General features: G+C 40.3%; 1 protein-coding gene across 1 annotated transcript; it reads left to right on the top strand.

Annotated features, from left to right (window-relative positions):
- Nucleotides 1–10,112: 10,112 nt before the first annotated feature.
- On the top strand, nt 10,113–62,668 carry LOC130545911 (zinc finger protein 883-like). The gene is made up of 7 exons (XM_057320839.1): nt 10,113–10,302; nt 10,525–10,582; nt 16,398–16,507; nt 26,085–26,356; nt 48,749–48,816; nt 49,415–49,605; nt 53,842–62,668. The coding sequence occupies exons 3-7, from the start codon at nt 16,474–16,476 to the stop codon at nt 55,254–55,256; spliced, it is 1,980 nt and encodes a 659-aa protein (XP_057176822.1). The 5' UTR covers nt 10,113–10,302; nt 10,525–10,582; nt 16,398–16,473; the 3' UTR covers nt 55,257–62,668.
- The last annotated feature ends 6,492 nt before the right edge of the window (nt 62,669–69,160 follow it).

Below are 69,160 nucleotides of genomic sequence, written 5' to 3'. Positions count from 1 at the left end.
CAATACAATCACACATACACAAACTGCTCGAGTGTAGAGTGTGTGTTAACATAAGATGTGTTTCGTAGATGATGATAAGAAGTCCATTTTCACAGTAACACCGACCTAGCAGGAAGAGAGAGCCTACGCATTCATTAGAGACTTAACCCATGAATTATTCTCTACTTTCTGTATATTTATATTTGAAGTAAGGTGAAGCCACGGCAACCGTCCCTTCAGTCCCCCGTGTTAGACCAATGTGAGATCCAATACCTCACGTCCGGTCTAGTGAGGTCGCTACGGAGAACAGGAGTGGTGACGAGTGCTTCACTGATGGGTCACACTCGTCTCTTCAACCCACCACGGACATGCCAGAATCTAAAAATTCTGGTCCCCATGGGAGGGGCTCTCCTAGTCCTCCACTCACAGGAGGTCATTGATGTCATCTCTGGTCAGATGGCAGAGCAAGTTAGTTGGTTGTGAGCATCAACAGCTGCTTCGCCTCCTTAATGGAATTTACTGTTCTGCGAGCAGACTTTAAAAGATAGGACAAACCACCATCCAAACACAGACAAAGTACAGTTAGCCCTAACAGTCCCCCAAATGCATAAAGCAGATATTTTCCAATCTGAAAAGTAACCTCCTTGGATCCCCCACTTGGAGGCAATAGACCTATGAAATTGATTTGCGAATGTGTCGGAGGAGCATGGCCCAATGGGATTTTAAGCTTTTAAAGAGACACTTTAAGACAACCTAGACACCTTTTCCAAAAATCAATGCAAGAATTTTTTTTATCTTAGGCTACCACCATGTTTTGGAAATCATATAGCTTAACTTCCAGCTCTGCATGTACCAAACTATGATACAAAAACAAGTTAAACTGTCCCTAGGTGTTCTTAACCAAATGATGTGGTGATATGATGTGTTTACACAGATATGTTTTGTGTATATTAAGCAAGGTCACGTGTTTCTGTTATCCATGCTGGCTCCTTCAGTCTCCCCGCCACCATTTTGCCAAAATTGCCTTAATATGAGGAGATACTGTTTCTATGACTATCAAGTCCTGTTTTCTGGGATGAGCATCATTAGCAGTTTCTTGGAGTGAATTCTATTTAGAGACAGTCTGTAATTTTTTACAACTCCCCATTTGATACTCTTGGCCCAAAAGAAGCATCACATCCACTCCCTTCAGATTACACCTCCCTTATTGGGCAGGTGCCAGTGGCGATGAAGCCCTGCCTTAGGTTGTCCTGCTCTGGCCACCGGAGAATCTTACCCGTCACTGGGTCATCACCTCATGCACACTGGCTTTCGCTCCATCCCATCAGACAAAAATAATCATGGCGTCTCTCTCTCATATGGCACTACAAAACATTTTCTTTGGGTTTGGCAAACAGGCATTTCAGGAACCATCATAGTCAATGGAAACACCTGTAATATAAATAAGACAATTGAAGAATAACCACAACTATTTGAACAGTATACTTCATTTAAAAATATGTACGTCTTAAATGTTAATTTGGTGAAGGATGAGCACAGAACTGCAATCCCCTGTTTATGTAACTCTTTCAACATTTTTAGCTCTTTTTTAAAATATATCAACGTTTGTCAACATGCATGGGTTCTGGAATGGTGGTTGTACTTTTGCAGCTCCAAATTTGTCTTTTGCCCACACATCAGGAAACTTTGGAATAATGAATTTCCATTCAGAATGAGTCTCCATCTCTGCCACTGCATCCGATTTCATGGTGGGGGCCTGGTTAAGATAAAATAACAATTTTGTTACAGCCAAGCACAATCTTACAGTATCTCTTAAAAGTACAACATCAGCTTCTAGGTTTTTCAAAATATCAACATGAATTATGCTGACTACTGTGTTTTTACCAACACAGAATTCTGTCCATAAGACATTTTTAGTGTTTGCAAGTACAAGAGAATTAGAAACTGAATAATTTATACTTTGATATACTATACTTTTTTTATATAAAATACTTTTACCATTTAAACTCACTATATGCAAAGAATCAGATGTGGTTTCACTTCCCTTTGTTTAGATAGAATATGTGATAGCCACAGGCTCTATGCCTTGACAGGCTAAAGTCAAAACTCACTATCACGTGTGGGAGATTTGTTTCACCCTTCATCACATCAGCAGATGCTGTGCCCACGTTTTATTCATAGTGAATTATCAAATGTCAGGAATGTGGACAGAGCTACTGATAAGCAGTTCTCTTGTATTCTCAGATCACATGTCAACATTAATACCAAAAACATATATATAAATATTTTGTTTTATATGTGAGGTTGTGACACCTTTTAGCTACTTTCACTATTTCCCTCTCCAAGGAAAACGGGACACCTCCCATTTTACTGATCCATGAATAAGCACATACAGCTAAGAATTTGTAACCCTAACATTCTTTTAATAAATTCACAGATTTCCTTTCGACTAAGTGCTTCAGAGCGGAGTTGTTCAACAACAACATCTGCTCGGTTCCATTTCTTTATCTGTTTCAAGGCTGACTTTGTTACTTAATGCGTAAGCCATTTCTTAAACATTGAAACCCATGAGAAAGGTAGAAGTAAACCATGAGAAAGGTAGAAGTGAAAGAGTGAGGCGGTAAATTCTTACAAATACAGCTTGACTTCTTACTGGCAAAACCACAAAGAATAATTAAATCGCATATACTGGTCATTACCAAATTGGGTCAAATTATGATCATCTTTATCAAACACAGGATCGTTCCCGATGCATCCCTGGATCGACCAACTTTTGTTGATTTGAAAATAAAAATATTTTTTTCAGACTTACTAAAACATCTAAATCGGAGTACTCCTATCTGAATGGAAGAAACTACAGAGCTCTGGTTTGTGATTTTATACCAGTGTACACCCACTTAGTGTCTTTCCCACCCCGCACTCGGAGTGGTGCATCACAGCCGTGGTTATAGTGCATTCCCTGCATTAACGGCTGTGCAGTATCCCGCAATAAGTATATATGTCTGTTTACACAGGCATATACCTGACCAGGGGCGCAACTGCACATTTTCTGAGGGGTATGCGAGATCAGTATTGGCGCCCCATCAGCCACCCCAATATAGAAAACACACAACAAATAAAAAATCCGCAGACAAGTTGTATATTACCTTTGGAGTCATTCTATTTTACATCATGTGACGGTGACAATCAGATTTGCATCTATAACAGAAGCATATAGGTTTCCTTTTACAGAAACACTTTTCCAACTGCTTCACACTGTGTAACAGATACACAATTCTGAAAAGATAAATAACAATCTGAAAAATAATGAAACAAAGGAGCAAAAAGTAGTAAAAGTACATAAAGTTTATGTTCAGACATACACAATAAATTAGGGCAGAAACTAACGATTATTTTAATAACCGTATAATTGGACGATTGTTTTTTTTTATTAATCGGATAACAGGCTAAACAGTTTTTAAATTGATATTTTGCTTATAATAACTAAATAAGACTTCAAATAAGGCTATTTATTGTATTCTTTGAAAAGTGAGTTTCACTTATGTAGTCTAGAATTTTTACATTTAAAACCTATAACAAAAAAACTTGTCAAGTTTTAAACAATAAAACTTCTTTAAATATCCCAAATATAAGTAACAATCGAGTTGTAGCCCATTAGAGATGTGCTGATGAGGAAATAAACTTATTTTGATCTTTAAAGTTATACATTTAGATTATTCCCTTTCCTTCAACAAAAAGTATTATTAACATTATTTATTATTATCAGAATAAGACGAATAAGATATATCACATGATATACTCGCGTTGTATAACGCAAATATACAAACGGTCTTTGTTTATTTCCCACTTAGGCCTACTTTAAAACGAATGCTTAGTTTGTGGTTCATTAATATTTAATAAAAACACAATAATAAAATAGACTATGTTAAACATACCTTTACTGTGCATTTATAATGAACATTTTATTGAAAAAACGAAATAACATGGATAACAGATATTGTAAAGCAAATAAATAAAAAATCTTTGGATTTTCCCCTTGCTTTAAGCATTTTTAGTTTGTTTTACTTTAATGATGTTTTCATAAAATGTGAACCACAAAGACAAACTCACTTACATTGAACGTTCAAATTATTTTTTATTAACAAACGTTCTTTTGCGTTCTTCTCTCTGTCATCCTGTCAATCATTGCGCTGTTTCAGTGTCCACACGCAATATCTCCCGGGGCTCTGTGTCATGCGCGCTGTTTGCAGAAGACGCAACTGCTCGCGTTATGTGAAGGACACGGACCGGACGTTCAAACTGCACAGCTCGCGTTGTCATATGGGGAAAACGCGTCCGACGATTAATGAAGAACCCGATAGTGCGTGATAGTGGGAGACTTAACAGCTTTAACAACCATCTCAGACTATGTAATTAAATGTAATTATAAAGCTCCTTCACAAACATAGATTTATTTTATAAGCGCCAAAGATGCAGGCCTAGAGGTGACCTGATATTGTATTATAATATGAACTACCTCTCAGGCAACGTTAAATAACTTGTTTTTTACTTGTCAATTTACTTTTCATTTTCATGTTCTGTTCTGCGCTTTGGGAAGTTTCTTTGCTCAAATCCATTTGGTCATTTGACTGTCAAAGAGTGATTGGTTGACATAATAACTTGATTAAATAAATTATATATTTATTGAACTCGTTTAAAATGCTAGACAAAAGTGAAACTAAAACGTTTTAGATAATTACTTTTTCGTTATATTTTTTATAACGTTTTATTTTAAAAAACGTTAAATAATATTTTGGCACAATGACGCTTGTACCCCATTTTTGACAAGAAGTCAAGAATGTAATCAATACAAGAAAATTTACTGAAGAAAAATAGTTTGTAGTTTTGCCAGCAGAAGTCAGCTTCAGCACTCTCAAAGAGTTCTACAGGCTGACCTGCCTTACATCCAAAATGCAGAAGTATTTAAGCTAACAGGGTCAACTAACTACATCATTACTTGGGTAAATCAAGCTCACATGATTGGTTATCAATAGATACATTTTCCACTCTTTCACACTTTACTGAAACAATACAATCACACATACACAAACTGCTCGAGGGTAGAGTGTGTGTTAACATAAGATGTTTTTCGTAGATGATGATAAGAAGTCCATTTTCACAGTAAAACTGACCTAGCAGGAAGAGAGAGCCTACGCATTCATTAGAGACTTAAACCATGAATTATTCTCTACTTTCTGTATATTTATATTTGAAGTAAGGTGAAGCCATAGCAACCGTCCCTTCAGTCTTTCCTCCTTTTGTGTTTTGCCTTTCTTCCTCCTCACTCTCTCTCCCAAGCCCGCTCTTCCTTCACCCTGTCTTCCGCTGTGTCGATACCCATCCCACTAAATGCTTCAGCCCTGGAAGTGTTTTTTGTTGTTGTTCAATTTGATGTTCGTTTTGAATGCCATGATGGAAGATCTAATCACAACCCATTATAAGATTTCTAGCACAGAATGTCAGGTTTAGATTTTTTTATCTGTTGGAATTTGATAGAAAACATGATTCCATGTATTTGAACAAGATGTCCAGAACCTCTGGTATAAAAGTAGGTCCACAATAAAGATCCAGTGGTATATTTAAATGTGGATATGGAATGTGGATTTTTGATCAATGTGTGCACCAAACCTATCTTGTGTTATTGCTGCCAAAAAACTCTTTTCATTTCATGTGGCCATAGACCCCAGTCCTGGTTGAAGATCAAGTATGGCAGATTCAAATGGTGGAGTTTATCTTTGCATGAGAGCAGAAGATTTGTTTCTTGAACAGTGTCCCAATCAACTTGTGGTGATGGAGGTGCAGTTTTCCTTTATTTTTTAAATTGCTTTCTGATCCCAAAATTCAAATGAATTCAACAGTTTTCCAGCTGTGATCTTGGAAGAGTCTTTGGCCACTTAAATTCTTCTCCTCACTGTGCATTAAGACAATATAGACACACATTCTCTTTCAGGAAGATTTTCAACATCTCCAGGCGATTAAAACTTATTGATCATTGCCCTGATGTTGGAAATGGGATTTTGTATTGTTTTTCTATTTCCTTAAAGCCACTTTTTATTTTGTGTAACTCAATGTCACGATCACCGATTGGAGTGCCCTGCAGATCCACTAGAGGGCACTCCCCTCATCACCCTGACTGCCAATACACTACATTTCCCATAAACCTTTGGACTCATTAGTCAGTATTACATTCACCTGTGTCTAGTTATCTGTCCACCTCTTTCTATATAACCAGGCTCATTCAATCAGTCTTTGTGAAGTTTTGTGTTACTACTGCCCTTCTGAGTGGTCCCTGCTGGTGAGGTTTCCCAGGGCCTTGTTTTGGTTTCTTAGTTTGCAGTGTTTCAAGTTTTGACCTTTCATCTGTGGGTTTTTTTTACTTTTACCTTTATTGGATTACGTGTTTGGATTGCCCTTTGGATGTGTTAGCTCTGTGTGGACTGATCACCTGTGTGTAGTGGTTGTGAGATGAAGCCCCAAGAAGCATTGAACCTTTTCAGCCAAGTGGTTCACAAAAGGGTTCAATTCTCGAGGCTTCATAAAACAAGCAGATACATTACAGATGTGGTCTGTGATGCATTGTATTTTGCGCCAGTGAAGGCTTCGAAATAACGGTGAAGAAAAAATAATTTCCACATAGACTAATCTATTTATATGAATATAATGTGTCTTTTCTGGTGGTATATAATGATTTTATAACATAACTTGTAACGCTTGTTATTTGGTTGATTAAATTTTTGTTTTTTATTACTGGGGTGCCAGACAGAGTTACTGTCATTTAATCAAACCCAACTTTACTTTTAGTCAAGAAACTTACAAAGTCCGATGTATATAAATATTCACAGACCCTGTAGTTATGAGTTAGAACATTTTTAACTTTTGCAAATAAACAGTCTTTGACAGAGAGAGGAAACAAAACATTGAACACAATAAATCCCATTATTCAACTTTCGAATCTGTATGTTCAAAGTTCAGAAAAGCATACCCAAAGATAATAAAGACAGGGGAAAAAGAGAGCAACCAGTTCATCAGCATTTGTCCAGAATATAAGCAATGTAATCCAGCCAAGAAAAATAGTTCAGTTCAAGTCCCAAAACATTCAGTTCAGTTCTGTTCATCCAGCAAAAATGAATGTTCAATAGTCAATGTGGCAAAAAGAACAATCATAATAATATCATCAGGCATCAACAGTATCCACAACCGCCGTATTTTACTCACGAATCACGACCTCAGTTTTGCAGAAGGTCCGATTCATTTCCGTGGCTCTATAACTCCTTGATTATTCAGATAATAGTGTTCAGACTTCCACTCCGTCAGAATACACACTTGCTCGACGGTATCCATACAGCATTTAAACAACAATCAGTCTGGTACTCCGTGCAGGGTGATAATCCAGTAAGAAGTCATTAGCTCACTATAATCGCCAACGTATTTAACTTTCACTGCGGTTAAAATAACAAAAGACCGCGTGAGTCTTCAAAGGGATCTCAGCGATATACCGCTTGCCACTTGGCCGTCGCCATTTTGAACACCGGATGTCCGTTCTTAATAAAGGTACATCCATGAGTGGAACTTGCACCGTAACCAACCAAATAACAGAAACTGCTACATAAAATTACTAATGCTGCATAAATTTAAAGATATAATTGAGTTAAATATCAATGAAAACGAATAGTGATTAATACTTTTAGGTGACATAACTGGTGATGAAAGACATTTCTAATAATAAAGAATAATAGATTCAAAAGAACTGCATAAATGCTGATTAATTTTATTTTTCATAGTGACATCGTCACAAACTGTGTAATAAACGTATTGACTTGAAATTAATGGGGCTATCAAATGTGTGTAAATCAGTTATTTGGTCATGATAGGCATAAGGGGCAATATAATAATTATTATTATTATAAAACAGGGACGTGTCTGTGCTTAATTGGGCAGAGGGCAGTGAATGTGCTTGTGTAACTTTGTTTATATAGCTGTCAAAATGTCACGGCAATATTTGAACCGCTTACTGAACCACTCAGTCGGAACGCGCTCCAAAGCCTCGGCACAGAACGTAACATTACTACCTGTGTGTTGGACTTAATGCCTGATTATGTCTGTGGTTTACCCTTAATAAACTCGCTGCAATTGAATCCTCAACCTCTGGAGTCCCTGTGCTGATCGTAACACTCAATCCTTTTCGAGATGTTTTACTTCAAGGAAACATTGGATTTTTTGTGTGTGTTTTTTTATAAAAGACCAAAAGGAGAAACCATGCAGATTTATTTTCACCGCATTTGTTGCTCATTTACCAATGGTGATAATATTTTTGTCCCCAACAGTATCATTTTGACCTGTTCAGGTGACTATGGCAGTCTAGGTCACATAAACCACAGCGGGCAATTCTCTGTATGATAAGATTTCAGTTGCATCTATTCTGTCAGGGGTGAATAGGTTAGCTATTAATGGCAGGATGACCAAATTAAAGAGACTGGACATCAACATGTTAATCACTTTGTGCAAACTAAAACCTCTGCTCTCATACAAGTAATCAATGGAGAAATTCCAATAACAGAATGTTCATGTGTGTAGATTCTCTCAATTTAGCTTCTTCATCTTAACCAGTCAGAATCATGAAACCTGAAGTAATGACTGATTTATGTTAGAATATAACTATTGCTGTATTGGATGTGGAACTCCTTGAGAGTGTTGAAGCTTCCTTCTGCATGATTTAATGGAGAAGTGTAATTCATGATTTAACAGTTACATTTTAATTAGTTCGGTTTAACGATAATCCCGTTAAGAAGACATATCATTCAATGCAATTTATTCATTTTTTCTCTTTAGTATTGAGTTTGTTTTAAGTCATTTTATCTGTTTTAATATATCTGTACTCTGGAAGCTGTAATCAAAATTCCACATGTGTGCGTGCTTGCGTGCTTGTAAGCATACTTGACAATAAAATGTTCATTCGTTCTATTTCTTGGGTTTCCTGTGTTGTCTGATATGGCTGATGCTATATCTTTGTTTAAAATGCATTCATATTTCCTTTGCGTTAATGTTTCTAATGTAAATGTTTCATTTGTGTATTACATATCTAATCGTTACCACGAATAACCACTAGATGTGGAATAAGCGTATAAGGAATGACGTTCTTCCTTGACATGCTGATTTGGATGACAAAATAATGATCAATAAACCAGAAGCTGAGTCTGCTTGTTGAGGGGCAGCATACATAAACAAAGGAGTTGTTTGGCAAAACATACTTGGACCAACCTGCCCTGATGCACACCAAACCATGTACTCTAGACTGCATAGGTGGATAGGGTTGGTAGTTTGGGAGCTCCTTTCAGCTTATTCTTGATATTGATTTAATCTTGATCTTGATTTTAAATGTTATTTTTCCGAGGGTAAAACTTATCCTTAAGTGTATCCCATATCAAAATGATTATCACAGACAATATTTTTTATCCGATCATTCGGTATTAGCCCTCAGGCCTATTACATTACCAGTGGCTAATGTTTCAGACGTGGAAACGTTCGAGCTTCAGTCTGTGCAGTCAGTGTGTCTGCGAGAACGTAAAACAGCGCTGGAAACATCCCGGGCTGAGGCTCACAAATCCGTGGTAAGTTTTCGACGCAATTGTAATACTCCTACCACTTCTACTCCACGTGTTTTTTTCTGCACAAAGCCCAGGCTTAGAGAACGCATCCAGCCCAGCAGGGGAACTTCACTCCTGCACTGGCAAACACACGGCGAAAGGCGCAGCCATTTTATTTTGACTCACTCAGTCAAGTTTAAAACTAGACTAAAGACTCATCTCTTTAATATACCTTTTACCTTATTCACACATAACACTGTTAACTCACCTCAAGCAGTCTATGCTGCAATATAGTTAGCTTGTCGGAACCGAACACACACACACCCATCATAATGTGTAATTTTCTTCAAGGTCAAATGTGCATGCAAAACACGTCTTTTTAAACTACGCGTTAACGCGTAAATTGCGTGTTAAAGCGTTAGTTTCGGACGCTTTGCCACTGTTGGCCTTCCATATTACACATGCGGCTCACGGCAAGACGCTCTCTGTGTAGAGCCCCGCCCCAGACATCGTCAGCCTATATCAATTGATTGATTGGCTCATTTTACTGGAAGGCGGGACTTCCTTCGCTAGAGCAGCCATACTGAGCGTTACATTCCCTTCCCATTCATTGCAATAGCACTCCTGCAGTGTGTTAATATTTGCTATCTTTGTTTACGATCATTCTGTCGGATCATCAGAGACCTACAAGAGAGGAGAGGTAAGACTGATTTATTTAATTGTATTTAATTGTAAACAATGCTTCATGTCATGTTTCAACATCAGTTCAAGTTAACATTGTTATGTGGAGTTTATACAAGTTTTGTTAGTGGGTAAATCTTTCCGTTGTAACAGATGAATGCACGTTTAATAGGAGACATGGTTAGCGTTTCCTGAATGTGTGTAATGGACGCTATATTTTGTATCGTGTGTTTATAACTAGCTACTGGTGTATTCTGTGGTTAACAGACAGGACAGAGCGAGCCCCGCCGATAATACAGGTATGTTGATATGTATTTAAAGAAACACTGTATTGCTGTTGTATTTCTATGGTGTAGGAATTATTCCATATTTAGCAGACGGAAGAGAAAAAGCTTTTCACAATTTGTCACTGATCCAACTAGTAGTTAGTTGTTAAGCGCTTCTTCAGAAAAAGCATTCAGCCTTTAGTCAGATTTTAGAGGAGAGACATGCAGTATTGATAGTTTTCATGTGACGTCACGCACTTATGGGGAACGCCCCGTTGGAGGGCAAGACGTGCCGTTGTCCGCCAGGTTAAAAGTGAGTAATTTCTTTCTGCGCTTATGAAAATTAACGATGTTTTTTTATGGTAAACGTGTAGTAACCATGTTTTTGTTGTATCGATTACTATTGGCTAAACCAAGTTTCTACTACAGTAGTAGGTTTAACTATAGTTTTTGTATATACTTTATGTATATGAGATCACTTTTAAAGATCATGTTTTTTTATTGTGCGTTCCAATTAATATCAATCAAACTGCAGTTGGTTTGTTTGGACTTAATACATAACTAAATAATATTAGTTACTAACACAATTAAACACAAGAAAAACATGATAATATCATAAAAAACATGATTTTTGAAAATTTATTTATGAGTTATCTCATTTTGGAACCAAACCGACTGTGCTACATTGTTCTAACTCTAGATGTAACTGGGCACGTTTTGAAACAGTGGCGCTCTCCCAGCTAACACAGTTGTGATTCCCATATTCGTCGCAGCGACGTACCAAATAACGTTTCTGGGACATGATGAGCTCGTCCTAACGACCAAACAGTCACGTTGTTAAAATCTTTTTTTATTTAATTTAAACAATTATCATTCCTCACATGGAGGATTAAATTAATTTGTGATTTCATCTGTGTGTTAAAGATTCAATTTTATGCATAATTGGAGTAATTCTCTATTAAAATATGTATAAAGCACAGTATAACGATTAATAAAACTCAACACAGCTCTCTCCATCACATTCAGATATTTTATTATATACTGAAGTACATGACATAAATAATCTAAGACTTCAACACAATATAGAGGATTAAAAGCAGATATTTATTGACAGCGATGAATAAACATTGTTTAAGCTTAACATTATATTCTTGTCTTACCACACAAGTTTAGCAGGTTGTCCATCTTTAGAAACTACGATCAAAAGCGTTATCAGTCACACTCACAAACATCAGGGTCTGTTGATTTAAACATGCCAAATCGATCGAAAATCACACAAATGTGTTTACTCTGACATATCTAAGGTATAAAGTAAAGAAAGAATATTCATAAACTGCTAAAGTAATACAGTATATCAGGCAGCGAGGAAAAGAGAAATAACCGTTAACGTTTAAATGATGCAAGTGTGCGGTTTTTTGAGAAGGCGAGTACTGGAGACGCGCACGCACTGTCATGATTCTGCCTCTTTTTGTCATGTTTTTCTTAGTCTTGTTGCAGGATCATGACAGAACCATGTGTTTAGTGTGAGAGAGACATGGCATTGTTTGTTTTGGCATGCTATGTGCTCTCTCCGGTCTCGTCTCTTGACCCCGCCCTCTCGTTTCCTGATCATTGATTGTTAATTATTTCATGCCCTGCACCTCTTCCCCTCTTGATTTGGTTCCCTGTTTAATGCGCTTGTGTTTGCTGTCCTGTGCTGATTCGTTTTGCTTTGTATATCGTGTTAATACCTTGTGGATGACCTTGCCCATGTGGATTATCTTGCCATTATCTTGTCTTGTCATTATCGTCTTGTAAAGTAAGTGTCAGTTATCCAGTTTCTTTTGCCCCCTCGTAGGAAGTCTTTTGTTTCTGATTATATTTTCGTGCCGTACATATTTATCCCCATCGTGGGCTTTTGTTTTGTGTAAATAAAGTTTTAGTTTTCGGGATCTGTTGCCTGCGTGTGGGTTCTGCCTTCTCCATGCCTGACACGCACATATCAGACTCGCGCACCAGATAAATAGAAACAGTTTTGACTGTTGTATCTTATTAAACTCCAGTATATTTGCTGTGAAAAGTCAGATTAATATCATTCGTTTTTGACAATATGACAGATTTTACTCTGATCAAACATTTTCCATATAATAATATAATAAATTCTGCGAAATGGAACGTTGCCAAGACGTCCTCAGAACGTGGTCACAAACTAATGTCACAGTGACCAAATGACCCTGATAGCACACGTACTGTACATCTGGCAGACATCTAGCAGATGCTGTTTGCTTATCTGCCCTACATCTCTGAGACGTCAGATGTCCTATAGACCTTTAGAATGGATGTACAACTGCTCTAAGATGTTTAGCAGATGTTTTTACACAGCAGATGTTTTCCAGATCTTTAGCAGACATCTTACAGAGGTACCTGTGCTATCTGGGGAAGACGAACTGGCGACATCGTCAGAACGTACTGTGTTTGCTGGGCTGAATCGATTACAGTTTTGAGCACAGACGTGTGTGCTTGCATCATTATGGTAAAATCAGGTCATGAAAGAGTGTGTGGCGCTTATCACAGTGTTTACTGTAATAGAGAAGCTGTGCTATCAGAACAGGGGTTGTCGAATGACTTGAGGGCGAGTAATTCATGATAGAATTGTAATTTTCTGTCGGAGTTACCCTTTTGTAACTTTTATAAGACAAGACTGTTGTGGAAAGGCCATATCTGAGGGAGTGTCAATGGCCATGAATAATATTGATGTGTTTTTCACTCCTGGGCAGATAGACACAATGGACCTATCAAGGTGGAATGTTGAGAGGCAGCTATGAAGAAGAATGTGAGGAGATGTGAAGAATACATGTTTTATTTGCAGTTTATTTACAGCTGCTCTCATGTGTCCTGTGTTTTACCATGCACTGCTTTACAAAGCACACAGAACCAGTGTTGCAGCCACATTCTTAAGAAAAGAGTAAAAATACCAGTAGACTACATGCATAACCCATGGCCAAATCATATGAATACTAACAATGCCTATGCATAACAAAAAACACCACTTTTCATGTAGTCATAATGTCGTAATTTTGCAATCCAGTCAAAAACCATGTTCGCTGCATGTTTACTATAGTAAAACCATGGTAGTTTTTCCTAAGGAAAGAAAGATACAATACTCACTCGTCAGACAATAATGTGCTCTGTTGGATATAGTGAAACCATTCATTGTCAAAGTCACAGTCTTTTTTCCAAATAGTAAGTAAACCTTTTCTCATTTGACGATGAATCGCAATGGTTTGTTGTGTCATTGTTTGAGGTAGTTGACCATGCTTGAATGGCTTCTGCAGATCATTACTGTATGAATAACGCTCTCTGCGTGAAGATGTGATCACATTAGAGATAATGAGCTGAGACTAGGAGTGTTCCATTCATGTTTTTTTGGAATCGACTCTGACTCCCACTATTGGAGTTGACGGTATTGACTCTTTGACTCTATTTACTGTCATTCAGAACATTTACTGTCTTTTATTTACTTATAAATGAAATCAAAATGTCTTTCCTTTACCATATTTTTTAAACAATTAAGCAACGTAGTAACCCAACTCCCAGTCATACATTAACCGCATGCCCGTGGAAATCCTTCCCTGCGTTCCATTCTGAAGTGATCATCCCTATGCGCTACTCTCTTCGAAGAGTAAAGCTCTTGATATTTAAGCTCTGAACTGGAAATCACAATTGTCCGTTTAAAATTCACATTGCAAAAGGAACAATAAAAACAAGGTAATTTTCTCTTTATTTGGACAAAGTGATGTTTTGTATGGTGTCGGGTGTCCCCTTCCCGAAGGGCCCTTCGGAGGGAGATACATTCTGTTTGGAACGCAGGCCGTGTCTTCGCGCGCTTGTGTTTCCTTTCTGCAGTGCCCAGCTGCCCACTGCCTATTTGCGAGTTGTAGACATGATGCGCGGCACCACTTCTCGTCAGCTCAGGTGCGCACTGTTGTTTTAATGTTTCAAGTCATAATGAACTGTTTGTGAAGAAGAAAGGCTCGACTTCCAAATTGTGTCATTTTAATCAAATTCAAGCATTTAAAGTAGTTTGTTCGTGGTGTGTGCGGCAGCAACGATGCACAAGTCAATGAATGGGTCATCTCAATCATTGTGAATGTTGTATAAAGTTTTGACAGAAAAGTACTGGAAATACACAGGTCATACACACAATTCTGTGGACATTAATAAATGAAGATATTTGATATTGACACAAGGAAAGGGCACAGGCCTACAGAAAGTTTGGATCATATGTAGCTTTGTAAACTGCTGGCATCTAGAATGAGTTTGATCAGCATTTTATTGTTCATAGCAAAGGGCTTTCTCAATCTCAATTTATATTTTACAGTTTGTCAATTACTAAGATTATAAGATTTGTATACGCGAGAGCCACAGAGCCCCGGTACATAACAAATTCTCAACTAAACTTTATGTACATAGAGCTTTTTACAATTTTCATTGTTACGAAGCAGTTGTACATGAAAAACAAATCCCAATTTAACCCCTGATCATGACTCAATTCCTGCGCTGTCGAATCCGATTTTAGGGACTAGCTAAAACATGTCTTTTAGGGGTGTAACGATACACCAATTTTACAGTTCGGTTTGGTTCACGGTTTTAAAGCCACGGTTCGGTTCCATTTGGTTTAATGTGGGGGCAGGGTTCAGAGCATAGATTCACTTTGACCTTATTATTAGACATAAATTTAAGTGTATAATATTGAGAAAAAAATACAGCTCTTATTAGTTTTTAACAGTGTTAAAGCAACAATGTGGAATATTTGGACCGCTAGATGGTGCACTTTCAAAACAACAACAAAAGGCGAAGCTAAATGACGTTATGTAGGAGAGTGGAATTATGGGACATGTTGTTTTCACCATCCAGAGGCGTATGGAGATCGCCCATCATGTTCACAGATGAGGTAATGAATTAATTTTATTTTATGTCATCGTAATGAATTAGCTTGCAAGAAACGTGGAATGTAATGCTACGTTAGCCCGTGACTGATATTGGACTTTGTCAATTGATTTGGTAGCGTAATGATACACAGTTTTACCTTTAAAACAGTCATACAGTCGTCGTTTAAAAAGTAAATTGGAACGAACCCACAGTATTTACAAGTAACGTTACTGGCTACATATTTTTGTGCGACATATGCTGTATCTCATAGGGTAACTGCATTCATAACTTTTCAAATAATCTGTGCACGAGTATTTCGTGTACAATAAAACATTTTTTGCTTACCTGTCTATTAAAACACATGCGAGAGCGGAGTCTCTGTTGAGTCCAAGTTGGTCCCGAAGCTCTCTCCATTTAGAAAACGCCACGCCGATATTAATCCTTGTTCTATTTCTTCGTTTGTCCATAAGCCTGCTTGCCTCATTTGGCTTACGTTTACGCTTTTTTGGGTTTCCTTTACTCGCCAAAGAGTAATCGTGATCCATAATAGCAGAACAACAGATGCTGCATCCCAGATGCTGTATAACCACTTCCGCATTTGTGTGTTGCCGTAGTTTCTAAAATCTCTGAATATATTTTACAGAGTGGAACAAAAGCACACATGCACATCCTGGGTGCAGAATAATGTGCTTAAAGCATCCTCTATTTTTGAACCGTTGGATATTTTCATTCACAATGAATAGTTTAAAACTATTAGTAAATGCATGTTTTATATGCTCAAAACATAGTGTACTGTGTCCATCCAACAGTTCAGGGAGCCTTTTTTATTCAGAAGTTTAAAATACAGTTACTGTGTGTGTGAATGACGCTTTACCCATGTGATGGACTTTAGTAAACTTGGCCTTGTACTCATAACTTTGTCTTTTGTGTGTTAAAGGAGCAGCAGAAAGAGGGCGAGTGAAGATACAGTCAGTGCAGGTGAACAGCTACAATCTGCACCACGTGTTGCCAACATGGAGGAGGACGAATATAAACAAGACTTTCTCTGTGAGACAAATATTACAAATCTTTTGTTTGTTGTATTATGTTTACACGTTGTCCTCACGGCAGAGCTGCTGGCCTTAAGATATTTAATATTCCAGATTATGAAAAAAAAGATGAAACATCACCATCAAGTTATCTACATGCCCAATCGGGCATGTTGTCATCTATGGCATTTTTTTTACTGTATATGCATACTGTATATAGAAATAGAATTTGACAATTGTGACCCTGGACAATAGGGCTGCAGCTATCGATTATTTTAGTAATCGAGTATTCCACAGATTTTCCATCGATTATTCGGATAATAAATATTTTTTCTTTATTAAAGAGCAATACTAAATATACAAGAGAAAATAAGACGGGTCTCTTAAAATGAGCAACTTATTTGTTTCCTTTTTAGAAAAATTAACATATTTATTGCTGAAATTGCATACATTAATATCTGTGAAAACTAAACCCATGTAGTACATTCCATTGCCATATTACATTCAAAATGCAATATAATACAAATATATAAATAAGAAACATTAATAAAAATAGAAAGAATAATTTCAAAGGTAAACAACTAACTTCAGATTATGCATGATGCATTTAGTTTACCTAAATTAGTTTTAGTTCCTTTTTTTACTATTAAATAGAAATATATTTGTCCACATGAAAATACTGTAGTTAACCAGACTTTTATTTTGGCTGGTTGTCGGAAGACGCTTATTTTTTAGTATGTCAGTTTCTTCACTCAAACAATAAAATGTTCTGAAATAAACTCAGAGCAACTCTGGGGATGAAGTTTGTGTGTTCATGTCCTCATTCAGCACAGACGCAGACAAATTCATGAGCATCACGCGTGTAACACGTTAAACTGTGCAGTTCATTCACTCAGACATGCAGAACAGCCCGATGACATGTGTAAATAACAGGATTCGCCATCCACGAGTCCACATCTAGTTTTATTGACTCAATGCAGCCGGACAACAAGTTTCACTCGAAAAATAGACTAAAACTAAGTAAAATAGCAGTTCACCATTTCAGTAAGCTCTCACTTATTTATCAGCATGAGACATACGTGTGCCGTGTGAACAGACTAAAATACATGTGTCTCACTGTGAATGCGTGAGACTTGAGAGCCCTGTAACATGAACAGAGTTTTGCGGGTTTTGCGTCAGGAATAATGGTCCGTGGGGACAGGGCCATGCACAGAACTTTTGAGGGGCATGTGCTGAAACCGAATAAGGGCACCCCCCCCTCCTTTAATGGTCACATCTTAATGACAAATTAAATCAAACAAATAATAGTCTCAAAAGCTTTAATTTATTCACTGTTAATAACATGTAGTCTAACAGGTATGAAATATACAGAAATTAAACCTTACAGTCTTTATTGCTAAATTCTAAATGAAATACAGAAGAATACTCATTAAAGCTACAAAACACATTCGTTTCTTCATTTTCTTTTGTTCTTAAGATCTTGGTGACAGGAGTCACAGCAGCAGGTTTAAGAATGCGACCCCTTTATGAACTAGCGCTCGCTGCGCAGATCTGACACATTCCCCAGTTTTGCTTTGTGCTTACGAAAATACTTACACAAGATTATGCCTTAAAGCACATTTTGTTGTTTCATTCAAGCACGAAAGAGAACTTAATACTGTTGTGCTGTCTGACACATTCTGACAGAGATTCAGTAAAGGCTGCGTTCCTTTAGCCTGTGTACACACCAGACGGGACTGCTGTAGCGTTGCGCTGCGTCACGCAGCTGGAGAATTGTACATATTAACGTTACCAGTTTTGATGTCATATGAAAGCTGGTTTTAAGCCATTTCCAAATCCAAGTTTTTACAGCGTGAACATGAATCAACTATGTGACCATTCAATACGATTGATTCATAAATGAAGTGTATCATCAATCATAAGTTAAAAAATAAATTTCTTACATGTATTTTACCTAGGTGACGAGGATCACTCAAATGCAGTTAACGTTACAGGGTTCTTGACCAGCGAATGTGTGCAAATTTACATTTTGTAAATAGTCATTAAAACGGCGAATCACCATTTTAATCAACAGGTTACAGCGTTGTTGTAGCTATATGAGTGCTGTTTTCCTGTTGTAAAATACATTTTGCCAAAATCTAATTTATAAAAGATGAAATGCTACTGTGTGAAAATGCTATTAAGTGCAGGCAAATGCTAGCCCTCACTCTAAGTTCCCAAATGTCATGGTTCTGCCCCACCTTGTCTTGCTTTTCTTGACCTAGTGGCAGAACCATGATAGAACCTCTTGTTTTATGTGTAGAGAGTCATTTTGACCCTGTCGGCCTTCGATACTCTCACCGGTCCTTGTCTGTGTTCCCGCCCTTTTGTATCTCTCGTTACTGGTTGTTTATTAGTTCATGCCCCACACCTGTTCCCCTTTGATTTGTCCCTTTATTTAATGCCCCTGTGTTCTCTGTCTTGTGTCGGTTGATTGTGCTGTGTCGTGTTGCTTGGGGTGAGTTCATGTCTTGTCAGTGTAGTCTAGTCTTTTGTAGTTATATGGTAAATGTTATTTTTTAGTCCTGTCTAGTTTAGTTAGTCCGTGTTCCTGTTTATATCTTGGTTATTTTACCCCATCGTGGGTTTTTGTTTTGTCCACGTTTTATTATTATTAAAGTCTTGTTAACCCTTTACCTCCTGTCTGCACTTGGGTCCTCTGTTCTTTGTATCTCTGTCTCACCCGAGAGATCCGTGACACCAAATGTCTCCGACCTCAGATACATAGAAATGAACATTTTAGACATAATGGGCCTCATTCATGAAACGCGAGCAGACCGATTTTTTTGTGTAAATCATTCGTAAACTCGTTTTGACGCAAATTTCCGGATTCATGAAAATATTTGTATTTTCAAAATGTTAGTTGGTATGAAAGAAATGTACACCTGCTCAATACCACGTGTAAGGCCCGATTCACATTTCGTGTCTAAAACCGGACGGAAAACGCAAGCTGCACTGGTTGGTTCTTGTCACATGACCTGCAGTGCGCTTGTGGTTTTCTGAAAAGATGAGATTTTTTCATCTCGATGCGCCGCCGACGCACCTGAAAAAAGAAACCGCGTCGCCCCCTATCTCTACATTTAAAATAAAGAATATGCGCGCAGAAAAGACGCAAAATGTGAATCGGGCCTAAATAGTGTGTAAAACCGCACGTAACTTTCTGTATTCTTTTAGACAAACTGATGACACTGCATTTGTTGCTGATGCACTATGTATCATAATGATAATTCACGAGTTCTTTTGCCCTGTCTTTCATGATTTATTTACTTTTTAACTTTGAGGAAAACGCAGAGCTCGTCACTGTCCTTTTTTACACAGCTGTCGAATCACAGTGGAGAAGAGGCGGTACAAACACTACATTGACCAACCATTATACACAACAATGCAGAAGTTAATATTAATGGTTACTGCATTTTCATATTAAGTAATATTCTTTAAAATAAGATACTAGTTACAAGTAGGCTAACTGTTTTCCGATATTCTAAATCACATCAACCAACGCATCTCCGGAATAATGCGCAGTGCCCCCAAAGAGTTCTCAGGCGCCACCAGCTGGTCGTTTTCAGAAGAGCATCAGGTATTATTATTTTAGCTGGCTAAAAACGCTTTGGTGGACACAGTTTAATTGATTAATTTATTGGTAAGCATGTAGCCTATTAGTATCTTATGCATTTATGCAATATAATGTAGCCAAACTAGATAATGAAGTCCAGAGGATTCCGGCATTCCTAGATACGTAATTTGAGTATCAGTAATTCATAGGCGGGGATTATGTTAATTGTGAATGAGCGTGCATGCGCGCCCTGTTTACGAGTGATTGGAATTCATTAACATACACACATTTTACTATCAAATCTGACGTTTACGAAGTGTTTGTAAATCCGGAGGAAAGTTTTCGGGAAGATCTGTTTTACACGTAAATTACTCGGAATTTACACATATATTTACGAATGTTTCATGAATGAGGGCCAGTACAACGCTGTACTTTCAACGAGGTTGCTACTGAAACCGGGAGCAATACCAACACTTCGTGCCCAGTCCTCATATCCAGCAGAAGCAGTAACGTTAAGTATCACACCTCATATTGCTGCTGATTAGTATTATAAAATTGCCACTCTTAATGTGCTTGTTATCGCGCTATATTGGTAATGTTTCTAACAATAGAAGTACAGCGTCTAACTGTATTTATTGAGGCTGCCCTCACATGCTGTCGGGCTTATCGTAAACAATACGTAAAGTAAGTGTGACAGTACATGATAGAACAACGTTGAAAGCGTAGTATAACTGTAGTAACGCTAAACTATACCTGCTCGACCTCCATGCAGCATTTATTCTCTGGCTCTGTAGTCATTTTACTGCAATTCCCACACGAGCACCTGCACAGCGATTTATACATTATCATGATGGACCATGACCATGAAGAACGTTAATTTCAAAATAACTGCACAATTACAACTAACCATTTGGAAACGTCCTGTTCAATTCTTAAGGTTGTCACTTCTTGTGTCTCTCCATCAGTGTCAGACTCCGGTTCCTACATACAGTATAGGGCTGAACACCACTAACAATTACTGACATTTTGATGTTTTGTTTTGGCATCAGCACAAGTTCCTGAAAATCCGCCCTCCTCTGGAGAGGGGGCTGGGACGAAAAGCTCATTAACATTTAAAGAGATACAAGCAAAATCGGTGCGTTTTTACACTCACTCAAAAACGGGCAACTTCTAGTGATGGGAAGTCCGGCTCTTTTCTGCGAACCGGTTCTTTCGGAGAGTTCGTTTCAATGAACCGGTTCGAAAGACCGGTTCACCGATTCTCTTACGCTCTGACGTAATGACGTCACTCGACCTGACGAAACGCGTCAAGTCTATCATCCCTACCGGCTGGGATGAAAATACACTCGGCACATTCAAATATAAACCAAAACCAGTAATCATAACTTCTGTCAGTTAACACATCACGTCATGATCTGTTTCTTACATATACGTTTTGCAACTAAAGCACCCAAATAGGCACAGTGAAGTGCAGCAAACTATGACATTTTAAGTCTTAAATATAAAAAGTGAATAATTAATCTTCATCAGCATTTTACAGAAACTATATGATCCATGCATAATTCAATACGATTTATGTGTTATTAAATAAACTTACGCTTTTGCCAGATTGCTCCATATATTTTAAGTCCTCGGTTCACATGCGCTCGTAACATTAGCACAGCATCAGTTGTCCACTCTGTTCTGTAGCCTCACGGTGAATCACGCATGCTCACTAGCTAAGCTCATCGGTTCTCACTCACACAGTCGGACCGACTCGGACGTGTCCGAAAGAAGCGGCTCTTCGGTTCGTGTACTGCTGAATCGAAATCTGTTGCGAACAGGCTCTCGACTCGAGAACGAGAACCGCTCTAGCAGTGGCATCCCAGCAAACACAGAACGTTCCCCTAACGTTAGTTTTTGGTTCCCTTTTGGTTATTTTTTTGGGAACCAAAAAATAACGTTCTAAGAACGTTCTTTTCAGGTTTTATTTTTTTGCAACCAGAAAATAACGTTCCCAGAACGTTGCAGGCTGGTTTGTTTTAAATAACCAGAAAATAACGTTCTCTGATGGTTATTTATTGGTTATTTTTTTGCAACCAGAAAGCAACCAGAAAATAACGTTCTCTGATGGTTATTTATTGGTTATTTTTTGCAACCAGAAAATAACCAGAAAATAACGTTCTCTGATGGTTATTTTCTGGTTATTTTTTTGCAACCAGAAAATAACGTTCTCTGATGGTTATTTATTGGTTATTTTTTGCAACCAGAAAATAACCAGAAAGTAACGTTCCCTGATGGTTATTTTCTGGTTATTCTTTTGCAACCAGAAAATAACGTTCTCTGATGGTTATTTATTGTTTATTTTTTTGCAACCAGAAAATAACCAGAAAGTAACGTTCCCTGATGATTATTTTTTGGCTATTTTTTATGGTAAAAATAGTCAAAACTGGTAAACGTCAGTGACGTGAAATACATAAATTATAAGATCACATTAACACATGTTATACTGACCAAATGAAATTAATAAATGTGCCTTTTAATGGCTGAAAATAATAAACTAGTTAAGCTAAATGAAAATGCAATCATATATGTGTATTTCTTTAGTGTGGTTGTCTGTTACTGTATGTGTGCGCGCTCGAGCACGTGCATTCTCCGCTCCGTCGCGCACTTCCGTCATTTAAAAATTAACGGTCATTTCGTTTTACCTCACCCACTAACACATTAGTTTAGCGGTTTATTTATTTTAATTTTTTATTTAAAACCGTACAGATTTGAGAGTAAACTTATATTTTCGTGATTTTCGATTGATTTGACACATCTAAATCAACAGACCATGATGAAAGGACTGAAACTCAGGGCTTTTGATTGTTAAATCTAAAGACGGAGCCGCGCTATACTTCTGTGGTGAGACAATAATATTGTTAGCCTGAAGATAATTCAATGTTTATTCTTCTGTCAATAAAAATCTGCTTTAAATATTGTGTTGAAGTCATTGGTTATTTTATTTCGATATCTATAATGTCTGATGTTGAGGTAGGCCTACACACAGTGTGGTTTTATTAGAAATGGTATACTGTGCTGTTTAAATCGAAAATTAGGCTACTTTAGTGATGAAAAAGGAATTATTAGGCTAAAAGAATAATCTAATGCATTGATTTCATCCTCCATATTGTGTGGGATGATGCAGTTTACTTATTTTAATTAGATTAGATTGCGATGGATAAAAACACAGCATGGATGTATTCATTACTGACGTGTAAATGGACCGAGAAAAATATTTTAGGCTAACGTTCTGGGAACGTTCCCATAACGTTAGTTTCTGGTTCCCAGAAAGTTTTTTTAAGGTTTGTTTTTGGTTATCTTTACGGAAATAAAACGTTAGTTTCATGGTTTCTATAACGTTAGGGTAACGTTCCCCTAACGTTAGTTTTTGGTTCCCAGAACGTTATGGGAACCAGAAACTAACGTTCTATTAACGTAAAGAAAACTTTCCTGGAGAACCAAAAACGAACCTTAGAAAATAACGTTCTGGGAACCAAAAACTAACGTTAGGGGAACGTTCTGGTAACCAAAAACTAACGTTAGGGGAACGTTCTGGGAACCAAAAATTGTTAGCTGGGATGAACGTAAACGGCGCTGCAGATTGGTTTACGTACAGTGATAAGGCAGTAATAAAGTCCTAAACATCTTTCCAATGTGTTTTATAGTATCACACCTCTGTTTTATAAAAATATCTGACTTAGACGCTTTTTATCTGCTTTTAAAATTACACGCATGCGCAGTATCATCGGTTCTGAGTCGGACGTGTCCGAAAGAAGCGGCTCTTCGGTTCGTGTACTACTGAAGAAGCGATTCGCGAACCGGCAACCGGAATCTGCTTGCTTCTCGCACATGATGATTATGTCATGTTTAGATTTATATAATCTTGTTTAGAAATTAAATAAGATGTTCATGAAAACACCATGGATTACTTATGAAACAAATAAATGTTTAGTTTATTATTTTTGCGAACAATTCTTTTTAACCTTTAAAATAATTAACATAAAAGCACAACGCACAAACGTTTTCTGTAATGCATTTTAAGCAACATTAATATAAAGAATATGTTTGTACAAATTATTATGACCATTAAAAAGTGTGATCTGTGTTCAAATGTTTATGTTCATGTTGCAAATGTAGTTTCTTATATGTACAGTAGATATACTAAATCCTATTGAAATCAAGCTGGCTCTATCAGCTAGCTTAGCTATAACCTGAATAGCTTCTCCGCTCGTGCTTAACAGTTCAGTTCAGCGTGTAGTAGTGTACTGTTGGATTTACTGAAAAATCGTTGATACTGGCTGGTTTATTTTGAGTCGGATGGGTTGTCATGCATGTCAAAAGTGAGTAACTGAAGGAATTTGTAGATAAGTGCTTTTTGTAGACGCGAACCGTTTCGAACGATTCAGTCCGATTGAACCGGTTCATTAAAAAGAACCGGTTCAAATGAACGATTCGTTCGCGAACCGGCCATCGCTAGCAACTTCAACATGCTATAATAAATGACCCGCTGGGTATTTTGAGCTAAAACTTCACATACACACTCTGGGGACACCAGAGACTTATTTCACATCTAGTAAAACCATTCGAACAACCTCTCCTTTAAACAACAAGACCTTTATTGAACGTCAACGTTACCCTTGCAAGACGTTCAGCTGCTGTGTGTGGAATGAACTTCAGTAACAGTTCAGTCAAGATAGAAGGGGGTTGGAGCCACAAGGTTTTACTGACAGAGCATATCCAACAAGATTTAGTCACAAGCTCTTTTTAACCTTTTATTGGCTAAATCAGTGTTCGAATTGTGTCAAGGCTCTTGGTGGGTCCCCTAACCAGCCCCCCCCCCTAAAAAAAACGACGGAGCTGCCATTACAAGCATCAATCACATGATAGTTTTGATCATTGTAGTAATCTGACCACATTACATGCATAAATGTCCTTAACATGTTGATAATCCAATAAAAGAGATCCACGCGAGGTAGAGATTAAAAGACATTTCTTTTTTTTTGCAGTGACCATGCTTTTGATCTTGCTGTTAATTTTTTTATTTTGCATTGCAGCCTAGATTTTTTTTTAAATAAAATTTTGCCTAGGTTTGGTGTCTTTCTTGCTGAGATTTCACTCATTGTAAAATTCTTAAACTTATTTCTAGCAATAAGAATAACAAGTTTTTCAAAATGTATGATAACATTTTTCTTACTAATTGAGATTTTCCTGCACTCTTATTTTCCTTATTTTTTTCTTGTCCTTTGATACTTGTTCTTTATATTATTGTAATATGGTGCTGTTCCCTTTTTTTGGAATATTATTAAAAATCATTGGAGCCAGTGAGGGAGTATATCACCTCATGCAGAAGCATATATGAGCGTTTTAAATGTGATTCATCTCTTGATAATGTAGATCAAGTATATGAAAATAACCCATATGAACCAATGCAGAATAAGAAAAATGAATGTCATTCCTTTGGGCAAAAGCAGACGGGTAGCCTTCTTGTCAAAGTCGGAGCTCATATTTGCAGATGGGAGTGCAAAATAATCTCTGATGAATGCAAAAGTTTTCTGAGGGAAAGAAAAATATTCTTGGGGAAACGCAAAAGTTTTGCAAAGGAATGCAATGTTGATATTTTCACTGCCTTTCTGATTTTTCCACCACCTGTATGTCCCTTTAGTGGCTCAGTACCGCATCGCATCTGTTTTGACAATGTGAGATAACATCGTACATAAAGAAATACTTGCATATCAAAATTATACTAGGTTAACTGTAAAGTTTTAAGATAAACGCTTTCAATATGAGAGGATCCGCACGCAGCCAGTGTCTTGCTGCGACATCTCTGTACATGTCTACATTGAACACTGTGTGGCACACTTGAGCATGCTGATCCCCTCAAAGTGCTTCTGCTACTAAAAAGAAGGGAATTTATAGACCATTTCACCCTGCATATCACCTTTCACTTTCAAATCTTTTTCTTTGTTTTATATTCATACAGATTGTGAAGAGTGTCAGTCATTTTTCATCGGTGAATGTGACGTTCATGGTGCTCCATTGTTCATTCCTGACACCCTTGTGCCTGTGGGGGCTGCAGACCGGGCCAGACTTACCCTTCCTGCTGGACTGGAGGTTCAAACATCCAACATTCCCAATGCAGGACTCGGGGTGTTTAACCAGGGTGAGATTCTTCCTGTTGGAGCACATTTTGGCCCTTATGAGGCAGAAGCAAGCAAAAAGGAGGAAGCTATCAACAGTGGATTCTCATTTGTGGTGAGCCTGTTGCCTGAAAAAGCAGTTTTTTTCCACATAGAAATGTTTTTTCATACAGAAACTGTGAACATTTTTGAGATAGATGTAGAGTACTAACTCCAACAATGACTTTACGTGATACATCATTAAAATGTGGTTTAAAAGAAAGTTTACAATCAAGTCATTACCACGATATTTAATAGTATTCACTTATTTATGTATAAATGTCTTTACATGAAACGACACAGGAACAAGTTTTGGATTTAAGTTTCTGTCTAGAACCCAAAAAACATAATATATTATTGATCCCTAATTCATTCCAAAAGCCAGTCTTGTAAAATATTGAAATCGGACAAAGTATTAAAAAAAAACTGAAATATGCCTCTCTCAGATTACACAAATTCAGTCTGATTTTGGCACAATTTGTGTTTTTTGGTCAGAGTGATTTGTAAAAGACGTTGGGGCTAGGGTCGTAAGATTCAATCTTTTCCTCCCATATACAGGCGGGGACAAAAACTCCCTGGTAAATAAGAGTAAAGAATGCTGTGAAAATAAATCTGCCTTGTTAATGCTTTTGATCTTTTATTTAAAAAATCACAAAAATCCAATGTTTCATTGAAGTAAAACAACTTAAAATCTTAAAACAACTTAAAAAGGCCGAAATCACATTATGAAATTAGTGGGGGGTTTTTTATACACTCTAGCCAAAATTGTATTATTTTTTATACCTCAATTTGCAAGAAGACCAGCTCAGATTTTTCTCTTATAATGTCTGATGAGGTTGAAGAATGCATGACAAGTGATCTTAGACTATTCCTCCAAACAGAATCTCTTCAGATCCATCATATGTTGGTGCTCCCTCTTCTTCAGTTCACCCCACTCATTTTCTATAGTGTTTAGATCAGGGAACTGGGAGGCAGGATCTTGATTTTGTGCTCAGTGAGTACATTTTTGTTGATTTTGATGTTTGTTTTCAACCAATGTCCTGATGGAAGATCTAATCACGACCCATTATACGATCTCTAGCAGAGCAAGGTTTTGATTTTTTATCTCTTGGTATTTTATATAAACATGATGCCATGTATTTGAACAAGATGTCCAGAACCTCTGGTATAAAAGTAGGTCCACAATGAAGATCCGGTGATATATTTAACTGTGGATATGGTGCAATTTTTATCCCTGTGTGCACCAAACCTATCTTGTGTTATTGCTGCCAAAAAACTCTATTTCATTTCATGTGGCCATAGACCCCAGTCCTGGTTGAAGTTCCAGTATGGCAGATTAAGAGTTTATTTTTGCATGAGAGCAGAAGATTTGTTTCTTGAACAGTGTCCCAAACAAATTGTGGTGATGGAGGTGAAGTTTTCCTTAATTTTTATTAAATGCTTTCTGACATCAAAATTCAAATGATTTCTGCGATTCTTTATCTGTGATCCTTGAGGGGTCTTTGGCCACTTAAATTCTATTTCCATTTATTTAAATTCTATTTATTCTCCTGTGCAACAAGAAGTTATGACTGGACAACATCTTGTTTCTAATCACTTTGGTGTGCTAAGAACCCCCCCCCACTTTCAGTTGTTTTACTTCAATGAAATTCATTCAAGGAATGTTTGTGTTTTTTTAAATAAAAGATCAAAAGGAGAACCAATGCAGATTTATTTTCATGGCATTCTTTGCTTGTTTTTACCAAGGGGATAATATTTTTGTCCCCAATTGTAGTAAGTCACAGTAAAAGACAACCAACGCTATGTCTGTAATGCTTCACATCATTATGATTAGTGGCTGCACTTTGCAACACACGGTGAGTGCTGGGAAAATGTCCCGCTGTTCTCGTGGGTGCAATGCGCTCATCGAGGAGGGGGACGGACACGATGTCTGCCTCAAGTGTTTGGGTCTCTGGCACACTGAGGCAGCATTTGTGGATACGTCATGCCGGCACTGCGGACAGGAGTCCCCATAGGGCAGGAGTTGTTGGCTGTGCTACTTGCACTGAGGAGGCTGCAGCCCCTCGTGCAGGCCAAGCACGTGCTGGTACGGTCAGACAGCACAACTGCCATAGCGTCTATCAATCGCCAGGGTGGCATATGCTCACGGCAGCTAACACAACTCGCCCGTCGCCTCCTCCTTTGGAGTCAGCAGGTGACAACGTCCTTGCGGGCCACATGCATCCTGGGCGACCTGAACCAGACAGCCGACGCACTCTCTCGTCAGTCGATGCCTCACGGAGAGTGGCGACTCCATCCCGCACAGTCCGGCTCATATGGGAGTGGTTCGGCCAGGCGCAGGTGGACCTGTTTGCCTCCCTGGACTCCACCCATTGCCCGCTTTGGTACTCCCTGACCAAGGGTCCCCACGGCACGGATGCTCTAGCGCACAGCTGGCCGCGGGACAAGTGGAAGTACGCCTTCCCCCCCAGTGAGCCTTATTGCACAGGTTCTGTGCAAGGTCAGGGAAGAGGAGCATCAAGTGTTACTAGTTGCGCCCTACTGGCCCAACCGGACTTGGTTCTCAGAGCTGATGCTTCTGACGACAACTCCCCCCTGGCCGATTCCCCTGACGAAGGACCTTCTTTCGCAGGGGAAGGGCACGTTGTGGCACCCGAGACCAGAACTCTGGAACCTCCATGTCTGGCTCCTGGACGGGACGAGGAGGTCCTGAGTGGGCTACCCCCGGCGGTGGTTGAGACCATAACTCAGGCTAGGGCCCCTGCCACTAGGTGGCTGTACGCCTTGAAGTGGCGCCTCTTCTCGTCCTGGTGTTCTTCTCGAGCAGAAGACCCACAGAGATGCTTGATCGGGAACGTGCTGTCCTTCCTACAAGAGAGACTTCCACACTGAAAGTGTATGTAGCCGCCATCGCCGCACATCACAAACCAGTTGCTGGCAAGTCTCTAGGACAGCACGACCTGGTCATTAGGTTCCTAAGGGGTGCGAGAAGGCTGAATCCGCCTCATCCGCGCTCCGTACCCTCTTGGGACCTTGAAGTGGGACCTCTCCTGGTGGCGCTTGCCTCCATCAAGAGGGTAGGGGACCTACAAGCATTCTTTGTGTCCACAGAGTGCCTGGAATTCGGGCCTGGAGACTCTCACGTGATCCTGGGACTACGGCCTGGCTACGTGCCCAAAGTTCCCACCACTCCTTTTCGGGACCAGGTGGTGAACTTGCAGGCGCTCCCCACTGGGGAGGAAGACCCAACCCATCCGTGTTGTGTCCAGTATGCGCATTGCGCCTCTACTTGGATCACACGCAGAGCTTCAGAAGCTCTGAGCAGCTCTTTGTCTGTTCTGGAGGTCAGCAGAAGGGGAGGGCTGTCTCCAAACAGAGACTGGCGCACTGGATCGTGGATGCCTCAAGATCGCCCGTGCCCGTTGGCAGTGAGGGCACACTCCACCTAAAGTGTAGCCTCCTCGTGGGCACTGGCTCAGGGCGCCTCTCTGGCAGACATCTGCAGAGCTGCGGGTTGGGCTACGCCCAACACCTTCGCGAGGTTCTACAACCTCCGAGTGGAACCAGTGTCAGCCCGTGTCTTGCAGGGCAACAGGTAAGAAACGGCGACCGGTAGGGCGTACGCCTGCGAAAGCGCCTTCCCCCCTTCCCTCTAGGTGGGTCAGTGCGCTATTTCCACCTCCCTTCCCCCCACTGGGTGAAGAATAGGCATTCCATCCATCACTAAGCACCTACCTTCAGGGCTGCTCTGCCCAGCCCGGCCCCCTTAGGCCGGGTACCAGTTGAGTTATCTACCACATAGCTCTAACCTGACCTAGTGCTCCAGACGTGGTAACCCCCCCACTGGGTGGTTCCGTCTGATGTATTCTTATGAGTGGTTCCCACCTTGCGGTTAACTCCTTCAGTCCGCACATTTATCCCATGAGTTCTCCCCTGATGGTGAGACCATGTTGGTGTCTCCACTAATCTCCTCCCTACGGCAGGAAGTGGTCTTTGTAGCGCATTTCCTCAGTGAGGAAATAACGATTACTCAGTGGCCCTTACGGTGTCGGACGGCTTCTCACTGTTAGAGAAACAATGCCTCCGCCTGTGATGGCCGGTGGTAGGGGGCTTCCCACCTTTTTGGTAAAAGCTCTGGGGCCCCCCTACCTCTCCACTGGATGGTCACAAATTTCACGATGGCGCTCACGTCTGACACTCCTAGGCCAGTCAGCGTCGCCTCGCTAGAGATTGTGACGCGGCACAGCGCCGTGGCATTTCCAGAGGAACCCCATCTGTCGGTTCGACACAACGTCAAGAGACCGACAGAAAGGGAACGTCTTGGTTACGTATGTAACCTCAGTTCCCTGATGAAGGGAACGAGACGTTGTGTCCTTCATGCCACAACGCTGGCCGCCCACCGCAGTGGGGGCTCCTCAGCCCAAAAGGTGAATGAATGAGCACGCCGTCTTCCTTTTATACCCGGATATCCGGGGCGGAGTCCGGCATGCAAATTTCATTCGCCAATTTCATTGGCCTTTTCAAAGTAGTCAGAAGATGATAGGTTCTCAAGGCAAACCCCATCTGTCGGTTCGACACAACGTCTCGTTCCCTCCATCAGGGAACTGAGGTTACATACATAACCAAGATGTTATCTTCAGGGTTTAAATTGCACCGGGGCCATCCTGGCGTTTCGTGCCAGTTTGTGGCACAAATTATGAAATTATGTAATTTTACTCAAATTCAAGCACTAAATGCGTTTTTTCATGGTGTCTAAGGCAAAAACAATGCACAAGTTAATGGATCATCTCAATCATGGCCAAATGCTGAGTGACATTTTGACAAAAAATAAATTAATACACACTATACACAAATAATACATGAAATTATGTGGTTGTTAATCCAAGTTTTATTCCCCCTACAACTACTCATGTTACTGTAATTCATAGGCGTAATTTGCGGGTGGATGGGTTGGTCATGTCCCCACCACTTTTTGCCAAAGTCAATTTTGTCCCCACCACTTATTGTAAGAAATAAAAAATACGGAGCGTCTATTTACCGTGCAAGTAGCCCGTTTTGTAAGCAGAGGCTATTTATACTAACTCCGCCCATCAGTTTCAGATTCGAATAGACAAAATGTAAGAAAGGCACACGAAACTTAACTGCTCCGGTGGCGTAGAGCGTAAAGCAAGTGTTACCTGCTTCATGTCGTCGTGGGTTCGCGACTGCTGTTTGCTGAACTTTTTCCCTATCACATATCAGATTGTAAAGGTATTTATTTTTAATAAAATGATGAAAATATTTGAAAATGGCTGTTTAAGTCATACATGTACCAAACATTTTGCGCTTAATTGCACTTTGGTGCTATATATTCGTCCTTATTGAGGGGGGGTAGATGGGGGTCCATTTTGTAAAGCAGAAATGGAGGCGAAACAGATCCGAGAGAAATATAAAAAGGAGAATTAAAAACAAAACAAAGAGAAGGAAAGAAAGAAAAGTACCGTGTGGGAGCATTTCAGTGAAGTGGTTAACGAGTATGACTCAAGTGCTGGGTATGTAATATTCAACTACTGTGAAGCATTGTGTGTATATGAAAGCCACAAGACTGGTACCTCGAATATGGTACATCATGTGAGTGCTAAATCGAAAGATTAGATTTAAGAATTTGCAGACACGTTTTCCAGTCATTCGTGTGGGTTTGTGTGTTGCAGTCACAGAATCGGCGATATTCAAAGTCTGAAGGGAGTAAAGCCTGTGTTTATTTTATTAAGAAAATGTAAGCTAATCTGGCCAAAGAGAACTTTTGTTTTATAAATAAATGTTCATTTAAAAGCATTTTACGATCAGCGTATTATTTTACTATCAGAGATTGGCAGATTAGTTCTAACGTCACTGAATCTGATAACATCATGCTTGAAACAAAGAATTAGAGTAATTAAAGTGACGATCGGGTGCAGGACGGGTGCGGATATCTATATCAGAGAAAATTATACGTGCGGGCGGGTGGATCATTTATTTGAAGCAGCGGATGCTGGTGACATCTTAGCTCATCCGCGCATCTCTAGAGCGTATCAAACAGTGGCTTTGCGCACTTGAAAGTCACTGTGGGAAAGGGACACAATACCAAGGCTCGTCTGAGATCAGGAGAAATATTGAGTTTTTGTATCACTCTGTTGGCCAAGTGTCATCCAAACTGCTATATCATGAAGTAAAATCGCCCATCTCTCTCCAGAGTCACTACATCAAGTGCTCTGCCCTTATTAGTGAGTAGGGAACATGAATGCCATCGGAACGCGTGCGAAGCAGTTTGTGCATTACCAGTTATAATGTTGTAAATAACGTTCAGTTTCTTGCACAGATCGATCGATTTGTTTAAACTAGACGTCATTAATAACACAAAAGAAGCCGCAAGGATTACTTTTATGTTACCTCTATCTGTATTTTGAACTTTTAAAGACATGAACCTGTGGACTTGCATTTTATGAAAAACCAGGTAAAAATCTTTATTGTTCTCCCTAAGAAATAATGTCACATACATCTTGGATGGCTTGAGGTTGAGTAAATGTAGCTCTCCTGTAGCTCAGTGGTTAGAGCATGGAGATAGCAACGCCAAGGTCATGGGTTTGATCCCAGGGATTGCACGTACTCTGATACAAATGTATAATACTATGCAATGTAAGTCACTTTGGATAAAAGCGTCTGCCAAATGCATAAATGTAAATGAACAGCCAGCTCCTCTACAGATATGTCCTGTTAATGCTTAATTTTGGTTACAAATGTTGTGCATTTTTTGCATGCAGTATTTTGGGCTCTTATTTATTAATTTCTGCATTATGGGGCCTGCTACACATGATTGAACAGTGTCGGAATTGCATGAATGGTTTTAACTGGAAAACTGAGCTCATGATGGACAGACCAACAGACAGAACAACAGTTTGTGTTTAAAACATATTAAATGGTTATTTTGTCTGAGTTGTATCCATTAATATATTTTACCAATAAGGTAAAGATGTATTTTGTTAAAAGTAGCTATTTTCTATATACAGTATCTCACAGAAGTCAGTACACCCCTCACATTTTAGTAAATATTTTATTATATCTTTTCATGTGACAACACTGAAGAAATTAAACTTTGCTACAACATAAAGTAGTTAGTGCAGAGCTTGTATAACCATGTCAATTTGCTGTCCCCACAAAATAACTCAACACACAGCCATTAATGTCTAAAGCAGTCCAGTCTCCGAAGGGAGGGTATCATACTCTGCTTCAGTATGTCACAGTACATGTTGGCATTCATGGTTCCCTCAATGAACTGTAGCTCCCCAGTGCCGGCAGCACTCATGCAGCCCCAGACCATGACACTCCCACCAACATGCTTGACTGTAGGCAAGACGCACTTGTCTTTGTACTCCTCACCTGGTTGCCGCAACACACGCTTGACACCATCTGAACCAAATAAGTTTATCTTTGTCTCATCAGACCACAGGACATGGTTCCAGTAATCCATGTCCTTAGTCTGCTTGTCTTCAGCAAACTGTTCGCGGGATTTCTTGTGCATCATCTTTAGAAAAGGCTTCCTTCTGGGACGACAGTCATGCTGACCAATTTGATGCAGTGTGCGGCGTATGGTCTTAGCACTGACAGGCTGACCCCCCCACCCCTTCAACCTCTGCAGCAATGCTGGCAGCACTCATACGTCTATTTCCCAAAGACAACCTCTGGATCTGACGCTGAGCATGTGCACTCAACTTCTTTGGTCGACCACGGGGAGGCCTGTTCTGAGTGGAACCTGTTCTGTTAAACCGCTGTATGGTCTTGGCCACCGTTCTGCAGCTCAGTTTTAGGGTCTTGGCATTCTTCTTATAGCCGAGGCCATCTTTATGTAGAGCAACAATTCTTTTTTTCAGATCCTCAGAGAGTTCTTTGCCATGAGGTGCCATGTTGAACTTCCAGTGACCAGTATGAGAAAGTGAGATAACACCAAATTTAACACACCTGCTCCCCATTCACACCTGAGACCTTGTACTGTAACACTAACAAATCACATGAGACCGGGGAGGGAGCCAGTGGAGAGAGATTAAAAGGGACGTCACATGAGCCCTTTTGGGCTCTTGGAAGACGAGGCGTACTGCTGCATTCTGGACCAGCTGGAGTGGTTTGATAGCCTTTGCAGGAAAACAAGCAAGGAGAGCGTTGCAGTAGTCCAACCTTGAGATTACAAGGGCCTGGACAAGGAGTTGTGCTGCATGCTCAGTGAGATAGGGTCTAACCTTTCTAATGTTGAATAAGGCAAATCGGTATGACCGCGTTGTCTTTGCAATGTGATCACTAAAGGACAGCTGGTTATCAAATATGACTCTGAGGTTCCTGGCTGTTTTGCAAGGAGTGATTATGTTGTTGCCAAATTGGATGGTGAGATCGTCTTGCAGGTAGTTCTGTCTTGGCAGGGTTTATCTGGAGGTGATGCTCTTTCATCCAAGCTGAGATGTCTTTAAGGCAGGCTGTAATGCGAGCTGCTACAGTGGTATCATCTGGGTGAAATGAGATATACATCTGGGTGTCATCAGCATAACAGTGATAGGAGAAGCCACGTGCCAGTATGATGGGTCCTTAGGATGTTGTGTAGATGGAGAAAAGAAGTGGTCACAGCTCTGATCCCTGAGGGACCCCAGTGATCATGTGGTTAGCAGTGGACAGCGAGCCCCTCCATTGCACCCTGAAAGATCTGCCGGAGAGGTACAATTTGAACCATAGGAGGGAGGAGTACCTGAGATTTCTAGTGATGAAAGGGTTGCTAGCAGTATCTGGTGATTGACAGTGTCGAATGCTGCAGATATGTCAAGCAGAATCGGAACAGAGGATTTAGATTCCGCCTTGACTAGCCGCAGTGCTTCTGTGACCAATAGCAGTTCTCACCCCTGAAACTTAACCAATCATCTGATGAAATATTGACATTAATATCATAAATGTGCGAATAATCTATTAATGGCCTAAATGAACGACTACTAGTCGACTACAAAAATCTCTAGTCAGGTGCAGCCCTAATTCACCTACATGTCTTCGGAAACACAAATTAAGATGTTGATGTTGAAGTTGATGACATCACGAGCAGTGTTGTGCAAGTTACTTCCAAACTGTAATACATTACAGATTACTTGTTACTGTTATTTAAAAGTAATCCCTTACTTTACAATATTACTGTCTCAGAATTGTAATATGTTACATGACTCCTGTATTACTTTTGAGTTACTTTCACCAAAATAACTACAGAAGTAGAACTTAACATTCTAAATGACAAAATGTCTTCGTATTTTTTGTATTTCAAAATACAAAATACTTTTTGCCAATCAACCTCTTTATTAGTCTGCTGATTTCTTGAATTAACTAGGCTATACACAAATAAATACAAAAATATACTAAGATTAAATGCATTTAAATACAAAATACTATTACAAAATAATAGTATTTTGTATTTCAAATGGATGTATTTTAAACACTGCCCATCCATGCAATAAGGAGGTTGACTGGCAAAAAGTATTTGTTTCAACATACAAAAATACTGAGATTATGGTTAGGGTTATATTTATTGCTATATTTACTTATCTGAATGGTTTCCTAGGTATTGTATATATGTTTTGTTCTGATGAACTCAAAAGATGTTTTGGGGGATTTAGGAAAGCAAACAATTCTAGGTCACCTTTGACTACCATTATAATCTTTTATGCTATGGTAGTCTTTTCCAACATTCTACCAAATATCTTTGTGTTCAACCGAACAAAGAACTTTATACAGGTTTAGAAAAACTAGTGAGTAATTCATTACAGAATTTTAATTTTTGGGTGGAGTGTCCCTTTCAAAAAGATCCCATGTGTGCTTGAGGCCACGCACGGAAATGGACGAGAAACGTGTTTTCTCTTCGTAAGACATGCAATAAATTTAACCATGCTTATTTCTTAAGCAAGTTTTTGCATATGTATAATGTGTACAAGCACGTCAATGTTTTAGTTGTTCTAGACTGCGTATAGCCGTGCTCAAACGTGATATTTGGCAGCCGGAAGAATCAACGGTTGTACACTTACGCGTGATTTCTTTCATTGTGCAACATGACATGCACCGAAACATTGGTAAAAACATAATTCGGATGCATTGTCTAATACCACCGCTATATTTTCCTCTTTGGTTGAGCTGAGCTCCCTGTACTGTAGCCTGTCTGTCAGACGCTCGTAGGGTTGGGAATCGTTTCAATTTTAGCGATTCCAATTCTGATTCTGCTTATCGATTTCGATTCTTATCGATTCCCAGTTTCGATTCCACAGTTGAAGTAAAACATTTAGATATCAACCTGTATGATCATTTAGCCTGCTTATTGACTTATGAGCACCGTTTTGTGTATATTTAAACATAGAAACGCACCTTTTCTGATTTATTACAATTTGTATTATCATAGTTGAACTACATCATGGTTAAACTGCAGTTACTATAATGCAACTATGGTTAATTTGTGATTCCTGTGCTTTAATACAAATTCTATAGCTAAACTATGCTTACTACAGTAAAAAATATTGATAATTTTCATAAGGGCTTTTATTGAGATATCAGCAGATCATGCAACGCATGTACTTTTCTGAAAATATGCACACAGGAATTGATAAGAGGAATTCAAATTTTAATCTCAAGTATCCGATTCCTATTCCTTTAAATTCCGATCCGATTCCTAGCCTTTCGATTCCGATTCCAAATTGGAATTTATTTTCGATTCCCAACCCTAGACGCTTGTTCCCCACACTTTTGAGAACAGGTCCGGTCCTGGAGTTGCCAGATATTCATCTGAGTATGAATACACATTTACCCTTAGAAAATAAATAAACATTTTGGCGGCCGCTTATTTATGGGAAATCAGACCAATAAATTATAATAAATCTAAATTCTGTTTTTTTATTCATCTTGGTCAGGATTAAGGCGATATAATTTTCCATACACGAAATGTAACAGAATGATCACAAAATGATCCACAGGGATGCTCCAAAAGCAATCAGACATCATAACAGCTACCCTTTGAAACAACAAAGAAGCGATTGTGTTTGACGATGATGGGCTCATTCTCAGGCTCGGGTGCTGGCACTTGTCGCTTCAGGCTCTCCATCTGCAGTGGGCTCTGGCTGATGCTCCATGCAGCGGGGTGATGGCTGACTAGTCTCTGGGTTGGGAGTGGGGCTGGAGATGTCCTCAGCTGGGCACACGGAGAAGAAGAGTTCATTTCTCTCCAGCGCCACTCCACAAAGGCGGCGAAATCCTGTCTGGGACCGTCCGTTGTGTAGGGTATGGTCGGATCAAAGTTTACCATCTGTGATCGTAAAACACAGCAACCTCTCAGCAGGACTACGACCAGGCACCAACAAGTCTGGCCAAATGTCCTATTCTCAACACCTTCATCTAAACCAGGACAGATTCGGATACTCTCCCCTAGACTTCAAAGGAGGTTCTTGGGGGAGGACAGGACTGTTCACCAAAGTGAGAAAAGCCATGTGGCCCCCAGGGACTGAGAGCCTCAAAGTCTTCCAAAAGATTCTCTCTTTCTCGTTCCTTAGCCACAAAAGACTGGTTTAAAGTGTATACACATGAATCTCCNATTTATTTATTAGATATTATTTATTATAATGATCTTGCTTGGTCTATAAACACCATGCACTGTGCTGTGTTTTACCTTTCTGTGTTTTTCTTATTTGCTCCTGTAAAGCTGCTTTGGAACAATGCACATTGTGAAAAGCGCTATATAAATAAAATTGAATTGAATTGAATTGAATCTGGTAAAGACCACACCAAATGTTTTCCCTTGAAATGCAGAGGGGGAAATCTTTTGTGGCGCAACCACCCCTACAATGATCGTCTGTGATGTTCTCACAAACAGCATTCACAGCATCTAACCGAGATATATGATCATATGGTTGATAGTAATACAGTTTCCACCATACTTACAAGAACTCTTCCCTTGGATTCAGGAATGGGGAGTACAGTGGAAAGAACTTATCCTTTCAAATGCAACAAACCATTCCCTATGTTTGTTCATTCCACAAAGCTATTTATGGAATATACATGGCATGCATGATCTGGCATATTTTGGCAGAAATTGAATGGGTCATTTAGCATGTGATGGCTCACACAGTCAAAAATTTAAGTTGTGAACAGTTTAACAGTTTCACTTTCATCATGTTGCAGTTATTGTGCAAACTTGGCACATATGTACCAAAAAGGAAATTCAAATCGGTGATACAAAGTGACATACAGTATGAAATATGTGCATGGTATAGTTGTCTTTCTGTTCAAACTAAACTAGACTGGTCAGATTGATATCTAGGTGTTCTAAAATTGTGGGTCAAATGTTGGAGCCAAGTTTTATTAGGCTGTATGAGAAACAAATACAGCTGTCTCTGGCAGATAAAATCATGGCTGATCCTTCCCATATTCTGCACGAGGAATACCAGCTTCTGCCTTCAAATAGAAGATTGAGACCTTTTCAGGGCCTGGCGCCCACTCTCACAGAAAAAGTTTCCTCTCTCTCTGTGTTTTCTCCTCTCCCCGCAGCACTCTCGACACGATGGTGTCTCGAGCGAGTCCACACTGTGCTGCCTTCTGCAACCTCCACTGGACGTTGCGTCGGCTGGAGACAACAAGCAGGTAAGTCGCAGATCCGTCAACCTCCCTGGGGTTCTGCCCTGCGTGAGGTGACCGCTCTGCCAGACACTGAACCACCCCCCCATAGGACGGTGAAGCAGATCGTCCCTCTAGTTCCTCTGTCACGGTACTTAGGCGCTTGGGAGCGCTCCAGCCCATCGCGGTTGCTAGAGAGAATGATCCGTCTCGGCTATGTGATCCAGTTTGCCAGACGACTGCCCAGGTTTGGGGCATTCTTCACACCTCAGTGCGAGGGGAGAATGCTTCGGTACTGAGGGCCGAGGTCACCGCTCCTCTGGCAAAGGGTGCCATAGAGCCTGTCCATATAGCCGAGATGTCTTCCGGGTTTTACAGCCCGTACTTCATCATTCCCAAGAAAGATGGGGGGCTGCGCCCCATTTTCGACCTGCGCTCCTTGAACAAGCACCACCACAGGTTGCCGTTCAGGATGTTGACGCAGAAGCGCATCCTGGCATCGGTTCGTCGCAAGGATTGGTTCGTGGCTATCGACCTGAAGGACGCGTACTTCCACATCTCAATCGACATCGGCCGCTCCTACGGTTCGCGTTCGAGGGTGGGTGTGCCAGTACAAAGTCCCGCCCTTCGGTCTGGCCCTGTCTCCCCGGGTTTTACCAAACTCGCGAAGGCTGCCTTAGCTCCCTCAGGGAATAGGGCGTGCGGATACTCAACTATCTCAACGACTGGCTTATCTTGGCTCACTCCCGAGATCTGTTGTACACTCACAGGGACCTCGTGCTTCGGCACTTCGTCTGGGCCTTCGGGTCAGCCGGGAAAAGAGCAGGCTCTCCCCAGCACAGAGCATCTCTTATCTCGGTATGGAACTCAACACTGTCCCTCTGGCAGCGCATCTCAACAACGAGCGCACACATTTGGGACTGAGATGTCTGAAACGTTCAGACAGACACTAGCGGTCCCCCTGAAACTGGCACCAGGCGTATTATTATCATGCCACAGTGCCTTCGCACCCTCACCCCTGGGTCAGACTTGACCTTCCTCGGAGCAGGGGTTCCACTCGGGCAGGTCTCAAGGCTCATCATCATCACAACAGATGCCTCCCTGCACGGGTGAGGTGCCGTGTGCAATGGGCACGTAGTGTCGGGGCACTGGACGGGCCCCGTCTGTGGTGGCACATCAACTGCCTAGAGTTGCTGGTTGTCCTTTGGCACTGAGGAGGTTTCAACCTCTCGTCCAGGACAAACACATGCTGGTCCGGTCGGACAGCACGGCTGCCATGGCGTACATCAATCATCAAGCAGCATACGCTCACGGCAGATGTCACAACTCGCCCATCGTCTCCTCCTCTGAAGTCAGCAGGTGATGAAGTCCCTGCAAGCCACCTTCAGCTCCTGTGCAAGGTCAGAGAAGAGGGACATCAATTGCTGTTAGTTGCGCCTTACTGGCCCAACTAGACTTGATTCTCAGACCTGGTGGCTCTGACGACAATCCCCCCCTAGCCGATACCCCTGACGAAGGACCTTTTGTCATGGGGCACGGTGTGGCACCTCTGGAATCTCCATGTCTGGCCCCTGGATGGGACAAGGAGAGTCTGAAGCAGCTTGCTGCCGGCAGTCGTTGAGACCGTCCTGCAGGCTAGAGCCCCCTCCACTAGGAGTTTATACGCCTTTAAGTGGAGTCTCCTCTCGTCCTGGTGTTCTTCCCGAGGTGAAGACCCATGGAGATGCCCGATCGGGTCAGTTTTGTCCTTCCTGAGAAAGACTCGAGAGCAACCTCTCCTCGTCCACTCTGAAAGTGTATGTAGCCGCTATTGCCGCTCATCACAATCTCGTGGAGGGTAAGTCTCTGGAGCAACACGACCTGGTCACCAGGTTCCTCAGGGGCGTGAGGAGGATGAATCCACCTCGACTTAATGTGGTCCTACAGGGCCTTTGTATGGCCCCTTTTGAGCCCCTGAGAGATGCCAGTCTTCCTCATTTAACGATGAAGATGGCGCTCTTAGTGGCGCTTGCCTCCATCAAGGGTGTAGGGGACCTCCAGGCATTCTCTGTGTCCCACGAGTGCCTAGAGTTGGGCCGGGCGATTCTCATGCTATCCTGAGACCCTGGCTAGGCTACGGCCCAAGGTTCCCACCACTCCCTTTTGGGACCAGGTGGTGAGCCTGCAGGCGCTCCCCCCTGGGGAGGAAGACCCAACCTCTACCGTGTTGTGTCCAATACGCGCCCGGCGCCTCTACTTGGACCACACGCAGAGCTTTAGGAGCTCTGAGCAGCTCTTTGTCTGTTTTGGGGGACAGCACAAGGGAGGGCTGTCTCCAAACAGAGATTGGCGCACTGGATCGTGGATGCCATTACTTTGGCATTCCGGTCCCAAGATCGCCCATGCCCACTTGCAGTGAGAGCCCACTCCACTCGGGGTATGGCTTCCGCGTGGGCACTGGCCCAGGGTGCCTCTCTGGCAGACATCTTTTACAATCTCCGTGTGGAACCAGTGTCAGCCTGTGTCTTACACGCTACAGGTGAGACCGGCGACTGGGTGGGGGTACGCCTGCGAAAGCGCCCTTCGGTGAGTCAGTGCGCTATTGAGCCTCCCTATTTCCCCCACAGGGCAAAGTATAGGCATTCCATTCCATCCATCACTAAACATTGGCAAAATTGGTAGCAGACCAGGCGGAGCGGTCTGTTATACAGAGTCCGGTAGTGGTAGAGTCACCCCTATTCAGGTGTCGTATAGACCCCAGTCTGTCTCTCAACACAAAGACGTGTGTCTTCCGGCCACAACGCTTCGCCGGCCCGCTGCAGCGACCGGGAGATGTCTCTCAGGTTCCTCAGCACAAAAAGATGAATGAATGGGCGCCGCCATCTCCTTTTATACCCGTATGCATGGGGCGGAGACTGGGGTGCGCGTGCCATTCGCCAAGTTCATTGGAGTTTTTAAATTCCTCTCAGAGATGATAGGTTCTCAAGATCAAACCTCAGTCTGTCTCTCAACACAACGTCTCGTTCCCTCCATCAGGGAACAAAGGTTACAATCGTAACCGAGATGTTAGTACTGTAGGGTATGGTCGGATCAAAGTTTACCATCTGTGAACGTAAAACACAGCAACCTCTCAGCAGGACTTCAAGCAGGCACCGACGAGTCTGGGCAAATGGGCCTGTCTAAACACCCCCCACTGGACTTCAAAGGAGGTTCGGGGGGGAGGACAGGGCTGGTCACCAATGTGACAAAAACCATGTCGCCCACAAGCTGAGAGCCTCGGTTTATTCCAAAAGAATCTCTCTTTCTCTCTATTTAGCAACAAAAGACTGGTTTAAAGTGCATATACCCCCACGTTGTATGTTTGTCTCCCCGTTATTCACCTTCAATATATAACCTCCAATGCATGTGTGCGTCGTGGTATTCTGTGTATATTTACATTCTTGTCCAAACTACAGGTCAATGTAATTGTAACCCCTTCATGTTTCATATCTACGTGTTTCCCTTTTCATGTCTTGGAATATGGTGTATAGCACAGTAATGTATTTTATACCATACTCATTTTATTCTATTCTAAGTCTATTCCTGCTCCAAACTCCCAGGCGACCATGAATGCAAATGAGTTAGTGTGCCGGACAAAGAAACATGTTTTCGCGCCCAAAACTATCTCATCTCATTGGATCGCCCACCTTGGAGGGGCGTGACGCCCTCTGTGTTAAAACATCTGAACACACAGGAAAGCTTGCTCTTTTGTGTATGTTCGTTCGCTTGGGTGCGTTTGCGCTCCTGCGCGTTCGTTCGCTCGTGTTCTGTCAACCTCTCGAGACCTGCCTCTCCTCAGAGACAGCTTTCTTCAGGCAGTTTTGCTTCAAACTAAATCAATGGACTCACGGCCCGCTCTGAACGCATCAGGACCCTTTGATACGCGCGCCAGCACGTGTCCCGAGAAACAAAGAAGCCAATGCAAGTATCTGAACTATTGCTAACCAGTTGCGAATAAGCTTTGCCCCTTTTAAATAAGGAGATTTGTCCTTGATGGTTCGTGCAGATGTGAATAGCTGATTTAATACTGCCTTTTTCTTTGCTTTATCTATTTCTTTCATTCTCTACTGTTTTACGTTTTTATGTTTGTTTGTTAATGTTTGGTCTTTGTTAGTAGTTGGTTTTAGTTCCCCGTAGGGTAGATAAATAAACCGCATGTGTATCCACGCTCGAATTGTTTCTGTGTTTATTTATCACATATCAAGGTCACTTAAACTGCTTGATTTCGTTAAGATTTCTGAAGTGGTACTGTACTACAGTAAGAATATTGTTTTTCCAGGCCAGGGGAGTAATATTTCTTCGAGTTAATATACGACCTGCTGATCACTCGCTGGACGAGTACATTTTAGTTTGTCGCTGTTATTAGCTCTGCTGCATCAGGGTAAAGTGTATAAAATAATTAATGGTTAATCACAATTAATTATACATATGTTACTGTGGTTAAACTCATAGTTTCCCCGAAATACACTACAGTTGGAAGGCGTATCCTTCACTGCTCGCTCAGGCCGTGGTGATAGTAGATGCAGAGCGAGCAATCCGGGAAGTTTATGAGGCACTCCAAATCTAAGAATTCCCGAGTGTGAAGTTCCAGCGGATGGTCTCCTTGCTCCAAGCAGAGGAGCTCGACGGCTGGGCAAGCCATTCTGGGAAGAGGAGAGACAAAAAAGGTCGAAACAAAAAAAAGATAAACGAAGCCAAATGCTTCCTGTTTAGGTCCGGTTTTCTGAAACGGGATGCTGTGTGAATACAAGCACACATCGAAGAAGGTAATCCAAGGGGTATCTTTTAATAAATGCAAAGAGGAACAACTCAAGCACTCGAAAAACAATCAAAACCGGACAAAGTACTGAAGAAAACACAAGGCTTAAATACATAGGGGAACATAATCAGGCAGAACAGAAACGGGTGCGGGACTAATTAACAACTATGGAAACTATTGACCAGGGATGCTCCGATCCGATATTTGTATCGGTGTCGGTGTAGATACTGAATAAAATTCTAGATCGGGTATCGGTAACAATTGGAAATCAAATTTCTGCTAGGCGATGTGAAAGTTTACGGAGATGCTGGCTCTTAAATGCCTTCGCGCCGCTGCTGTGCTGTGCGCAGTGTGTGCACATTATAACATGCTAGCAACGTGCTCTGTAAGCAGATGAACAAGCTAACATATTGTAACGGCCACCTATGTCTAATGTGTATGTAGCCTACCTTTAAGATGACGCATGTTGTGTATGCATGCGGCTCCTGCGTTAGCGCGCGGAGAGTTTGGCTTGGACGCTGAGAGGTGAACAGGTGTGATGGTCGCTCTACCGCTGACAATGTTGTGTGTACCTTTTTCTTTGTGACGGAACCGGAGGGTTTCCTTCCCCGTTTCTACACCACTATAAAAGTGTGCGGGATGATTAACCGATGGCCTCGTGTCTTTCTTCCTCGGCTATGGGCATCTGTTCCATTCCGGGTAACGTTGGCTTAAACTCTCTGGCCCACCGTTACAATATCAAGCAGCAAACAGCATGGAGCGAGCAACAACATTATTAGCGATTTTAGAGGTTTTTACAACAGCCATGCCAACAAGTTCCACCGCTGTTTGTAATATATGCTGAGTAAATGTTCCGAGGTCGTCTAGTTTAAACTGTACAGCTCCTAGTAGTCGACACTGAAAACAACAGTCGATTACAGGAAAAAATTACACAACATTTTATAATTCAAATGACTTTCATTTTAATGTTTCATTTAAACATTTTAAATAACATACTAAAACAATATGTTTGAAAAATGTATTATGAATAATTTTGTACAGTATGAGGAACGAAATGTTTTAATTTTAGGTCAGATCTAGCATGAGTTTCCTTTGTGCCAATTGCAGCATGCTCAGAAATGACCACTTGAAAGACGAGTTGTGGGGGTGTTTTGAAGGAGGGAAATGGTAGGTTTTACGCAAACTATGTCATATCAAAGTGGCAAAATAATAATTTCACTGGAGCCATGCTTAATCATACATTATTTGTTTCTTATTGCCGCGGTGCGGAAAACGCGGAATGCAGGCATAAAATGTAAAAGTAGATAATGATCTAAAGCTACATACAGTACAGTTATGTTAACAATTACTTTATTATATTATAAATATTTTAATATTTCAAATTCAATGCATGAAAGATTGATTGACATTATTTGATGACAGAATGAGCTGTAAATGCGGTGAATGCATCTTGAGCACAGAGAACAAAACTGAGATGAGAATGACTCCGCTTCTAGATTCACAAAACTTTGAAATTTCTTTAATTATAATGTTTATCACAAAAAAAGCGCTTGAATAAAAGTGATCGCTTAGCACTGTTATCTGTATGTCCTTGCAGAGTTCACAAATATTGAGCTGACTTTCCTCCCAGCATAATGCTTGCATTTCCTCGACAAGAACATCTTAACATAATAATCATAATCACATGCGGACTCCAGTGTTTAGCCTATGTATGTTCTATAAATGAGCTAATATGGGCAGTATGCTATATTAGCGGCTTGTTCGCTCTGCGCAAGATCAAATGCGTTTCTTGTTCTGTACTTTGTGTCCATTGCAATGTTTTTTTTTTCATTCAACAACATCATTTAAATAAACAAATAATGAAACATTAGTTTTTAAGCTTTTAATTAATTTTTGTTAAATATTTTAAGTTGCATGATTTCAGTCTAATAGACACACTTTTACTTATATGTAATTTAATTAAATTTGATTACAAAAAATATAATTGAACTCTTACAGTCCTAAAACCTAGAAAAATGTCAGGGAAAATAAAATGGATTTTAAAAGGTAGTATAGGCTACATATTTTAAGCCCAGGCACAGACTATGGAGGACTAAACCTGCAAAAATTATAAATAAATAAATGTATAAATAAATAAATATATAAACGAATAAATGTAAATGTAATATAAAAAATAATTCGTTTTAGCTATTATTGATCTTAGCTTTAACTTTTCTTTTCATTTTTTAACTTTATTTATTATTTTTTGTGTCCATTTTTTAATTATTTTTTATTTTTATTATTATTTATTTTTAGATTATTTTATTTATCATTTCCTTTTATTTTTACATTTATTTATTTATACGTTTATTTATTTTTATATTTATTTATTATCGCATGTATTTATTTCCACTTTTATTTATTTATTCTTGAATTTATTCTTACTTTTCTGTGTCTTGTATGATAATTAGATGGGTTGGTCTTGCCTACTATTGGTTCAGCGTAGATTGAAGCGTTTGATCAATTACTCTTGACTTGTTTTGGACCAACGTCACGTCACTCACTGATCGTTTGCTTCGTGTATAACGTTAAGTAACTATGGCGGGCGCACAATTAGCTAGAGAGTTACAGCATTTAGCCAATGAAGTCGATAACCATGCATCAAATGACTATGTGTCATTCAGATTAGATGCACTTATTGATGATTTATTACAGATTGACGGCGAGATAAATGACAAAGTTCTCCCTCGGTTGTTAGCCTCTTTGCAGCACATTCAAAGTCTGTGCGAGTCAGAGGGTGCTATGGTGGCGTTACAGTTCAACTGGTGAAAATCATAAAGCACAAAATGTAATAAGGTTTAACTACACAGATGAGCTTGTAAACCGAAGTCGCAAGCTAACGCTTTGTCAAAGTGATAGTTATAAGCAGCCTTTCGGTTAGAAAAAGCGTAAAGATTTAATGTAACATGATGTAACATAATGTAAATGAATTGAGACATAGTGAACTTAAGTCACAAGTTAACACGGTAGTAATGAGCATCGTTCTTTCACTACAGGGGCCATCAAATGGAAACCATTCCTTCTAAAAAGACGTGGTTACTAAACGGTACTCGTAAACTACATTCCATAAGAGATAAATAACACAGAGGTCACAAGTTAAGACGGGCATATTCCCTTGATTCATCCAGCTGCATATTGTTGTGTGACATGTTGATATTATTGCAAAGATCCGCAGCAGCTAGCATTGCAAAATAGCTTAGTGTGATTGTTACCGTAGTGACACGCTGCCTCACTTTATTGTATGGGTACGAATCCTGTGTCAAATCGCTTTATTTATTTTTTCACCTCGCTTCAGCCGTTACGGGCGATCATACCAATAATTTGCAATCTTAACAAGAATGTCAAAATCATGTAACAAGAAAGTCTGTGTTTATTAGACATCTTCATATCAAATCGTCTTGTGCTTTCAGAATCGACGAATCTGCTGAGGTCGTTCATGCACCTCTTTGGCAGAGGACCTGTAACCGGAACTTGGTCACCACCTTAGCACCCCCTGACTCGCACAGATTTTGAAGAACTTTGTCATTTATCTCGCCGTCAATCTGTAATAAAACATCAATAAGCGCACCTAATCTAAATGACACACAGTCATTTGATGCATGGTTATCGACTTCATTGGCTAAATGCTGTAACTCTCTAGCTAATCGTGCGCCCGCCATAGTTACTTAACGTTATACACGAAGCAAACGATCAGTGAGTGACGTGACGTTAGTCCAAAACAAGTCAAGAGTAATCGATCAAACGCTTCAATCTACGCTGAACCAATAGTAGGTAAGACCAACCCATCTAATTATCATACAAGACACAGAAAAGTAAGAATAAATTCAAGAATAAATAAATAAAAGTGGAAATAAATACATGCGATAATAAATAAATATAAAAATAAATAAACGTATAAATAAATAAATGTAAAAATAAAGTAAATGATAAATAAAATAATCTAAAAATAAAAAATAATAATAATTAAAAATAATTAAAAATGGACAAAAAATAATAAATCAATTTAAAAAATGAAAAGAAAAGTTAAAGCTAAGATCAATAATAGCTAAAAACGAATTATTTTGTTTTATCAAACCATTCATTCCTTTATTTATTTTCATATTATTACATTTATTCGTTTATATATTTATTTATTTATACATTTATTTATTTATAATTTTTGCAGGTTTAGTCCTCCATAACAGACCAGACAAAGCAAACAAATGCTCAAATCACATCACTTCTTGCAGCCGCTAAAACGATCCAGTCAGGGTTGGCGCATCACCAAATGCAGAAATATTACTCTATGATATATATATATATATATCATAAAGTAAGGAAAGCGGAACACATATACCCGTTTTAGCTACTTTAAATATTGGATTTGACAGTTTGATTAATACACTCTTTAGTCTTTTAAATGTTGGCTATTACGTATGCACTACACAAAGTTTTTGGACCGCCTTCTGGGCCATTCTTAGTTTTAGACTATAGTCGACTACAAGGTTACAAAACTTTCATTTAAATGACTGTCGTAGCGCTCATCCCTAATTTATTTGGACACGTTTACCAAGCTAGTTTAGCTGTTGATTTATTTAGCTGCTTTTGTTTTGGATGTTTAATTCCTATTTTCAATTTAATTTTGAATGTCAAGTTTAAGCTAGTGAACTTGTTGTTGTTTTTTTTGCAATTGTTGCACTGATGCTGGTTTAAAAAATAATTCACTAAACTTGTGAATAACTTGTTTGTTATTTTGTTTTACAGGGTTAGGAAATTATTGTATAAGTTGAGCCTGATGCCTTGCACAGTGCATACAGTTGCATACAGTTTAAGTAATTCAGCAATTTTACCTTAGTATCGGACCGGTACTCCGTATCGGCCAATACAGAGTCTCAGGTATCAGAATCGGTATCGGAAGCAAAAATGGTGGATCGGAGCATCCCTACTATTGACTGAACACAGGCAAATGGGAACATAGAACAAAACCAGAATATAACTGTGACAGATATAAATGTAAGTTTATATTGTTTATAATTCATTTCACAGATATACAAGAGAAAGCACTTGAATGAATATATAGATGCCAGAAGAGAAACACACTCGAACTGGATGAGGTGAGATGCTGCTAGTATAATTATTATAAGATACTGGATGTTCACTGTCTGGAATGCATGCAGCCTTTTAAAGGGGATTTATCTAGCAAGGTAAAGTCTTTATCTCTTGCTCACCTTCATGTTGTGCTCAGCTTGTGAAATTCTTCAGTTTGTACACAAAAGATGTTTGCTAGGATTGTAGTCATGAGTCACAATTCACGTTCACTTTATGAAAAACGGATTCATGGTGAATGTAAGCATCTGTTGACTAATGCTGTCAGTTCCTACATTCTGTCTGTCGTTGTCTACTGAAGAAATAGTCATAGAGGTTTGAAACAACACAAGGGTGAGGAGATGATGAGTAAATGATACCAGAATACAACCAGCAGTTTGGATGGGAGGGTATAAAATAAGAGGACATTGTGAAAGTTGGTTTAGAGGTGAATCAAAACATTGCATTGAGATGAATGATTATAAACATTTTCAAATCTTGAGATTGTGGATTTGATTTGAGAGTTTTATGTCCATTTGAAAAGGGTTGTTAAGCAATATTGACACTGAGATGGAGCTTGTTTTTAATACCGGTTTCTGTTTTGTTTTTTGTCGGTCTCTTTCTCAGATATGTAAATTGTGCTTGCAGTGAAGAGGAACAAAATCTGGTGGCATTTCAGTATGAAGGAGCGATTCTGTACCGATGTTGCCGGCCAATCAAAACTGGAAAAGAATTGCTAGTCTGGTATGGAGAGGAGTATGCCAGAGATTTTGACATCACTTTTGACCATCTGTGGAACACTAAATGCTCTGAGAGAGGTATGAAAAACTATTTTGTTTGTGAAATATTGTTTTACTTCAAGAAAGAATATCTCTGGTAATCTTTAGATATCTTGCAGTTCATTCAGGCAGTCACAATGAAATGACAGTATTTCCATTATATTCTTATACAGTATTCACTCTCTCAGCATCTACTCTATGCAGTGAGTGGTGGGGATAAACACATTGTTCACGTTACAGCGACAGACTCATGAATGAAAGACTACACAACAGAGTTTCCAGAACCTGTCACTGTTATCAACTGCTTAGATATATAAACATGAGCAGAATGGGGTATTTGCACACGGGACGATGACGTACTTCCGTTACAATCACTGCCATCTAGGTCACTTCCGCTCTCATAGCACTAAGGGGATTTTTCACAAAGTGATAAAAATGTGTTTAGTAAGAAAACTTTCAAATTTTGGAGAAACGACAGCACTACTGGGGAGCATTGTTAAGTGCCTCTGTGTTCAAGCCTCTAGTAAGTGCAAAAGTTCACTTTGCTTTTCTTCATATTTGTTGATTTTCCTTGAAACGGATAGCCTAAAGTGCTTCTCCTTTTTGGTTGTCAACGTATGGCGAAGTGTTTGAATAATTAGACTCATGTTGTTGACCGTAATCCTATGTGCATCCTGAAGCGAAATGCCATTGTTCCCTGTGGATGTTACATGTGCCGGATGTAACAGCCTGGCTGAGATTTTAGCAGATATACGTCATTGTCCCATGTGCATATACCCCATTTGCCTGTTAATAAGCACATCGTTACCCAGTAATTTGCTTTATTTATTTTAATTTGACAGTTCATATTTAAGTTATATGTAAATACACTCCCCGTCCAAAAAAAGTCACACACTCTAATATTTCGTCGGACCGCCTTTAGCTTTGATTACGGCATGCATTCGCTGTGGCATCATTTCAATAAGCTTCTGCAATGTCCAGAGCTTTGCAGTAGTCCAGCCCAGAGATTACAAGGACCTGGACAAGTAGTTGCTCTGCATGCTCTGTAAGGTAGGGCCTGATGTCCTGATGTTGTACAATGCAAATGCATGACCATGTTGTTTTTGCAATGTGATCACTGAAGGACAGTTGGTCATCGAACATTACTCCGAGGTTCCTGGCTGTTTTGGAAGGAGTAATTGTTGTATTGCCCAGTTGGATGGTGAGATCATGTTGTACCATGGGGCAGGCCGGGAATATAAGCAGCTCTGTTTTGGCAAGGTTCAGCTGGAGGTCATGAGGTTTCATCCAAACTGAGATAGCTTCCAGACTGGCTGTAATCTGTCCTGATATGGAGGGATCATCTGAATGAGAAGTAGATCTGGGGCTCATCAGCATAGCAGTGGTAGGAGAACCCATGTGCCTGTATGATAGGTCCTAAGGATGTTGTGTAGATTGGAAAAAGGAGTGGTCCAAGCACTGATCCCTAAGGGACCACGCTGTGAGCTCTGGACAACGTGCCTCTCCATGACACACTGAAAGATTTATCAAAGGGATAGGTTTTAAACCAGAGATTATGGGCACCTGCGATCCCTAGTGATGATAGGCAGGATATGATTAATGGTATCGAAGGCCGCAGATAAATCTGGCAGAATTAAGACCGATGATTTGCATTCTGCCTTAGCCAGCCGCAGTGACCAACAGCAGTCTGTGTTGGTGGAATGGTTGCTTTTGAATCCTGACTGTTTGGCATCCAGAAGATCGGGCTGAGTCAGAAGGTAAACACCTGGTGGAAAATGGCCCTTTCAAGTGTTTTTGTAATGAACGGAAGAAATGAGACAGGCCTGTAACTCTCTGTAAGAGAAAGGTTTAGTGTGGGTTTCTTAAGTAGGGGTGTGGTCTGAGCCTGCTTGAATATGGATGGAAAGGTGCTATTAAAACCTCTTATCAAGCACCGGCCGTGGGCGGGCCGTTTGGGAGTTTAGGGGTGCATCTACGTTTTTTATTACCTTCGTTTTATATTAATTTTCGATCAACCGTCATAAACTATACATCATTTTAAAGTTAAAACACTCTAGATTTGTGTTCTCAACTTGTTTTTGCAATCAAAACACCAGAAAGGAAAGGGTTAAATCAAATGCGGAAGGACCGGCCTTTAAAACATGATCAAAATAAACGGCACTACTTACCTTTCAAGTCCTATGGTTCGGATCAGTTCGGACAAATCCAAAAGACACCAGCATACATTTTTTTTGGTAAAAAAAATACAGCAAAATCGTTAGCTGTCAAGGAGGAAGGGGATGGGTGTGGGGTGTAGGGACAAACAAGAAAGTTGAAAGTTTTAAATAGTTGCTGTGTGTTAGGCGCCTTGCTTTTGTGGTGTAGAAAGAGGTTTTTGCTGTGGTAACACTGGCAGAGAAGTTGGAGAGTAATGACTGGTATTCCAAAAGGTCAGTGGGATTCGTGGTCTTGCGCCATTTCCTTTTTGCTGACCTGAGTGTTGTTTGTTGTTCACGGAGGATATCAGACAGCCAAGAGCAGGAGGGGGTAGCGTAAGCTGGTCTGGAGGATATAGGACAGAGGTTATTAAGGCAGGATGTAAGTGTTGTGCAGAGGGTGTCAGTGGCGGTGTCTGCATCTTAAGATAAGAAGTGGGATGTAAGTGAAGATGCCACCATTGGAGAAGTTGCGCCTGTAATAGACTGGTGGTGGTGTGGGGGCAGAGCATGTAGTAAGGTGCATGTTGTAATGAAAAAGTGGTCAGATGTGTGAAGAGGTACAACATTGCTGTTGTGTGTAGTGCATTTACAAGTGTAAATAAGATCGAGCTGGTTTCCTGATCTGTGAGTACCGGCAATGATGAGTCGAGTGAGAACAAACGAGGTGGTGAGTGTGTGGAAGTCTGCAGCATAGGGCTTGGCCAGATGAATGTTGAAGTCCCTGAAAACTGTGAGCGGGCTGTAATCCTCAGGAAATAAAGAGAGCAGCACATCTAGTTCTTCTGCAAAGTTGTGAAGAGGACCTGGGTGGTCCCTGGAGTGAGGGCACTGTCTATTGTAAAGGACAGGAATATATTGGAAATATATATTGTTAGTAAACAATAAAAGTTAAAACAGAAGGATTATATGCTTTGTCGGTGTCCTTGCTCTGTGGAGTTGAGAAGGTAGAGTCGCAGGTCTTTACACTCATTGGTTCTTCACATGAGGGCTAACCCCACTCGATGATCCGGTGGAGGCACAGTTTAAATTATGTGCTTTGATTAGCGTTAATAGAATACACCTGAACACGCCTTCACGATCGACCAACACGACCCTCGTATCGAAACAATGATCTACTAGCACCATGCTTTTAAGTGCAAAAACTATAATGAGCGATAGCAACGAGCAGCAAATACTCTCTTAATCATGATAGTTCACACAGTCCCTGTTGACAAAACCAGCATATGCTGGTTCGGTAGGTTTTGAAGCAGGGTAGCTGGTTTGAGCTGGTTTAAGCTGGTCATGTGCTGGTCCTAAACTACTAGCTCCTGCTCAGGACCAGCTCATAACCATCTCAAGGCCAGCTTAAACCAGCTCATGATCAGCTAAGGACCAGCTCAAACCAGCAACCATGCTTCAAAACCTACCTAACCAGCATATGCTGTTTTTTTTCAACATGGGAACCCAACCGAAGAAAATGTTAACACTTTAGCAGTCACTCAATGAGCAGATTAAATAAACAAAACAAGTTAAATTACTCTTAACTGACAATGGATAACAGTGTAGGCTACAAAAAACAAGGTAAACAAGGTATTGAGCAGACTTACGTACAACTGCAGACTTCTGCTGACTAATCTCTTTTCCTAAGTTAGCAGAGTGGGCAGTTTAAATGTACTTACAGTCACTGAACACAGATAAATAAGAATTGAAAACAGAAACAGAAAACACTCCATTAAGAATGTTGTGTATATTGGGCAATAAGTGGTATTAAAATACAGAATGTTTAGAGCAGGGATCTTCAGCCCTGCTCCTGGAGAGCCACCGTCCTGCAGACTGCAGCTCAAACCCAGTTTCTACACACCTGTTTGTAATTATCAAGCAACCCTGAACACCTTGATTAGCTGCTTCAGCTGTGTTGATTGGGGTTGGAGCTGAAATCTTCGGGATGGAATCTCTCCAGGAACAGGGTTGGAGACCCCTGGTTTAAAGAGTAGAAGAGAAACAGGTCTGAAATGTATTGACACTTTATTATGTAATGTTTTGTCATGTAATGTTGAATGAATGAGGGTTTACTTCTTTTCTTTGTCGTCTTTTTTAGAGAACGGTTCCTGTCCAGTGTTTACCTGCTCTGTTTGTTCATTGTCATACATGGCTCAAACGTATCTCCACAAACATATGAGAAGATGCCATCATGAGGAGTGTGACAAACTGCTGAAATGTGGAGAGATTAAGAATGAGGACATGGTACCTAAAACTACCTTGAAAACAGAACATGTATCTTCTGATAATCTCTGCTCTGCCACTCAGAACGAACTAAAACACAGAGAAGAAGGCAAGGAGAAAACTCACCATTGTGCAGATTGTGGGAAGAGTTTCTCTTGGTTAAGTCATCTTATTGCACACAAGCGCACACACACAGGAGAGAAGCCGTATCACTGCACACAGTGTGGGAAGAGTTTCTCTCGGTTAGGTGATCTCAGTAAACATCAGCGTATACACACAGGAGAGAAGCCGTATCACTGCACACAGTGTGGGAAGAGTTTCTCTCTGTCAGCTGTTCTCCGTGTACATCAGCGTATACACACAGGAGAGAAGCCGTATCACTGCACACAGTGTGGGAAGAGTTTCTCTCGGTTAGGTGATCTCAGTGTACATCAGCGTATACACACAGGAGAGAAGCCGTATCACTGCACACAGTGTGGGAAGAGTTTCTCTCGGTTAGGTGATCTCCGTGTACATCAGCGTATACACACAGGAGAGAAGCCGTATCACTGTTCACAGTGTGGCAAGAGTTTCTCTCGGTCAAGTCTTCTTAGTGAACACCAGCGAATACACACAGGAGAAAAGCCTCATCACTGCACACAGTGTGGGAAGAGTTTCTCTCGGTTAGGTGATCTCAGTGTACATCAGCGTATACACACAGGACAGAAACCATATCACTGCACACAGTGTGGGAAGAGTTTCTCTCATTCAAGTTATCTCAGTAGACACCAGCGCATGCACACAAGAGAGAAGCCGTATCTCTGCACACAATGTGGGAAGAGTTTTTCTCATTCAAGTCATCTCAGTAGACACCAGCGCATGCACACAAGAGAGAAGCCGTATCTCTGCACACAGTGTGGTAAAAGTTTCTCTCATTTGGTTAATCTTAGTAAACACCAACAAACACACACAGGACATAAGCTGTATCCTTGCTCACAGTGTGAGAAGAGTTTCTCTCGGTCAAGTAATCTTAAAAGACATCTGCGCTCACACACAGGAGAGAAGCCGTATCACTGCTCACAGTGTGGGAAGAGTTTCTCTCTGTCAAGTTACCTTAGTTTACACCAGCAAACACACACAGAGGTGAAGCCATATCACTGCACACAGTGTGGAAAGAATTTCTCTCGGTCAAGTCACCTTAGTAGACACCAGAAAACACACACAGGAGTGAACCTCTATTACTGTGTACCATGTGGAAAGAGTTTTAATAGGTTTATTGGCCTTCAAAGACATCAGCAGAAACACAAATAAGTCATATCACTGCTTAAAGAAGAAACTGATGTCACTATTCATGCAGGTCACTTATCAGAATATAAATAGAATTGTGAGTTACCTTTCTGTCACTTACTCAACGTTGTGTAGATGACTTTATTGTCCCCTTAGGGAAATTCTTCTTCACAGCATCGTTCTATTCCACATACACAGCCACAAACAGGACACATTTAACACATTGTGACGGGTAGAGAAACGACACGTACAACAAATCACAGTTCACACATTTATTGAGAGGTGCGGCCCGTGGGGGAAAAGGAATAAAGGGCTCCGGGCGTTGATGCAGCATTGTGGGGCGGTGAATGGTGCCTTGCGTGTTCTTCGTGCAGAAGTGCTGGTCGGTGCCTGGGTCCGCGGCAGCTGCCGGTCATCAGTCATCTGAGCCTGGGAGACAACCATTAGACAATTCATGTTATGGAGTCGTAGCTCACCATGGCTTCTGTGAAGCCGGCTTTTATGCCGGCCGAGATGAGGTGTTGACAACCGCAGCTGCGCCTAGTTAATTCCATCCGTTCCCATGGTGACACTGAATGCGCTATGGGTGACTCGCCACAACATTGACTACACATTTTTGGTCTACACTCTGGCCTGTTTTGTTCAGGGCCACTTTAGCAGCAGGGATCAGGCTCTTCGCGAAGTGAGCCCTTCTGCACCTTAGTGCCCTATATCTGCATCCTGAAGGGAGTAGGGTAAGGTTCAATGGGTGTGTAATATCCAGCTCTATTGACTTTGCCATTTGTGTAATGACCCTGTTGTTTAGGTCAGTCCAGTTTGGTGTGGGAAGACCAATTATCTTGTTGTTGATGTAAAGGCAGACTCCGCCACTCTGTGTCTATCCCCAATTGTCCTGTTCTGTCAGAGCTTATAATAGTAAAATTATCCATGCTAACCTCAGCATCAGGTACAGACTCATCAAGCCATGTTTCAAATAAGGCAATGACACAAATGTCCCTGAAAGCTTGTTCCAGTCGGCACCTAGCATGTAGTTGATCCATTTTATTACGGAGTGAGCGTACATTTGCCAAGATGATGGAGGGGAGAGGCGGACGAAATGGACGCCTCCTTATTCTGGAACTAATACCTCCACTCCGTCTTGGAGACGATCTTAAGAGACCAATCACTTCTTTCTAAACAGTGCCATGAGAGTTAGCGAGTGGGATTTTCGGGCCTGTCTCTGCCCCAGTTATCTGGGTATAAAAGAAGTTTGTTCTTCAGAGCAGATCTGTGCATGCTATTGCATTACTCTGCTTCTCTGTTTGGGGCATTCCCCCTGGGACATTATGTGTGCTGGTCTCTTTTTTTTAATCAACGGACCACTTTGGATGTTCCCTGGGCTGCTGTTTGTGCTGCAGATGTGCTTAAAAGGATACTCCACAGTAGCATGATAATTAAGATGACATTCTGCCAGTTACGTTGCTGTCTCTGGGCGGGAGTCATAAAGCTTAATTTGAGTTCTGAAGATGAACGGAGGTCCTAGGGTTGTTGTACGACTTCAGGGTGAGTAATTCATGACAGAATTTGCATGCTACAGTGGAGTATCCCTTTAAGAGCAATTTGGGAAATACAATAGTTTTTTTGCTAAGCGAGTCCTCCTGTTTCCCTTCACACTCATGCAAACCTGTCTTAATCCTGAATTCAAGATGGACAATCCACTGTCTGGTGGTTTTATTGTCATGTTTGGGATTTGGGAGGATGATGACCTGTCGCAGCATTGAAAGGTGGGTTCCCACCATCATAGGCAGACAACTTGCATTCCCTGTGCGGAGCTTTTCTTGGGATGCAGAGAGTTTCTACGGACAGAAGTACCCTTAGAACAGGTATTGAGGCGTGTTGCATGTTGTCACGAGAGACACATTGAACATGTTCTGTGGTATGCAGCGAGTACACAGGCCTCGCCTGCGTTGGCATATCTAACTGTCTGGAGTTATTGGCAGTTTTGTTTGCCTTGTGGAGAAATCCTTATGTTAGCAGGATCTTATTGTCAGATTTCTCCTAGGCCTGGCTTGATGCCCTCTTGGAACCTTTCTTTGGTGCTTGTGGTTCTTTAGAGAAGGGTTGGGATCTGCAAACATTCTCTTTGTTTTGCGAGAGGTTTTTTTAGGGCCTTTATGCCTTTTTAATATCATAGGACAGTGGAGAGCAGACAGGAAAGTTTTGGATATAGAGACAGGGGAGAGGGACCTGCAAATTACGTTCTAGACGGGAATCAAACTCTGGTCAGGCCGCAAGTGCACTGGCACTATATGAGGGCACACTAACCACAGGGCTATCAGCGCCAACAGGTCCCGGACACTTGCATGATCCTAGAACCTCAGCCTAGTGCCTAAATTTCCCATTACTCCCTTCAACGTGGTGAACTTGTAGGCTGTCCCACAGTCAAAAAAACTGTGTCCAGTGTATGCTTTTCAATTATTGCATATTAAGCAATTTCCTTGTTGGTAGTCCCATATGAGGTATTTCTGCTGTCTAGTTTTCATGACTTCCTCTAGACAGAGACCTAATCTGTTTTCTCCAATGAGGCTGGTTGGTGCATCCTTTTGGCAGTACTTTGTTCCGGGGTTCAGCCAGATGTGTTACCTACTGTGGTATAAAGTGCATCTGTGGTATTTCCACATGTAAACTCCCCTTGGGTATGATGTGGTCGCTGTAATTCCACACTTTCCCAGCACATTTGGTTAGTAGGTTTCTCTGCAGTTACTACATGGAAGCCTTTCCCCCCACTCAGAGTGAAATCAGAAACTTTGTTGTGTGTCCCGCAAGTCATAAAGAGTGTCCCACATTTTTATTTTGTCTGTAATTATAATAATTATTATATATATTATTATGTCTGGAACATTTTATTTAATCTTCCTTTAATCAAATTCTGTAATAAAAAACAATAATTATGCACAGTGCAGGTGTTGTCGTGTTGAAGCCAAAGTAGGATAAAACAGTTGCTGCTTGAGTGCATGCTTAAAAGAAGTTGTTTGATTTCACTGATGGCAACTACCTAAAGCACATCTCATACCTGGCTATCAAGAGTGAATTTAGCCTCCAGGACCTCCATGAAGCAGCTGAGGCACTAAAAACCGCTTTAAACTGGACATGAACCAGCAGTATAACAATTGTAAATTAGTCAATTATCTCTCTGTTGTGTCAAAATCACATCTACTGTCCTGCAAACAAGCCTTAGCCAGGTGGTCACCCTACCCCTATTCCTACCCCCATGCTTTGAAAAATGTATGGTGTCATATTAAGAGATAATGTCAACAGTCATTAAGATCCTCTTCAATTTGCATATAGAAAAAGAAGAGGTACAGGCGATGCGATAAATAGTCTGATGCACCTGGTTTTAAATCATTTGGAGGATACTGATGCTTATGCAAGAGCGCTTTTTATAGATTTTAGTTCAGCTTTTGGTACCATTCAACAGTTTGTTTTAATGAATAAATTAAGGTAGTTAGATGTAAATTCTGCAATTATGCAATGGTATCACTCCTTTTTAACTAACAGGACCCAGCGTGTCAAAGTTAATAACGTTTATCTCAAATAAAATACTGCAGTACTGGTGTCCCATAGGGTGTTGTTAGTTCTCCAGTCCTCTTTACGCTGTTTACTAATGAGTGTTCAAGAAAGCACCTGCAGAACTACATTTTGAAGTACTCTGATGATACAGTAATTTTAAGTCTGTTGAAAAAAACAAGATTCTCTTTCTATTCATTTCTCTGAGATTGACTCAAAATCCAAATCAAAGATACTTTATATTGTTCAAACTGCTACAAAGATTATTGGTCTACTAGGGTAGTCTAAATGACTACCCTACACTGTAAAAAAAATTAAGCCTTCACAACAACAAAAAATCTTAGTACTAATTTCCCCTCGCTTTTTCTTGTTCACTCAACTTTTTGAAATAGAAGTTGTACTGACTTAAAATAATGAATTGGAGATACAAAAAATAATGAATTGGGATAACTCAGGATTATTAGTTGTACTGACTTAAAACAAGTACTGTAATTGGAGATCCAAAAAATAATTGAGGTAATTTAGAATTATTAGTTTTCTTGAGAGGTACAAAAAATTATGCTTAAGTCATTAGTTGTCACAACATAGTCAAGTTTACATAATGAACAACATAACAAATTATTTTTGTTGGCTGAACATAAATAAAGAATATAAATTGGTTACTTAAAAATAAGCAAATATTTTTGTCTTTTACTACAATTTGAGTAAACTTTGATCAAACAACTGCTTGAACAGTTTGAGTCACGTTGGGTCTGCACTTACACCTCAACATTGAACACACAAACCTCAACCATGGTAACAATCAAAAACCATCATTCATTATAAAAACTCTAAACACAACAGATAACAAACAGTAACAACAAGATTAAAGCATAAATTATTCCAGCAAGAACTAAAACACTAATCTTTAAAAGAAAAGCAAATAAGAAACACCGAATTGAACATGCTGCAGTGCATCTTGGGAACTTTCAAACTCTTGTTTGTTCATTGTAGATTGACATAACTAAATTTTTTACATTTATAGAGGTCTTTTTGAGTGAACTTGCAAAGATTTTTTCACACAACTCATATTTTTAAGTTAATGAAGAAAATGTTTGGTTACAATGAATGAACTTATTAAAAGAAGTTCTGTGAACTTTTTCATTGACTTTTGCTCAACCAACACAACAAAATTAGTTGTTTAAACTTTTTTTGAGTTGGGTTTTTTACAGTGTAGTATTCAAGCTCTGCACAAGCTATGTACATTGAACCTGGCCAAAAGGATTTTAAATGACCCGTCTCGTGTACTTCACTCTTGTTATGAACTCTTACCCTCTGGATTCAGAACATCTTGTTACAAACTAAACGGATTTAAGAACTCCTTTGTGCCATCATCAATCAGACTGCTGAACACGGACCATCTATTTTTATGAATATGTCTTATCATGTGTATATGTATTGTGTGTACGTTTATTATGTATTATTGTATCAGGTCAGAGACAAAACATGTTTTAGCTATTGAAGTCCACTGCAAATTTCCCTACTAAGGTCAATATTTCATTTCATATTCAGTCTCTCCTTCCAGAACATGAAGTTTCACTCTCAGCGTGTTAGAAGGTTGAGAACTCTAAATGGATTTCCACTCTGGCAAGGAGACTGCCATGCAAATTGTACTCGATTGAGTTGTCAGAATAGTTGACTAGATGAGTCCAATCATCATTTTTATTGGTTTTTATACTATTGAATCTTTAATGACTTTTGTTACTTTTGTTGTGTATTTCAGTTCTTTAAGAAAATGATTTGTCAATGTGAATTCTGATTTGAAAATATATGTTATTTGAATTTTTATTTTCACATTTTATTCACAAACTTAATATTTGTTCACAAACCTAATCAAGTTTTGGTAAACTGCACACCAAGAAGGCACCATAGGACACTTGCCTTTTTTGTCTGCTTTGAACTGGTTTCTTATAGCCTAATAAATCCCATTACTTGACAGATGACATTGTAACAATACCACCAGGTGTAAATTACCAACATAAATTACCATGCGTTCTAACTGGCCATTCTTTTATGGCAACTGTCTGACAACAGTGTTATGTGTTTACATCAAGTGAAATCAGCCAACAGGCACCAAGCAGATCGGTTGGAGTCTCTAATCCCCATGATTGGCTCAGCAATGGTGAAGCAAAAGTTGTTTCCTGGAGCACAGTTTGAAACTCTTAGAATCCAACAGGACTGCATTCAGAAGAAGTTAGTAAAACAGAGAAAATCGGTGACATACAGTGATCGTGGCATGCTGCGAAAACCCAGATTCTTCATCCAACTTCATCCCTCACCTCCTCCCTTCTTTCCGTCTTTCCTCCTCTTGTGTTTTTCCTTTCTTCCTCCTCACGCTCTCTCCCAAGCCCGCTCTTCCTTCACCCTGTCTTCCGCTGTGTCGATACCCATCCCACTAAATGCTTCAGCCCTGGAAGTGTTTTTTGTTGTTGTTCAATTTGATGTTCGTTTTGAATGCCATGATGGAAGATCTAATCACAACCCATTATAAGATTTCTAGCACAGAATGTCAGGTTTAGATTTTTTTATCTGTTGGAATTTGATAGAAAACATGATACCATGTATTTGAACAAGATGTCCAGAACCTCTGGTATAAAAGTAGGTCCACAATAAAGATCCTGTGGTATATTTAAATGTGGATATGGAATGTGGATTTTTGATCAATGTGTGCACCAAACCTATCTTGTGTTATTGCTGCCAAAAAACTATTTTCATTTCATGTTGCCATAGACCCCAGTCCTGGTTGAAGATCAAGTATGGCAGATTCAAATGGTGGAGTTTATCTTTGCATGAGAGCAGAAGATTTGTTTCTTGAACAGTGTCCCAATCAACTTGTGGTGATGGAGGTGCAGTTTTCCTTTATTTTTTAAATTGCTTTCTGATCCCAAAATTCAATTGATTTCAACAGTTTTCCAGCTGTGATCTTGGAAGAGTCTTTGGCCACTTAAATTCTTCTCCTCACTGTGCATTAAGACAATATAGACACACATTCTCTTTCAGGAAGATTTTCTACATCTCCAGACTATTAAAACTTGTGATCATTGCCCTGATGTTGGAAATGGGACTTTTATTGTTTTAACTATTTCCTTAAAGCCTTTTTATTTCGTGTAACTCAATGTCACGATCACCGAGTGCCCTGCAGATCCACTAGAGGGCACTCCCCTCATCACCCTGACTGCCAAAACACTACATTTCCCATAAACCTTTGGACTCATTAGTCAGTATTACATTCACCTGTGTCTAGTTATCTGTCCACCTCTTTCTATATAACCAGGCTCAGTCAGTCATTGCAAAGTTTTGTGTTACTACTGCAGTTCTGAGTGGTCCCTGGTGAGGTTTCGCAGGTCCTTGTTTTGGTGTCTTAGTTTGCAGTGTTTGACGTTTTGACCATTCATCTGTTTTTTTTTTACTTTTACCTGTTTATTGGATTACGTGTTTGGATTGCCCTTTGGATGTGTTAGCTCTGTGTGGACTGATCACCTGTGTAGTGTACGGCATACATATTAGGACATCGTCAGACCTCAGCGTCAGTACTCGGGTATCAGATTAAACGGCATCGCGCCTCAGACAAAAAGGCATCAGTTCTCAACAAAACAGCGTCGGGGCTAAGGTCTCGACCAATCAGGCAACAGGCAAAACGGCCTCAGACTAAAAAGCATCAGCTCTCGCGCAACAAGGCATCAGGCGAAACGGCCTCAGACTGAAAGGCATCAGATGACTCTAGAAGTGGCCACGCCCCCCCTCCCGCATGACGTCAATGCCGCAAACCCTTTTTGAGCAGCACTTTTACGGCAGACAGACAGGTACACGCGAAAGGTAGGATGTCCACGAGTTTTTAATAGTTTTAATCGTTACACTTTATATATATATAATACATAAAGTGTAACGATTAAAACTATTAAAAACTCGTGGACATCCTACCTTTCGCGTGTACCTGTCTGTCTGCCGTAAAAGTGCTGCTCAAAAAGGGTTTGCGGCATTGACGTCATGCGGGAGGGGGGGCGTGGCCACTTCTAGAGTCATCTGATGCCTTTCAGTCTGAGGCCGTTTCGCCTGATGCCTTGTTGCGCGAGAGCTGATGCTTTTTAGTCTGAGGCCGTTTTGCCTGTTGCCTGATTGGTCGAGACCTTAGCCCCGACGCTGTTTTGTTGAGAACTGATGCCTTTTTGTCTGAGGCGCGATGCCGTTTAATCTGATACCCGAGTACTGACGCTGAGGTCTGACGATGTCCTAATATGTATGCCGTAGTAGTGGTGGTGAGACGCAAAAGTGTTCATTTCTCAAGGCTTCATTTGCTCACAATACCATCTGTTGGCCAAAGAGTGTAAAACAAGCAGATACATTACAGATGTGCCAGGGGCCCGTTTCAGAAAGGTGGTTTAGTGAAAACTCTGAGTATATTAACCCTGAAATGAGGGAAACTCTGGGTTTTCTGTTTCAGTATGTGAGGTATGTCAAACCCGAGAAAGCGGGGTAACTCAAGCCCGTTTCTAAAGGAGAGGTAACTTATACTCCGAGTCAGTAACCATAGTAACGTACTCTATGAACCTAACCTGGTTGGGATCAGGTTTTCTTTGGTAAACCCAGAGTTTATTTCCATCTCCTCTCCTTTTAAAGCGCAAGTGGTGTAACTCATTAATTCATTCATTCATTAATACAGTCATTCATGGCACACATTATGATCACACAGAGACCATCTCAGTGACTTATGTCATATGTGCTTTTATAGAGGATTCATGAAGAAGCTGCATTCATTCATTGGGATGTACTTTGATTTCAGGAGAGTGATTTAGGACCCGAGTGGAATTTTGTCATTTCCCTGTGCATTTTTATTAAAACTGTACCGTTTTTCTTTACAGTGAAGTAGATATATCAAAATATATCTCATCCATCCTTACATCAATAACATCAGCCACTTTACGTGTATTACATCAGAGCATAATTTTCTATGGACGATGAGAAATGACTTAATAAAGTGTAGAAATAAAGTGCATGACTAAAGAAATTATTAAATACAGACATACATGCAGAAATGAAGCGATAAAGGTAATAAACAAGTAATTTTGACGTTCAGCCATTCCAACTAAAATTAGTTCAGAGCAGGGTTTGAACTGGCGATCAGTCTAACTTTGCACGAGAGTCTGATGCCCTACAAGTGTCCTATACACCATGACGTCTCACTCGCGTAACTAGAGCACTCATGGCGAGTGAGGACATAATTTTTTTATTATTTCTGTTGTATCATTCATTTAATTATTAATTTATTTGTTTATTGGTACATTTATTAATTTAAACTGTGTAGAGCGAAAAGTGTGCCTCACTCTCAAGTGCTTTCTGCCACCATGTTGCTTTTTTTGGTGCCGTTGCCATGGTGAATCGTAATATCGGAGCTCCATTGATGATGGCTTTTTATAGTCGTGGTGCACCCGCTTGACCCAGGGTAAGCCTACCCAGAGTAAATAGAACTAACTCAAATCAGCTGTTCTGAAACCAAAAACTCAAAGTTTCTAATTTCTAAGTAAACCAACTCTGAGTTCAAGGTTTAACCTAGAGTTGGTTGAACCTCCTTATTGAAATGGGCCCCAGATGTGGTCTGTGATGCACTGTATTTTGCGCCAGTTAAAGCTTAGAAATAACAGTCAAGAAAAAAACCTCGACACATGCTTCACTCGAAGCTTCCGGGATTTCTTGGCACAGAATGTAACATCACTACCTGTGTGTTGGACTTAATGCCTGATTATATATGTGGATTACCCTTAATAAACTCACTGCAATTTGATCCTCAACCTCTCAAGTCCCTGTGCTGATCGTAAAACTCAGTCTTTTGCTGCACATCAGAACTATATTCTTTGGTTTTACCCATTGTGATGAATGATTAAGGGGTTTCATATTACTAAATATTTATTCTCCTGTGCAACAAGAAGTCATGACTGGACAACATCGTGTGTCTAGTCAACTTGGTGGGCTAAGAAAATGTAAATATCAATGGGAATATACTTGAGATTGTTTTTACTTAACAGTTACGTTTTAATTAGTTCGGCTTAACGATAATCCCGTTAAGAAGACATATTCACTGCAATTTATTCATTTTTTCTCTTTAGTATTGTGAGTTTGTTTTAATTCATGTTATCTGTTTTAATATATCTGTACTCTGGAAGCTGTAATCAAAATTTCATGTGTGTGCGTGCTTGCGTGCGTGTAAGCATACTTGACAATAAAATGTTTATTCACACTATTAATTGGGTTTCCTGTGTTGTCTGAAATGGCTGATTCTAAGAGCTCTGTTTAAAATGCATTCATATTTCCTTTGCGTTAATGTTTCTAATGTAAATGTTTCATTTGTGTATTACATATCTAATCGTTCTAATCGTCACATAGTCATAAGAAGGATTACAAGCTGTTACGACAGCCAGTGTCAACATGACAACACACCTGCGTTTTATTTGAATAATTCATGATGTTGTGACCCAAACACTACGTTAAGCTTACAGTGAGTTTACACCAGTAGCCGCCATAAGCCACGGACATTGACGCAAGATAAAAAAACGCACACGGAAGAGGCAAAAACTAACGCAGAGAAATACAAGAAGAGAAACCGCAGACGAGAAGCTGAGTCTGCTTGTTGAGGGGCAGCATACATAGGGTGACCATATTTCAGCTTTCAAAAAAGAGGACAGACAGTCAGTGGGGGCAGGAGGCAGACAGACACCCACAGCGGGTGGAAGGATGGGGATGGGTGTAAATACTTGACAAATGCGTTCACAACCATGAAACTGTTACTGAACTTTAATACATAAAGTAATACATCCTTTCCATTCAACTTTTGACCCTCAACAATAGAATAATAACAAACAAATGAAAAAGTTTAGCATTTAAATGACAACTTTTAAATGACACTGTTTCTTTTCAAGGCCATAGGTTAAAGTAAAATAAAATATCACTTGCCATTAAAAAAATCAATTTCAGTCCTCCTGATGTTCTCTGGTATATTTTCCTGAAGATCGAATCTTTCCCAATAGTCCCCGATTACCAATCAAGTAGGCATGAAAGTCTTTGCAAGACATGTGTTGAAAGTTGTACTGTGTACACAGAAGCCCCTTCAGTGACTCAACAGACAAATGATTCCTTTCCTTTGTCCACTGGCTTTGCATCAGTGAAAAAACGCTCTCTACATTTGCATTGTGAGGAGGAATAGCAAACAAAAACTGTGCAATCTTCAGTAGCTCTGCATGAAAATCTATGCTTTTGGACCTTTCAAAATATTTTGTCCACTTCTTGTGTACTTGCAGATCACTGAAATCTCCATCACTGTAACACCTTTCTGTGAATTTCTTCAGATTGGTGACCTGATCAAAGCACTTTGCATCATCAATTGGCACCCCCTTTTCTCCCAGGTATTTAATACATGCTTCTATGTCATTCCAGTCAGGTGTCTCACTCAGATCCATCCACATGAAAGAGGAGAACTCCTCCATGGGTGTCATACAGACCCTGTACTTGAGCACTGAAATGGTCACACCTCTTACCAAGTCCATCCTTGTGCTTTTGTGCAAGTAGTCCCTTGACTTTAAGCGACAAAGTTATTGGTCTTGCGTTCAAGAAGCATGGTGCAGACTTTGTTCAAAATGTTCTTCACTTCCACAGTTGAATTGCTCTCCCTTTCCATCTCCTGAATGCGTGAATTAAACACACACATGAGTGAGTGCATGTGCCAGAGGTAAATTTCACTGAACTCATCTTCAAAAAACTTCTTGATCGAGGAGGGTGCTTTTTCCTGTGACAAAAAGAATGCTTTCAAGGCTGGAAACATCTGTAGCAACCTCTCAATACCTGGGAATAATGACAGCCATCGCATCTTGCTGTGAGAAAGGAGACTTCTGTATTCAACATCAACAAATTCACAGTACTCCTTCAGATTCTCTGTGCGCACAGTGTAGATGTGAAAGTATTGATATATTTTGATGTTCTGAATATCGACATCTAGTGTGTCTGCCCCGTAATGAACACAACTGTTCAAGATGTGTGCTGGGCAGCCCACACCGATTAATGACTTCTGCAATGACCTCTTTAAGTCTGCGAAAACATTCTTTCCTTCTTCATCACACCGGATTCCCCCAAACATTGTATTGCAGTTGTCACCCGTAAACGCAATACATTTGGAAAAAATCCCTTTCTTTTCCAGTGTTTCTTTGATGTATTGTGCGATCGTTTCAGCTGTCTCATTTGGGGTGTTTTTAACTTCAACTAATTTACCCCAGGGTACCCCACCATTCTTCCAATCAAAATACTGAATAAGCAGAGGGAAAATTTTCACAGCACCGTGATTGCTTCCATCAGTAGAAACACCACAATAGTGTATGTCTCTTCCAGTGCTTTCACAGCTATGTCAACCGAAAGTGGCGCTATCACAGCGTTAATAATTGCTTCAGTCTTTATACGAGCGCTTGAAAATTTCCACGCTGTCTCGGAATCAGGGAAAGCCTTTTTTAACAAGGCAGATGTGCAGTCTGTTGATCTATAGTTATTGTGATGCTTGGTGGTGTGGAATGCAAAAACTCCCTCCGCAGCAGTAACAGCATCATCTGTTTTACCTGGTCTCGCAAAATATTCAGTTCATTTACTCAACTCAACTCAACTTTATTTATATAGCGCTTTTTACAATTTTCATTGTTACAAAGCAGCTGTACATGAGACATATTGACTATAAGCAAAATAATTAAAGTTGTACCTGCAAAAACAAGAAAAAGTTGAAAACACAGAAGACAGACATACCCACATACAAAACACTCCACACACACAATATGCACATGTACTAACACACAAAGACATAGACACACACACACGGATGCGCACGCACACACACACACACGTACGTACACAGACAAGTACGCGCACACACACACGCTCAGTGAGAGCACACATTTAGGATAAAGGAGAGAGAAGCACAGGTCAGATATAACAGACTATAAAATCCTATATGCAATATTAATTAAGTAAAACTTTAAAATTCTAAAGCAGCCCCCCCGGCCAGGAAAATAGTGCAAAAACAGTATGCAAACGGTGGCGAGGAACCGAAAACTCTAATCGAGAAATAAAACCTCAGGAGAACCCAGGCCCAACCAGGGGATTCCAGTTCCCCTCTGGCAAAAGCTGCTGCCTCTGCACAAGCTCCAGAGAGCTTGCACAACAAGGCTAAATAAAATAAATAAACTTACTAATAAGGTAAATTATAGTTTAAGATAATCATTAATAATCTAATAGCATTTGAAAATTTACCTGACGATCTCTCTCCTTTAGCTGCAATTTTGTGTTTTGCAGAGCTTACGTGGGCTTCTAGGTCACTAGCACCTTTATTTGACACTGACACGTACGTACCAGCTTTGCAGGTCATGCATTCTGCTTCAAACGGATCCCGTCCGAGACGAAAACACGGGAATTTTCTTTGTAATTCATCTGTGAATTTACATTTGCGTTTGGGCATCGTTTACGCTATTCAGGAGTAGGGATGGGTACCGAGAACCGGTATTTTTTTGGACCGGTACGTAATTGGATCGATACCAGAGTATCGATAAGCTTCTGGACAAACGATACTGTTATTTATACTTTCGTTGTTTTTTTCTCCGTACACTTCTGCATTAATGGCAAATTATAAGATGCTGCTTGTCTGTCCCTAAATGATGTCATCGTGGCCGACGTTTGATCGACGTACGCTGGGTATCTTTGCGCATGTGCGGTGTGTGTTTGTGTGCTGACAGACAATCAGTCATCATCATGGCGGCAAGATTGAAACGTTCGAAAGTTTGGACACACATAACTAAACTAAGCGACACCAGCGTCAGATGTAATATATGCAGTAGTGTAATAGGAAACAAAGGAGGCAACACCAGTAATGTTATAAAACACTTACAAATAAGACACGCTATCAACGTTAAACAATGCGCTGTATTTAATATGTCTCCCGGTTCCTGCTCTAACGTTAGCTGCAATTCCTCCTCAGCCTCAAGCGAAGGTAACATTCATTCTTTATTCAGCAATAGAAGTCTTTGGGGACCACATCTGTTTTAAAATGTAAATCTAAGTATGAACAACCCCACAGGAAACGCTAGGCTAGAAAGGGTTTCACCGTCAGTGAGGAGAAATGAGACGGAGACACAATCTCAGACACCCATAAGAAGCACCCCATTCACAATAGCGATGCGTGGGAAGATGACTCCTGAGAAAACAGCAGAGTGTCATAGGGTGGTCACTAAATTTATAGTGCAAGATTTACTGCCCTTTACTACGGTGGAGTCAAGCTGGTTCAGGTACAGGCAGTAGAAGTTAGCCCAGGCTGTGTGCGATTT

Source organism: Triplophysa rosa, linkage group LG22 (assembly GCF_024868665.1).
Source record: "Triplophysa rosa linkage group LG22, Trosa_1v2, whole genome shotgun sequence".
NCBI classification, from domain to species: domain Eukaryota; kingdom Metazoa; phylum Chordata; class Actinopteri; order Cypriniformes; family Nemacheilidae; genus Triplophysa; species Triplophysa rosa.
Note: the sequence above shows the minus strand (reverse complement) of the source record. Positions and strands in the feature narration are given on the sequence as shown.

Excerpts from the sequence above, each read along its gene's own strand:
- LOC130545911 (XM_057320839.1), top strand. The coding sequence starts at position 16,474 with ATGGAGGAGGACGAATATAAACAAGACTTTCTCT. Across the intron at positions 26,357-48,748 it reads ACAGTGGATTCTCATTTGTG|ATATACAAGAGAAAGCACTT; the intron begins GTGAGCCTGTTG and ends TTCATTTCACAG. Across the intron at positions 48,817-49,414 it reads ACACACTCGAACTGGATGAG|ATATGTAAATTGTGCTTGCA; the intron begins GTGAGATGCTGC and ends TCTCTTTCTCAG.